This window comes from Propithecus coquereli, unplaced genomic scaffold, assembly GCF_000956105.1.
Source record: "Propithecus coquereli isolate 6110/MARCELLA unplaced genomic scaffold, Pcoq_1.0 Scaffold217, whole genome shotgun sequence".
In the NCBI taxonomy this organism is placed as follows: domain Eukaryota; kingdom Metazoa; phylum Chordata; class Mammalia; order Primates; family Indriidae; genus Propithecus; species Propithecus coquereli.
This window is the reverse complement of record NW_012146856.1, coordinates 1,371,967-1,441,140: the sequence shown is the minus strand read 5'-3', so window position 1 is coordinate 1,441,140 and position 69,174 is coordinate 1,371,967. Positions and strand designations below refer to the sequence as shown.

General features: G+C 42.4%; 2 protein-coding genes across 2 annotated transcripts in view; both read right to left on the bottom strand.

The window, feature by feature from the left end:
- Positions 1 to 18,378, bottom strand: part of LOC105810645 (5-hydroxytryptamine receptor 5B) — a 20,815-nt gene extending 2,437 nt beyond the window's left edge. The window contains exon 1 of the mRNA XM_012644673.1: positions 17,602 to 18,378. Within this exon, the coding sequence (XP_012500127.1) occupies positions 17,602 to 18,378 (777 nt within the window). The remainder of the gene's footprint in view (positions 1 to 17,601) is intronic.
- A 26,154-nt stretch (positions 18,379 to 44,532) lies between these two features.
- Positions 44,533 to 60,590, bottom strand: DDX18 (DEAD (Asp-Glu-Ala-Asp) box polypeptide 18). Its single transcript, XM_012644679.1, has 14 exons — positions 60,436 to 60,590; positions 57,691 to 57,978; positions 55,487 to 55,630; positions 54,021 to 54,156; positions 53,557 to 53,657; positions 53,229 to 53,428; positions 53,020 to 53,134; positions 50,432 to 50,571; positions 49,335 to 49,496; positions 48,849 to 49,001; positions 48,130 to 48,243; positions 46,512 to 46,568; positions 45,989 to 46,166; positions 44,533 to 44,998 (listed from the first exon to the last, which is right to left on the bottom strand). The coding sequence occupies exons 1-14, from the start codon at positions 60,518 to 60,520 to the stop codon at positions 44,856 to 44,858; spliced, it is 2,016 nt and encodes a 671-aa protein (XP_012500133.1). The 5' UTR covers positions 60,521 to 60,590; the 3' UTR covers positions 44,533 to 44,855.
- Positions 60,591 to 69,174: the final 8,584 nt, after the last annotated feature.

Here is a 69,174-nt window from a genome sequence, read left to right as displayed (position 1 = left end):
TGATTTTACAAATAAGTTCAAAAAATAATAGCAATAGGGCTGGGAGCAATGGCTCATGCCTGTAATCCCAGCACTTTGTGAGGCCAAGGCAGGAAATTGCTTGAAGCCAGGAGTTTGAGAGCAGCCTGGACAACATAGAAAGATCCTATCTCTACAAAAAATAAAAAAAAAATTAGCCGGGCATGGTGGTACATGCCTGTAATCCTAGCTATTCTGGAGGCTGAGGCAAGAGGATTGACTGAACCCAGGAGCTCGAGTTTGCAGTGAGCTATGATCACACCACTGCACTCCAGCCTGGGCATTACAGCAAGGCCCTGTCCAATAATATATTTGGAGATACACACACACACACACACACACACACACACACACACACACACACACACACACAAACTTATGTATGCTTATGTTTAAGTGAAGTGAATGACAGCAATGATACAAGAAATAAGAGACAGGAATTAGAATCATTTTGTGATTTATTATTATAAGGTACTTGTACTGCGCATGAAGCAGTATAGTGTTATTTAAAAGTAGACCTGGATTAGTTATAAATATATATTGCAAATTCAAGGGCAACCACTAAGAAAAGTAAACAAGTATAACTGATGTGCTAAGAAAGGAGAGAAAATGAAATATAATACTCTCAATTAAAACTACAAAAGGCATAAAAAGAGTGCAAGACAAAAATAGGAACAAAGAAAAAGGGCAACAAATAGAAAACAGTAAAAAATATGGTAGATATTAATCTATGTCAATAATTGCTCTGAACGTCAATGTCTAAATGCACCAATTAAATCACAGAGATTGCCAGAGTGGGTCAAAGAACAAGATGAAACTATATGTTGTCTGTGAGAAACCCACATTAAATATAAAGACACAGATAGATTAAAGGTTAAGGGATGGAAAAAGATATACCATACTAACACTAATCAAAAGAAGTAGTGTTAGCAATATTAATTTCAGACATAGCAAACTTCAAAACAAGGGAAGTTATCAGAGATAGAGAGGAATATTACACAATGATAAAGAAGTCAATACTCCAAGAAGACATAGCAATCCTTAATTTGTATGTGCTTAACAGCAGAGCATCAAAATATGTGAGGCAAAAACTTAAGAATTGCAAGCAGAATAGATGACTCCACTATTACAGTTGGAGACTTCAACACCTCTCTATCATAAATGGACAAATCCAGCAGGTAGGAAATCAGTAAGGACATAGCTGAACTCAACAGCACCATCAATCAAGAGAATATAATTGACATCTATAAACAATACATCTTACAACAGTTGATTACACATTCTTCTCAAGTTCTCCTGGAATAGTCACCAAGAAAGACCACATTCTGAACCATAAAACACACTTTTAACAAATCCAAAGAAGAGAAATCATATAATGTCCTCAGACCACAATGGAATTAAATTAGAAATCAATCACAAAGACAGATGGAAAATCCCCCAAATACTTGGAGATAATACAGTACACTCCCAAATAACACATGCGTCAAAGACAAAACCTCAAGGAAATTTTAAAATATTTGTAACTAAATGAAAATAAAAACAAAACTTATCAAAATTTGTGTGAGGCTGTAAAAACAGTGCGTAGAGGAAAACTTAATAGCATCAAATGCCTATGTTAGAAAAACAGATCTAAAATCATTAAGCTTCCACCTTAGGAAACTGATGGAAAGAACAAATTAAATTCAAAGTAAGTAGAAAAAAATAAATAAAAATTAGATCAGAAATCAATGATTGAAAACAGGAAATCAATAGAGAAAAATCAGTGAAACCAAAAGCTGGGTCTTTGACAAGATAACCAAATCAATAAGCCTCTAGCCAGGCTAACTAAGAAAAACATTACCAAATTACTAATATCAGAAATGAAAGGGGACAACACTATAGATCTCATGGACATTGAAAGGACAATAAAGGAATACTATGAATAACCACAAATTTGATAACCTAGATGAAATGGACCAATCTTTAGAAAGACACAAGCTGACAAAACTCACACAAGAAGAAATAGACAATCTAAATAGACCTGTATCCATTAAAGACAATGAATTAATAATTAGTAAGCTTTCGAAACAGCACCAGGCCCAGATGGGTTCACTGGAAAATTCTATCAAACATTTAAGAAAGAAATTATACCAATTCTCTTCAATTTATAAACTCTTTCAGAAAATAGAAGCAGAGGGAATACTTCCTAACACATTCTATGAGGCCATCAGTATCTTGTACCAAAACCAGACAAAGCCATTACAACAAAACTAAACATCAATATCTTTTTTGAACATGGATACAAAAATCCTTAACAAATATTAGGAAATGAAATCCAACAATGTATAGAAATGAATTATTAATATATACCACAACCAAGTGGAATTTATCCCAGGTATTCAAAGCTGGTTCAACATTCAAAAATCAATTAATGTAATCTATCACATCAATAGCTAAAGAAGACAAATTAGATGCTCATATTAATAGATGCAGAAAAAGCCTTTGACCAAATCCAAGACCTATGCATAAACCCATTCATGATGAAAACTCTAAGTAAACTAGGAATAGATAGGAACTTCCTCAACTTGGTAAAGGAATATCTACAAAAAACCTATAGCTAACATCATACTAAATCATGAGAAAAATCAAAGCTTTCCCACTAAGGTTAGGAACAAGGCAAGGATGTCCCCCCCTCACCACTGCTTTTCAGCATCATATGCAAAGTCCTAACTAATGCAATAAGACAAGAAAAGGAAATCAAAGGGATACGGATTGGGAAGGAAGAAATAAAACTGCCTTTTTTCACATATGACATTATCCATCTATGTAGAAAATCTGAAAGAATCAATGACTAAAAAAAAAAAGAAACATACTGAAAACCTCTTGGAACTAGTAAGTGATTATAACAGAGTTACAGGATACCAAAATGGTACCAACAGGATACCAAAATGGTACCAACAGGATACCAAAATGTCAAACGCTTTCATATATACCAACAATGAGCAAGTGGAATTTGAAATTAAAAACAATACCATTTACATTAGCATCTGAAAAAATGAAATTCTTAGATATAAATCTAACAAAATAAGTACAAGATCTCTATGAGGAAAACTGCAAGACTCTAATGAAGAAATCAAATAAGAAATATATGGAGAGATATTCCGTATTTGTGGATAGAAAGACTCAATAGTGTCAAGACGCCAACTTGATCTATAGATTCAGTGCAATCCCCATCAAAACCCTAGTATGTTATTTTTGTGGATATTGACAAATAGATTCTAAAGTTTTATATGGAAAAGCAAAAGACCCAGAAAAGCCAACATAATATTGAAGGATGAGAAAATGTTGGGAGATTAACACTACTTCACTTGAAGACACGTTGTAAAGCTACAGCAAGTAAGACTGGCATTGGTGAAAGAATAGACAAATAGGTGAATGGAACAGAATAGAGAACCAGGAATAAGACCCGCATAAATGTAGTCAACTGATCTTTAACAAAAGAGCAAAGGCAATATAATAGTGAAAAGATAATCTTCCCAACAAATGGTGCTGAAATTACTTTTTTTTCCCCAAGAGACAGGGTCTCACTCTGTTACCCAGGATAGACTGCAGTGGCCCCATCACAGCTCACTGCAACCTCAAACTCCTGGGTTCAAGGGATCCTTCTGCCTCAGTCTCCTGAGTAGTTGGGATTACAGGTGTGTGCCACTATACCCGGCTAATTTTTTTTTTTTAGAGACAGGGTCTTGCTATATTGCCCAGGCTGACACAACTAGACATTTATAGGAAAAGAAAAATAAATCTAAACCCGGACCCTTGACAAAAAATTAACTGAAAATGGATCATGGGCTAAATGTAAAATGCAAAACCATGAGACTCCTAAAAGATAACATAGGAAAAAATTTAGATGACCTTGGGTTTGATGATGACTTTTTAGATGCAACACTAAAGGCACAATCCATTAAATAAATAACTGACAGGCTAAACTTCATTTAAAAAATAAATTCTGCTCTGCAAAAGATACTGACAAGAGGATTGAAACAAGCCACACACAGTCTGTGAGAAAATATTTGCAAAAGAAATGTCAGATAAAGCAGGGGTCCCCAATCTATGGTGAGTTATATAATTATTTCATAATATATTACAATGTAATAATAATAGAAATAAAGTGTACAATAAATGTAATGTGCTTGAATCACCCCAAAACCATCCGGCCCCTCCCCAGTCTGTGGAAAAATTGTCTTCCATGAAAACGGTACCTGGTGCCAAAAAGGTTGGGGACCGCTGACATAAAGGACTATTACCCAAAATACACAAAGAACTTTTAAAACTCAACAATAAGAACATTAACAGTGTGTTTTAAAAATGGATCAAAAACCTTAACAGACATCTCACGAAAGAAGATATACAGGTGGTATACAGCTTATGCACAGATGATCCACAGCACACATCATCACGAACATGCAAACCAACAATGAGATACCGCTACGCACCTATTAGAACGGCCAAAATCTGGAACACTGACAACACCAAATACTGGTGAGGATTTGGAACAACAGGGACTCTCATTTATTGCTGCTGGAAATGGAAAATGATACAGCCACTTTGGAAGACTGGTGGTTTCTCACAAAACTAAGCCCACCTTTTTTTTTTTGAGACAGAGTCTCACTTTGTTGCCAGGGCTACAGTGAGTGCCATGGCATCATCCTAGCTCACAGCAACCTCAAACTCCTGGGCTCAAGAGATCCTCCTGCTTCAGCCTCCCAAGTAGCTGAGACTACAGGCATGCACCACCATGCCCGGCTAATTTATATATATTTTTAGTTGTCCAACTAATTTCTTTCTATTTTTTTAGTAGAGACAGGATCTCGCTCTTGCTCAGGCTGGTCTCCAACTCCTGGGCTCAAGCAATCCGCCCGCCTCGGCCTCCCAGTGTGCTAGGATTACAGGCGTGAGCCACCGCACCCACCCTAAGCCCCTCTTTAAGGAGACAGGCGGTTGGAACTGCATGTCACCTTTCCCCTTCGGAAGAGATAATGTCGACCAATTGTGTGCAATTGAGCACCTAATAGAGCACCATCAAGTCACCAAAGGACGTCTGAGAGAGAAGATGTGGCATTCTGAAATCACCCCATGAATATTTAGCAGTCTCTTGTTGGGAGACGAAACTATCATCAGAGCATGAGAGGAAGTGGAAGGTGATTTTGTTGCTTTCCTCCCACTAAGCTAATTAATGGCCACTTTTCCAGCCATTTCTCTGCTGACCTGAATGACCTCCCAGGCACTTGAGTTCCTCCATTGTGTAATGAAATTCCAAATCCTCATTGAGCTATTGAAGTAAAGAAATGGATGGAGTAAGTTCAGTTCAAAGAGATCCTAGGGGAAGAGAAACAGAAAAGGAAAGTCTACTGATTAAAACAGGTTCATTGAAAACACTGAGTAGGGCCCACCTGCGTTGCAACCAGACGTCTGTTTACTAGAAGCCCCATGTTCACAGCTTTGCAGCCTGAGCCTGGTATAGCCAGTGCAGAGTGTTGCTGTTAAGCAATGGAATCTTTCCAGAAACAGCCTCAAAGAAAATGAGCCAATCGTGGATGATTTTGGTTCACTAGGAGATTGACTTGTTTTGCTTTTTCGGTTCAATATGTAACATCTACTGGGAAACCAAAAGATACAGAGAGCAACAGCACCGCTCCTGAGAAGCTGCAATGAAACCCACACTGTGCTAAATACCAGCAAGGGATGACTTTAACCTCTCAACAAACCCTTACGGGATTATTACTATTTTCCCCATTTCACAGTTGAGAAAACACTCAGAGGTTAAATACTTTTGTCCAAAATCACACAGTTACTTATCGTTAGAGCCGTAAGTCAAACTCGGGTAACTTGAACCAGAGTCCACACTCCTAACCCCTGCATGTAATTCTGCATCCTTAAGTAAAGGTCACTGACCTGAATGGGTTCCCGTGGAACCTATTTCAAGGATATATGTTCAGGGTGCCTGCAGAATGGGCATCTACGGCTCCCTGGGCAATTTCAAGGGCCTCTAGCACCCAGCTCTGGGGGCATCCCGGAGTCTCCCTCTTTCCTCTTTGATCTTGTCTCTCCTTAGCCCGTGGACCCCTCTGCACACCTGTCTGTGACGAATCATGCTCCAGAGGCCTTGGACCCTGGGTTTAGAATCCGCTCATCTGGAAGGCAAGAGTATGAATTGTTGAATCCACACAGCCAGTAGCACCTGGCACCTTCCAGTCCTGCTGTGCGAGGAGAGGTTGGAGGGTATTGAATGCTATGACTGAGGCCACATGAGCAGGGAAAGGCAGAATCAAGGTGCCTGCCCGGTCTCCGTGGTTCCTTTCTGCCATGCCGAGACGTGACCTACGTGCTAAGTTTACCTAAATGTCTCCATAGAGCCTGGGGCTTTTTCCATTCAAAATTAATTAAGGACCAAATCTGCCAAATAGCCAATGCTCAGACATGTACTGATCATCTCCTGTGTGTATAGGGACTATGTACTGGAGTTTCCCATCAAGTCTCAAGTTCAAATATTCTGTCTCTTTATTCCCATAAGTACTCTGACATCAGGGCATGATTCTAAGTTGTCATTCAGAATATTGTGTCACGACCAACTCTCTAGAAGGGTAGGGACCTTGAGTGTCCTGTCCACTAAAGAATCCCCAGCACCTAGTATAATGCAGGTCATATAGTAAACACTCAAATATTTATTGAATGAAGAAACGTTTGGGGGAGACAATTCTTTTGCAAATCCCTTGCATTCCTGCACTTTTTGCTAGCAAAGATACTGACAGCCTTTGTTTTAAACTAGCTCTTCCAGGATGTTTGTGTAGCAAACAGCCTTGGAAGACACAGATAGTGTCTCCCAGTGGCAAAGAGGGCAGTCTGGCTTGCAACCTGTTATAAAACATTCGGGGTTCTTTTATAATAAAATAAGAAATAATAATACCATAATATAAATAAAATAAGAGCAGAGTGCAGGTTTGTTTACTGTCCAACACTAGACAAAAGAGATTTGGTTTTCCTAATCTGGGAATTTCTCTGCTATGATGCAAATCCATAGGGACACTCATATCCCTCCTGTGGGACTTTGAGGGAAAGGGAAACTTAAAACTCACACTGTGTAACTGAGTCCCTTGTCTTGTGGCAGCATCCAGTAATCTGTGGCAGACTGATGACTTATAATAGCTTGCAAAGAGGGTGCTATCTCAGGCCCTTCACAGTAGTTGACATATGTCTAGCACTTGGCTAGGGGGCTCCACACACCATCACACTCCGCTATAACAGCAACTGTGTAAGAAAGGAACACAGACGCCAAGGCTCAGAGCAGGTTGGGGATTGGCTACAATTCCGAGTATCCATTTCTGCATCTCCAACCAGGAAGAACCTTGTTTATACCACAGGCTTACTGTGAGGAATATAAGGGGACAGTAGTGCAGAGTAGCACCTCAGTAAATGGCAGCTTCATGTCCCTATCCCTTCCCTCTCCTCTAAAACAACTCTGGCTGCCACAGAAAGAACCTACAAATATTTCTAATCCTCTAATGTTGTCAGATGAACATCTTAATAATAAGAAATCAGAAAAAAAAAAAACAGAAAGGAGAATGGTTCCTAATCATTTGTGGAACCTCCCTTGCTCTGTGACAACAAGAGTCAGACCTCGCCTACGGCAGGACTCTTTACAAAGCTGTGTCAGGCAACCGCACTCATCCTAGAGGCTAATCAAATCCTGCAATGTCTGTGGAGAGGACACTGAGAACTTCCCAATTAAGGCTGAAGGCAATCTGGATTGTAACTGGAATGCTCTGTTTCTAACCAGAGTTTACAGATCAAGGCTCAGAACACCTGAGGCTTATTCTCTCTGCCCAAGGTTGAATGAGATAATCAAGCTAAAAGTCTTATTTCTCCAAGGCACTTTAAAGAGATAACTAACCAAAAAAAGCCCCCAATTAAACAGAAGCTGTCTAGCTTGACAATCCAGGATAGGAAACTTTCTCAGCTGCTTCTCTTGTGCAAAAGAAACCAAGCAAATAACTTAAGGAAGTTTTCTTATAAAAAACAAAAGCAGAGCACTGCTAGGCCTGAAAAAAATAAACTTTCCCTTCAGTGTAATCATGTACACACAACAGAGCATTGTGTATAGCATTGTGCTAAGCTTTTGGGTATGATCATAACATAAGGCATAATTGCTATAATTCTTATATTTGGAAAACATGGATTTTTTTTTTCAGTTCGGTGTTTAGTCACCCTGACATGGCTAAGGACCCACTGGGGATAATGCTGAGGATGGGAAAATGTAATCAAGGGTGTTAATTAAGGTTAAGTACAGTTGTGTTTTCAGTTCTGATATCATCTGATCTAAAATCCTCCCTTACCAGTTGATGCTGATTCTTGGTACAAGGGTAGGATGCAATGGAGAGAGGGGGAGGTTTTGTCTTTTGTACATGCACCATCCAGCCTCAGTGTTCTGATGTGCCCCCTAGGAGGCCATGGCTCCAGGACTAAGGATCACCTCTGCCTCAGGGAGTCCTACTTACCACCCATTATGGGTTCCAGCCAGTGGAGAAGAAGCTGAGAATCACCCTGCTAAGAAGGGTTGCAGGGAAGGGCTTCAGGAAGCACTGCATGCAGACTGAGTGAGCTAGCAGCTACCTACCTTTCTGGGCAGTAAATTCAAAGCTTTCTTTAATTTTCAAGGCATTCCATGACCTACCAAAAAGTTAAGAACCACCGAGTTTGGGTCCCATTCTTCCACTGAGAAACCTAATCTTCTCCAAAAACTTCATGGATATAAGAAGTAGTTTATTGCAAGGTTATATGTGGAGACACACGGTCCCTATGCTATACTTGTTACAACCCTTTTGTTCCTCTTCTCCCACCTCTCCTCTTCTGTAATGATACAATAAGAGAGAAAAGAGAAATGAAAATAGAGGTAAAGGGACAGGATGAACGTAATGACGTAAGGAGAACAAGGAAGAAGTTTATAGAGAGGGAAGCCAGGCATACTTCTGAAGGTGTGGAGGCAATACTCCTTGGTATACCCAAATATAATATTTTTGGAAATTCTCAATTAGGTAACAATCTTAAAAGAATCAAACCATAAGCCAGATGTTTTGTTGTCACTGATAGAATTTGAGTCATAACATTTAATTTCTAGAGTTAAAAGCTTATAGTGTGGCATGGGAATGTGTTTGAGCCAATAGGTTTTTTTTGGTTTTTGGTTTTTTTGAGACAGAGTCTCGCTGTTGCCCCAGGTGGAGTGCAGTGGCATCATCGTAGCTCACAGCAACCTCAAACTCCTGGGATTAGGCGATCCTTCTGCTTCTGCCTCCCAAGTAGCAGGGACTATAGGTGTATGCCAAGACGCGGCTAATTTTTTCTATTTTAGGTAAAGACAGGGTCTCTCTCTTGCTCAGGCTGGTCTCGAACTCCTGAGCTCAAGCAATCCTCCCACCTCGGCTTCCCAGAGTGCTAGGGTTACAGGCATGAGCCACTGTGCACAGCCTCATAGTTTTTTAATAGACAGAATCAGAACAAAGGTGGTGGTTTTCTGCCACCCTCTTCCCATATATGAGCTAAGGCCAAACCCCCAGCTCTCATCTGTAAACCCACCAACTGCTTAGTCTTTGGGGTGGTCCAGATGACAAGTAAGCATTGGAAAAGCAACAAAAACATAAAAGGCTTAGACAAGGACCCTCCAAGAAAAGAAAGTTACAGGCCAGTATCCCTGAGGAACACAGATGCAAAAATCCTCAACAAAATACTAGCAAACCAAATTCGACAGCACATTAAAAGGAACATTCACCATGATCAAGTGGAATTTATCCCTGGGATGCAAGGATTCATCATATATAATTAACCGAATGAAGGACAAAAACCATGCAATCATCTCAATAGATGCCAAAAAAGCATTTGGCAAAATTTAACATCCTTTCATGATAAAAACTCTCAATAAATTAGGCGTACAAGTAATGTACCTCAACACAGTAAAGACCACATATACCAAGCCCACAGCTAACATCATACTTTAATGGTGAAAAGTTGAAAGCTTTTCCTCTAATATCAGGAACAAGACGAGGATGCTTACCATTTCTTACCAAGACTTTCTTACCAAGTCTTACCATTTCTTTCTAACATAATACTGGAAGTCCTAGCCAGAGCAATTAGGGGGGGGAAAAAAAGGAAAAAAAAAAGAGAAAAAGAAAAAAAGGCATCCAGATAAGAAAGGAAGAAATAAAATGGTCTTTGTTTGCCAATGATTTGATCTTATCAATAAAAAACCCTGAAGACTCCACCAAAACACTGCTAGAACTGATAAATTCAGTAAAGTTGCAGGATAAAAAAATCATCCTACAAAAATCAGTAGTGTTTCTACACACTAACAATGACCTATCCAAAAAAGAAAACAATCTCATTTCAATAGCATAAAAAGTAAAATACTTAGGAATAAATTTAACCAAGAAAGTGAAAGACTTGTACACTGAAAGCTATAAAATAGGTGGGGTGCAGTGGCTCACACCTGTACTATAATCCTAGAATTTTGGGAAGCCAAGGCGGGAGGATTGCTTGAGGCCAGGAGTTCAAGACCAACCTGGGAAACATAGCAAAATGCCACCTCAAAAAAAAAAAAAAAAAAAAGGATAAAAAAGAAACTATAAAACATTAATGAAAGAAATTAAAGAGTATACAAATAAATAAAAAGACATTCCCTGTTCATGGATTGGAAAAATTAATATTGTTAAAATGTCCATAATACCCAAAGTGATCTATAGATACAATACAATCCCTGTCAAAATTTTAATGACATTTTTCACAGAACTAGAAAAAACAATCCTAAAGTTCATATGGAACCACAAAAGACCCCAAATAGTTAAATCAATCTTGAGCAAAAAGAACAAAGCTGGAGGCATCACACTGATTTCAAAATATACTACCAAGCTATAGTAATCAAAACAGCATGGTACTGGCATAAAAACAGACACTTTGACCAATAGAAAAGGATAGAGGGCCCAGAAATAAACCCATGTATCTGTGGTCAATTGATCTTTGATAAAGGTGCCAAAAACACACAATGGGAAAAGGACAGTCTTTTCAATAAATGATGAACTGGATACTCACATACAGAAGAATGAAATTAGACTCTTATTTCACACCACATGCAAAAACCAACTCAAAATAAACTAGTTACTTAAATGTAAGACTTGAAGCTATAAGACTACTAGAAGAAAACATAGGGGAAAAGCTTCTTATCATTGGTTTGGGCAATGATTTTTTTGGATATAATTTCGAAAGCACAGGCAACAAAAGCAAAAATAGATAAATGGGATTGCATTAAACTAAAAAGCTTCTGCACAGCAAAGGAAACAATTAGCATAAAGAAACAACCCATGGAATGAAAGAAAATATTTGGAAACTACATATCTGATATGGGGTTAATATTCAAAATATATAAGGAACTCAAAAAACTCAATAGCAAGAAAACAAATAACTTGATTAAAAATGAATAAAGCACTTGAATAGACATTTCTCAAAAGAAGACATACATATGGCCAACAGGTTTATGAAACAAATGTTCAACATCTCTATGCATCAGGGAAATGCAAATTAAAGTCACAGTGAGATATGTCACATCTGTTAGAATGGTGATTATCAAAAAGGTGAAAGAGAGGTGTTGGTGAGGATCTGGAGAAAAGGGAACCTTTGCACACTGTTGGGTGGGACTGTAAATTAGCACAGCCACTATGGAGAACAGCATGAAGGGTTCTCAAAAAACTAAAAAAATAGAAGTACCATATGATCCAGCAATCCTACTTTTGGGTATATATCCAAAGGAATTGAAATCAGTATGTTGAAGAGATATCTGCACTCCTATGTTCATTGTAGCATTGTTCACAATAGCCAAGATATGGAATCAACCTAAGTGTCCATCAACAGATGAAAGAATAAACAAAATTTGGTATATACACACAATGGAATACTATTCAGCTTAAAAAAGGAGGGAATCCTGTTATTTATGACATGGTTGAACCTAGAGGACAGTAGGCTAAGTGAAATAAGCCAGGCACGGAAAGATAAATCCTGCATTATCTAACTCATATGGGGAATCTAAAACAGTCAAGCTGATAGAAATAGAGAATAGAATGATGGTTACCAGAGGCCGAGGGCGGCGGAATGGGGAGATTTGTCAACCACATGGTATAAAGTTATAATTAGACAGGAGGAATATGTTTTCAAGAGCTATTGCACAGAAAGATGACCATAGTTAATAATAATGTATTGTATATTTTAAAATTGCTAAAATAATAGATATTAAATGTCACTATAAAAAAATGAAATATGTGAGGTGATGGATATATTCATTAACTTGATATAATCATTCCACAATGTGTATGCATATATTACAAAATGTCACATTTTACCCCATAAATATATACAACTATTATTTGTCAATTTAAAATAAATAAATACATACATAAGCATGAAGGGCTCTGTACAGACACTGGGTCATTCAGAGCCTATAACATAAACTTTATGGCAGCAGATCATTATTTGAACAAAATGTCAGCATAGAGGACTGGCTTAGAGAGTCAAATTTTTACAGTACAACATTATCTAAAACCAAGCTCCAGTTGACATAAACCCTATAGCTCAATACTACACATTTATTTTGCCCCTTACAGTTTGCAAAGTGCTTTCTCATACACTATTCAATCTTTCAGGCCCAATGTACTCTGAACAGACTTCTAGCAGAGCACCTATAAGACTTTATTGCATTTGTAATTCTATAATTGTGGTCTACTAAAATTAATCCCTTGAAAGCAGGAACTAGCTTATTCATTCTTTAAAACCTCAAAGGCTACCATATTGCCTGATACATAGGAGGTCAGTAACTCAATCAAGTAATTTTGAACACTGTGTTTAACAGGTTCAAAAGTTAACTGAGGCCGGGCGCAGTGGCTCACGCCTGTAATCCTAGCTCTCTGGGAGGCTGAGGCGGGCTGATTGTTCGAGCTCAGGAGTTCAAAACCAGCCTGAGCAAGAGCGAGACACCGTCTCTACTAAAAATAGAAAGAAATTAATCAGACAACTAAAAATATATAGAAAAAATTAGCCTGGCGTGGTGGCTCATGCCTGTAGTCCCAGCTACTCGGGAGGCTGAGGCAGAAGGATTGCTTGAGCCCAGGAGTTTGAGGTTGCTGTGAGCTAGGCTGACGCCATGGAACTCTAGCCCGGGCAACACAGTGAGACTTTGTCTCAAAAAAAAAAAAAAAGTTAACTGACTCTTTTCTCAAAGGTAGAGCCTAATTCCTCTTTGCTCGAGTGTGCATTGGACTTAGTGACTCACTTCTAATAAACAGAATGTAGAAGTGATCATATGTGACTTCCAAGACTAGGTCACAAAATGCATTGCACTTTCTTCCTTGCTTCACTCTCTAGGATGGCTTGCTCTGGGAAAGCCAGCTGCCATGTTGTGATGACACTCGAGCAGTCCTATGGCGATGTCCTCTTGGCAAGGAACTGAAGCCTCCTGTCAAAAGGCAAGTAAGTGCACCATCTTGGAAGCAAGTCTCCAGCCCCCGTCAAGCCTTCGAATGACTGCGGCCCCATATAACCTCTTAACTACAACCACAAGTGACCTTATTCCAGAACTACCCAGCTAAGCCATTCCCAATGCCTGACCCACAGAAACTGTGCATTAATACATGTGTGTTCCTTTAAGCCATTAAGCTTTGGGGTAATTTGCTACACAGGCAATAAATAACTAATACACCTATGATAGTAAGGAATAGCAATAAGAGAAATAAAACAATTTTATTATTATTTATAAGACTAACAGAAAAATAATAACAAAACTAACACAGCAGCTATCATTTATGGTTTACTCTTTTAGGTACTCCACCTACATTATTATTTTATTTACTCTTCACAAGAATATTATGAGACAGATGGTAATATTTTCATTTTACATATGGGGAAATGCAGACTTAGATTAAGTCACTTGGCTAAAGTGCTGATAAGTGGCACAAAAAAATTGAAACTAAGGTCTCCTCGTTTCCAAATCCCATGCTCTTAAGCGCTGTGCACATTATCTCCTCATATACTTTTATTGATTGAGAAAGAATGAAAGATATCAATCAAGCCTATATTATAACTTTCTCAAATCCTAGACATCTTTGCCTCCTTGATCTCCTTCCTCCATTAAAAAATATTTAAAATTATATTAATACAAAGACTAATATAATGAAGGCTAAATTATTATATATTTATTATATTCATTTTTCCTCATTTTAAAATAAATTAAAATTAAAACATTTCCAATGGTCCCTAAAAGAGTTGTGGCTCTAGCTAGTGTGCCTGCTGTGCCTGATGGATAAGTAGGCTTTAGCGTCAACTGTACACAGAAATCAAATAAGCAAGTCCAGAGAAAAAGAAATTTGATGTCACATTTTCAAAGCCAAAGATATCATCTCTAATGACTTTGCTTTCTTCTTTTCTAACCAATAAATGGTACAGGGAAGTAGGAAGCAATCATAACCCACAGGGTTTGCTTTAGGGTGGGGAAAGATTATAATGTATATGTGGTGCTCAGTATCTCAGTATATGAGGTTGAAAGAAAGGATGCCAGGACAGAAATTGAACCTCTCCCCTGAGAAAGGTTGGCAGGGCCTCTGTGCTCAACTGTGTTCAGCTCTCTTGGAAAGGAGAGTTCGTATGAGTAGTTTTGAGATCCCGCTCCCTGGGACCCACCTGGACTGGGCTATGACTGCCTCATTCATCATTTCTCTGAAGGAGAGACACCCATGAGCAGAGGGACAGCCCTCAGAAGTCAAGTCCCTGGAGACAGCATGGAGTAATGAACAAGTAACAAAAAAGTAACAAAAAGTTTAGATCTGGTACAAATTTCAGTTTCTCTACTAGATAACTGTGTGATTTGGGGTAAACTATCTTTGTGGTGCCTTAGTTTTCTCATCTGCAAAATGAGGGCTTTCTGGCAAAGACAGTGCTCAACAAATAGCCATATTCTCCCCTCAAATTCACAGCCAGTGGCTGGCTAATGGGCTGTGAACAGAAGTGACATGTGTCTACTCCCAGGCAAGGCAGTTAAAAGATGGTGTATCGCCATATATCTCTTCTCCTTCCACAGCAACTTTGGAAGCCACATATTCAAGACAGAATAACTAAAAAATGACAAGTGGCCTAAATCCATGAGTGACTGTCTGGAGGACAGCTGTGAAGGTGGTCTGCCAGACCCCCATTTAACTTTAGGTGAGAGTAAAATAAACAGAAGTTTACTGGTCTGGAGTTACATGTTACTGCAGCATCCCTTAGCTTATCCTGACTAATAGAGACTGTAAATGCCAACTTTGCTGAATTGTGAGGATAAAATAGGAGGCTAATGTAAAGCATCAAAAACAGTGCCTGGAAGAAAGAATTCACTCAGTAAGCATCTTTTTCCTTCTCTACTTTCAAAAACTGTGTTTTTCTCCAAAGGATTAATCTCACTGGGCAAGAGCTGTTCCTTTCTGATAATAATTTAGTGTTGGGACCCTAGACACAGAATTCTGAGAAAGATGGAGGTTGTACACAGTCTCATCGACGGAGGTCTTCCAGCCTCATAATGGCTCCTATCCCCCACAGAACTCAGTACAGACACTTTGCAGGAACTACACTCAACTCAATTCCCTTGGAGTGTAGAAAATGCAGATGGAGTCAGAGTAGAGTGATAGTGCTGGCATATTTTAAATGTCTGTTTGGGTGTCTTGTGGCCAGAAGGCTTACTAATGCTGACTCAGGAACATTACCCAGGATTTTGAGTGAGGGCTTGCTGGAGCCCAAAGAAGCAGGACACTTTTGAACACTATCCCATCTACAATCTCAGCATTTGTGATTCAAGCCTCTCAGACATGACTTAGATGTGTGTTAGGGAAATTGAGGCCCAAAGTGGGAAAGGGCTTGCTCCAGGTCCTTCTGCCTGCAAGTGGCTAAATCCCAACACTGACCCTGTCTCCCAGAGCTCTTTCAACCCACCAATAGCCACCCTGGATTGGCCAGCCTCCCATCCGGTCACCTCTTCCTGATGTCACCTGCCTGAGAGGGGGCTGTCAAAAATAAACACTAAAATCAGGCTTGGCAAGCCTTTCCGGCATCCATTTTGCAGTGATTTCTCTGGGTGCACACTAGATTGATGTAGGTATTAAAAGTCAGCCCTACCTCAGTAATCAGACAGAAAAGCTATAATCACCCCAGGCATTTCCAAGGGACCTTTCAAAGACCATCATTAGTTCAGAATAAATCTCTACTACCAACACTTTCCAATTATAATCTTGACATTCCTATTTTATGCTACAAAATGCCTCTGCCAGTTAATGAAAAAGAAAAAAAAGCCTACTTTTTAAAGCACATGTATTTGGTAGCCTAAGTGTCTGAGTTAATTTTCTAAAATTAAAACAAAACTGACAACAAAAAATTTGTGGTATCTCTTCTTCCTCCCTTATGCACCCCCTTCCCTCATCCATATAGTCTATTTGGAAGGGAACAATAAATTTTCTTACTCTCTAGGACTGGGAGCTTGTTACTTGACATACCTGAGACCCTCAAAAGAGACAGGATTTCTAGGCTGAGGAGGTTGCTGAGCACCTACTAGGCCCTGGCCAAAAGGCGGGAAGGTCCAGGCAGAATGATAACTGTGGTGAGAGAAGATCTGCCCATTGCAGTTTCCTTCAGCTCGTTGCATCTCCACCCCTTACAGCTCGCAGGCAATGCCCTGTTGCTCTCCTCCTTTCTCCCGCCAGCTCTGCCACCCGCCGTGTGCCAGGCACTGTGCTAGGTGCTTTACCTTCTTCATCTCATGTAATCCTCACCAACGGCCCTATGAAGTAGGAATTAACATTGTTTAAAGATGAGAAAACGAGGCCCACAGAAATTAAGCAACTTTCCTCATTTCCCAAGCTTGGATTTGAACCCATGATTCTGTCTCTCTCCTAAATCCCTAGAGGATAATGCTGCGGTTGGGATAATGAAAAGACAGTGAGACTTGGATTATTTTATCTTCACATCCCCTCACCCTCTTGGCAGGCAGCTGGCTGATAATGCTGGGGAATAGTTTCTGGACTGCACAGGATGGACGGGGGTCTGGTGGAGACAGAAAATAAGGGGTGAATGGCCACAGGAATTTCTACAAAATGAATCCCAGCCCACAGACGTCCCTCAAGGCCTAGTTGGGACCAGGAAGTTGGTCCCTCGAGGACTCACATGGACACAAGCACACCAAGGGAAAAGCAAGAGAGAGAGCACCTAATAAGACGTGCCTTCACCACTACCGAGAGAAGCTGCACCTGCAAGCCTCTCCAGCCTCATGGTGAGGTGGTGTCAGCTCCGGCTCCAGCCCTAGTGTGCAGGTGGTGAACACCCCAGCAGTGCCTTTCAGGAGAAAAGGCTGCAAACTCCTCCTGCGCTCCAGGTGCACTGGCGGTCAACCTTTTCGCGCGCCCCAAGTGTGCCAGCTGCCGCCCCGCTCTCTTTCTCCAAGCTTCCTCCTCCCACAGCGCCCTCCTCGCTAGACGCCCCATTCCGCAGCCAGGCCCTCACCTGCATGGTGGCTGGCAACGGCTGCACAGCCCTCTGGCGGCGGCCGAAGCGAAGCTTGGCCGCCTTGTATATCTTCCAGTAGACAAACAGCACCACGCCGAGCGGCAGGTAGAAGGCACCGCAGGTGGAGAAGACGGCGTAGGAAGGTTCCTGGCTCACTTGGCAGCGCTGGAGCCGGGGGTCGTACGCCTCTCCCCAGCCGAAGAGCAGCGGCGCGAGGGCGATGAGCGCCGACAGCGCCCAGGTGAGCGCGATCATGAGCGCCGAGGCACGGCGGCGGGTGCGCAGCCTGTAGTGCAGGTGCCGCGTGATGGTCCAGTAGCGGTCCAGGGCGATGGCCGCCACGTTCCAGATGCTGGCCGTGCAGCACAGCACGTCGAAGGAGATCCACACGTGGCACAGGCTGCGGCCCAGCCGCCAACGTCGCCCAGCTGATAGCTCGCTCACCAGGCTCAATGGCATGACCAGCGCTGCCACCAGCACGTCCGACACGGCCGTCGAGGCCACCAAGTTGTGCGGCACGCGATGGAAGGCGCGGACGCGCAGGATGGTGACCAGAACCAGCAGGTTCCACAGGAAAGTGGCCGCGATCAGCATCACCAGCAGTGTCACCACCAGCACCGTGAAGACAGAGAAGGGCGGCTCCCGGCCAGGCAGGACAGCACCACCCGGGGTCGACCCGACGACCCCGTCCGGGCGTGGGCTGCTGCTGCAAATCTCAGGTCCCCGGGCGAGGGCAACGCTCGCAGTGGCCACCGAGAGGTTGGCGGCTTCCATGGAGCACTGGATTGGGGCTCTCCGGCAGGGGACGCACAAGTCGTCCAGGAGCTCGGCGCGGACTGGGCGGGTGGGGCGCGGGAAGGGGTACTGCTTGCCCAGGGAGGCGCGGAGAGGGGTCCAGGTCGTCCTACCCTGGCCCTCCTTTGGGCCGCCCCCCACCTTTGGCGCTTCTGCCTGGAGCCCTTGTGGACCCTCTTTTCCAGCAGAGGAAAAAAGGGAAGTAGGAGTAGAGGAGCTCGGTCCAGCTCCGCTTGGCCCCTCCGTCCCTCCCACCTCTCCTGGCGGTCCTGGGTGCGACCAGCTGTCAGAGGGCTGGGACTCCCAGAGCGCAGCCGAGTGTCCGCGCTCAGGGGCGGGCTGGGAGGCTGCTGGAGCCCAGCGGCACCTGGGGCGGGCAGAAGCGGGGGCGGTCTGGAGAAGCCACCAATGGGAGACGGGCCCTCAACGCTGTCCCCGCTGGTCCCCCGCCTCGGGTAGGCGGAGAGAAGCCTAACCGCGTAGTCTGGAAAAGGCTTGCAATCGCGTGGGAATCCCGCTGCTGCCATCTCCGCGGTTCCCTCCGATCCGCCCGATGGAACGATTTGACGCTGGGAAACAGAGGGTCCGGCCCTGTTCCGGCCGAGGGGTTCTGGTTTCCTGGAATCGCGATTATACCGGTACCTGAAATAGGAGACCCAGGTATTGGGATGTATGAAACAGAAAGCTCCTAAACCCAGCCCCATCCTGCCGCTTAGCTTGCAACGTTCGCCCGGCGAGGGCTTGGTGGAGCCTTGAGGAGTTCACTCGCTGGCTGTGAGCAGAGAGGACGCGGCTTCTGAGCGGGCAGAGGCGTGGAAGAGGGACGGTTCCCACCACCTTCGCGGGCTCCAACTCCACAGCGTATGCCCAGTCCCAGCACGTCCGCACGCTCCACCCCGTCCCTCTCTTCCCGTTTCTAATGTTCCTGAGTATATGTCTTCCAGTTCACCATATCCAGGTCCAATCTGGAGTTATTTTTAGTGACCCTTGGGCAAAGGTAGAAACCAATTCGAAAAGTGAAATCCCCCACCCCTCCACCCACAGCCCCCATTGTCAGTCTCTCACGCTTTTAAAAAATAGTTCAGTCGTAATGAAATCAATCTGAAGCTGTGCTACCTATGTTCCTGGCCGTGGGATAGAACACAGAGCCCAATCTGCCCCTTCCGAACAGGTGCAGGCTGAGAAGGGCGCTCAGATGAGGCGGGGCGTGCCCTGCACCCTCGGAGTGAGCGCCCAAGAAGGAAGATTTTCTGGAAAGGCCACCTAGATGGACGCAGGTGGAGAGCTTCTCCCAGAAGTCGCACCCCAGGCACCGGGGACAATCTTGTCCTGCAGGAGGGAGAGACACTCCAAGAATGCCCTTCTTTACTTTCCTGTCCTCGTGCATTCACGAGCAGGCACTTTCTACTTTCTTAGCACTGTGCACGCCACTTCTTGCTTACACGGACTTGGTGGCACACAAAGAGCAACATGCAAGGAGTCAAAGTGCAAATATTAATACCTGGACTTACAGGCTCAAGTGGCGCAAGCTGTTGGTAAAAATATCAGAGATGGTGGACTGTTCAGGGATCACAGAGCCGGGGGAAGTTGTGGTGAGGAAAGGCTTCTCGAGGAAGAGGAGGTTGAAATTATACTGAAGAGTAAGGAAGGAATTTAGGTATTGGACAAGATGAGTGGAGTGCCGGACCTCAAAGCAGGCTGCCGGCCGCAGTGCGAATGGTCGTGGTGGAAGCTGGCGGGAGATGAGATGCAGGATGTGAAGAAATGTCAAGGAGCAGGCTTTGGACTCGATCACGGAGGAAGCTGGATTTTGGAAGTGTTTGAGAAAGTTAACCTGATGAGGAGAATTATTTAGAAGGAAATGAAGACTAACCTTTGAAATATCTTCACAATAATATTTTCCCCATCTTATTGAACATTTTAACAAGCATAAAGAATATTAAAAATGTAAAACATTCATATTGCCCTAGCCAGATACATGACATGTTTTTATTCCCAGTCTTTGTTCCTATCCACATACATTTTTTATGTGTAAAATCAATTTTTTATTTTGTAGCTCTCTCAACATTTTTCATGTTATTATATATTCTCTTCATAGTTATACTTTATATATTGTACCGTTTATCAGTTGGGAGAGTCTGAGCAACTTAAGCTTTCTGAGACTCACTTTCCTTATCTTAAAAATGGGAATAATTATACGTGTCACGAGATCATTATAAAGTCAGATAGAGCCAGTAGCACAGGCTTAAGTGTTCAATAAATGATGACTGTTCCTGCTCCTTTTAACTTCCAGTCTAAACTTTAGATTCAGTTCTCTTATGCTCTTTGACACAGATTATACTTTTACATTGTTTTAATCTCTCAAATATTTATAACAACAAAACACTTTCACACACTTTATTTCACTTGCTCTTACCCACAACCTTTTTAGGCATCATTCCCAGTTGCAAATGAAGAAATGGAGAGAGATTTGTTAACTTGCTGCTGTCGACTGAATTGTGCTCACCTCAAATCCATGTGTTGACGCCCTAATCCCCAATGCAACTATATTTGGGGATAGGATCTATGAGAAGGTGATAAGGTTAAATGAGGTCATAAGTGTGGGGCCCTGATTCAATAGGATTAGTGTCCTTATGGGAGGAGACACCAGAGACCTTATTCTCTCTTTCCTTATCATGTGAAGACATAGGATTCTGCCCACAAGCCAGGAGGAGGGTCCTCACCAGAAACTGAATCTGCCAGCACCTTGGGACTGTCAGCTGGCACTCAGCTCTCTGACCCCTCATTCCCTATTTGTTCGTAACACCAGGCTGACCTCCATACATTGGACTGGGAATTCAATCTGATTATTTTCATTTAATTCTTTTATGTAATAGTTTTATGTAAAAAGTCCACATGCTTTTCCTTTCGGAAAACTATATTGTGTTTCAATTTCAAATCTTCCTGGGTTTCTCTACCTTCCTCTCTGACTACTCTCCCTCTGCCAACTGCTCCAGCCACATTGGCCTCCTGGTTCCCTAAACGTGACAAACATGCTCCTTTCTCAGGCTTCTGTGTGTGCTGTCCCTCCGCCCAGGGTGCTCTTCCCCCAGATAGGTGTGGCTCATTCACCGATGCCATTTGGGTCTCTGCTCCACTACAACCATCACAGACTGGCCTTCCCTGACCATGGGACCTAGGATCCATCACTCTGTCTAAAGGTGTCCTCTGTCCCACCACTGTACTTATTTCTTTTCACAGCTCTTTACAGAAGTGACATTATTACTTAATTCCCTTTACATTGTCTGACTTTCCCACTAAAATGTGAGCTCTTCTCGGGCAGGAAATTTGTTCACTGCAGTATCCTTAGCATCTAGTTCTGTGCCAGGCACATAGTTGGTGGCTCAATACATTTGAATGAGTTTGTTGAATGAATGAATGAGGCATTGTTGGGAGAGGTGGACCATGAGCCCTGCGCATCTCCTGTACCTTCTTGTTGGGTGTGCCAAGAGTGCAAGGCCCTGACTTCTTGTTGCTCAGGCCATTCCTCAGAGTTGTGCTTGTAGCAAGCGACCTTAAAGGACGAGGTAACCTCTCCCCCTGGGCAGAGGGCAGGCTTGCTTCCACTTAGTGTCAAAGTGCTGAATCCCAAGCTAGGTGTTTCTGTAACACAGCCCACTGCCATGCAGGCATTCATCATGGGCCCTTTCTGTCACCCTCCTGCAACTTGGGAAACATGGGGAGCTAGTATTTGTTCATCAAGTCTCAGACCAAGGGTTAGCCCTTTCGAGAAGCTGGTTCTGATCTCTACATCTGCCCCAGCCCCAGCCCTAGCTGGTGGTCCTGCGCTGGCCAGCCCCTGAAGCCAGTGCTGGGACAGGGACTGCTAGACGATAGGCTCCCTGAGGACGTGGCTGGGCACTGGGCCTCTCTGAGCTTTCCCTGCCATGCACCCCACTCACCATCCCCTGCCCCAGGGCCTGGCATGGCTCAGTAAACCTGCATGCATGAATGAATGAATGAGGAAAGATGTGAACAGAACCAAGAACCTGCACGCTGAAGATGGAGAAAGGCGGAGGGTGTTTAATGATATCAGGGAAGACAGTTCTAAGCATGAAGCCAAGTGGAAGAAAAGAAACAGTAAAAGAGCAAGGAGGAAATGCAAAGAGTTTGGATTCTTTTGAAATGTTTACAGATGTTAGGATGGGGTCGAGACAAACCCCTGTGTTGCAGCTTGAACATCTCCTCAGAATGGTCTAATTTATTGGTTCTCAAACTTCAGCTGACATCAGAGTCACCCAGACAGCTTGTTCAGACACGGATTTCTGGGCCCACCCCCAAAGTAATGTCTGGACTTGGGGCCGAGAGTTTGCATTTCTAACAAATATCCAGGGCACGACGATGCAGCTGATCTAGGGACGATGCAGCTGATCCAGGGACCACGCTTAGGGAACCACTGGTCGAAAGTAGGATTCTCCGTCCTTCTCTGTTCACTTTCCATTTCCCTTTATGCAGCCTATTAACCCTCCCTGCATGCCAGACACCACTCTAAGCCCTCTGTATAGATTAATGCTTTCGATCTTCACAGAAACCTCATGAGATATTTCTATTACCTCCATTCTACACATGAAGGAAGAGCAAGAGAAATTAAGTAATACTACCGAAATCATGTAGCCAGTTGAGCTCTGAAGTCTGTTAACTATAAGAGGAACTTTAAATGCTATAAAGAAGCCAGACCAGGTCTAACTGTCAGCTGTGGACCTGGGACAAGCCACTTGTCTTTATCTGCCTCAGTGTCTTATAAAATGGGAAGTTAGTAACACATATCTCATAGGGTTGTGGGAAGATTGAAGGAATTAATTCACAAGAGTTATTATTATAATTATGACCTGAAAGGTACGTGATCCTAAGGGGTCTACCCTCCCAACTAGAATATAAATTCCATGAGGACAAGAAGTCATCCTGTTGGTTGCTGGGACTCCAAAAACTAAAAATCTGGCACACACTAGACACTCAATAAATATATCTTTTGTTGTCTTTTGCCAGGTAACCTTTTCTTTCAAGATTATCAATACTTTTGAGATTCAGCTTTTATTGTATTTGCATATGAACATCTAAATACCTCTACTACCTCTACTGGGGTCAAGGCTTCTCGACCTCAATACTCTTGACATTTGGGGCCGGATAATTCTTTGCTGGAAGGGGGTGGGGGAGGGGCCTGTCCTGTGCATTGTGGATGTTTAGCAGCATCTTTGGCTTCTAAACACTAGATGCCAGTATCTACCCCCTAACTGTGACAACCAAAGATGTCTCCAGACATGCCCATGTCCCCTGGGGTCAGAATCGCCCTGTTGAGAACCATTGATCGAGGTAATTCAGATGTCTCCAGCTGGCATGTCCCCTCTCAAATGTCCCGCAGGAAGTCTTAGTCCTACCAGGCTCCCTCCCGTGGTTTCCCAGAGAAGGAGCAGCATTGACATGGTTCCTTGCCTTGGTTCCCCATGTGATAACCAATGTTCTTCACAAGGAATCACATAGAAAAAACCACTGGGTGCTGGATATGGCTGTTCCAAATCACCATATTGCAAGAATTAACCATTATCCCCAGAACGAGGGTTCCTGAGGATTTCTCTCCACCCTGGAATTTGAGCCTTAATCCCTCAGTCCTCACATCCCAGCCCATTTCCAGGGTGTCGGCACCTGGAATGTCTACTCCCATCAGAAACAAAGGATCCTCCTAAGGCCTTAACTTAAGTGCCCCCCTCACTTGATAATGCCAAACCCCCAAAGAGGTACATTTCCTGAAGTCAGAGTTATTCAATCTGCCATGACATATGGTATGAAGTTTTAAAAAGAAAGCATGAGATGAAGACTGCATCCTTTCTGCTCTCATCATAGGTGTGTTCTACTCCTAACCACAGATGGTTAAGTTCTTGCATGCACACCTACACGCACATCCCCACACACACTCATGCACGCGCGCGCACACACACCCCTCAAGAACAAACAAAAATTTTTTGGTGATAGTATAGTCTAAGTCCATGTTTAGAGAATTTTTCCCCCTAAAGGGGACATGATGAACAGATATATAGTAAAATGCTCTTTTATGGGGCCAAGCAGACCAGGTTCCCTCCTTGTTGTTCTCAAATGCCTCTGTTCCAGAAAGGATTGCTGCTTTACCTTGGCAGAGCCAAAAGGTTCAGGCAAAGGAAATGCTTGACATCAAAAGTGAAATCCCGACCTCTACCTCCAGAAAAACAAAAACGCTGCGTGCAACTTTAGCTGTCTCTCTTCCTCACCCACTGCTTGTCTCCGTCAAGGTTTAGAAAATGATATGGGGGGTGGGGGAGAAAACCAAAATTATATCCACACAAAAACCTACATATGGTTGTTTATAGCAGCTTTATTCATAATTGCCAAAACTTGAAAGCAACTAAGATAAAAAATTATCTATGTAGTCTCAGCCAGGTACTCCATTATGTCTGTAGTTGGAGATAAATGGATTTTATATCCTCTGTACATTAACATGTGCCAGTGTCATCTGCCTTTATGAAGCTATTTTAAACACATTCCTTCAGTTGTGGTTTACATTGAAATTTAATAATTAAAAGCATCGTCCCCTCCTATGCTGTATAGGAACAACAAATTACTGTTATTGGTACTCAGTCAATATCGGTACTAAACCACAATCATGAGAGTTTTGCTCTATGTGAGGAAACTGATCTGGGCTTGGTGTTGGCCCCAGCCTCCTCACTGCTATGGATTTGCTTTAAAATAAAATGGGTGCAAATAATTTCTCCAGATAAGGAATGGGCTTATCTACGGCCACCGTGAAAGTAATATTAATGATCGGATGGAGACAGGGAAGAGAAAACATGTTCAAGGACACAGGTAGACATAATTGGCATTTGTTTTTCCTACTGTGTGTGGGCGTTGAAGCTCATTTTTTTGCAAGAGTGTGGGGAGAGATAGTGCCTTAGAGTAATGGTTCCTCCTACTTCTCTTGGAGTTTTAATTAGCAGACGGGCTCCTTTCTGCTCACCTCCCCAGCTGCTTTCTTTCACATGACCAAAGGTTGTTTCTTGAAATTTCCATGCATTCAAACCTCAGCTCTTAAAAATGTTTTCATTCCCATGAAAGGAAAGACCTTTCCTCAATAACTGAAAGTTTCCCAGAGTCAACGATGATAATAAAGACCACCCGATAGCTGCCAGGACCCCGTACAAACAGGTCACAACCCAGGGAGGACCCGTGTTGGCTGAGGGCTCAGCAGAGGTTGATGTTTCCTCTAGCTCATCTTTCCACCTGTTGCACTCAGCACAAGGGGTGGGGAGTAGAAGCAGAATAAGGTGGGGCGGAGGAGGGAGAATGCGGAAGAGAGGATGTGTCTCAACTGATCTTTTCTGCATTTTAAGCAGCTTGCTGGGAGGCGAAATTGGGCAGCAGGGCTGTAATGAGGTCTGGGAATTGCCCATGTTCCCCCTGCAGGCTCATTTATATCCTGAACCCTGCTCCGAACCGCATGGAGTTCAGGGTAGCCAGGACCAGGAGATTTAGCCCCAGATCCTGCAACTGAGCCATCGGCCCTAGATCGACCAATAGTTGCAACTTCAAATTTCAGAGAAGCAAAAGAGAAAAGTGCCTAAAAAACAAAATGAATCAAAGAATTCCAAGGATCATAATGTGGAAATGTCAGTGGAAACGCATCATTGAGAGAAATGTAGATTAGAAAAAGAAATCAAGACGATACTTAATAAGTTTAATGTATGGATCTATAGAATGAACATAGCCTTAAAGAAATATCCTACCAATCTGTTGCTTGTTGGTAAATTTGAGCTGTAAGTTTTTAGGGAAAAACATGATATATTTTGAAAAAAGCACGAGTTTAAGTATAGATTCTAAGAAAAATCCCTCAGTATCCTGCTTCATACTCAGACGAAACTCCAATTCTGCCCAAGATCCCCGGGGCGGGAGGTATTCTGATTTCTAAAAGCCGTAGACTTTCATTCCTCCCTGGGAAGTTTCTGAGATGAATTAGAATTCTCGAGCTGCAGAGAAAGGCCCTGGTGGTTCCCATTTCCCCAGTGTGCTGACTGGCAGCTCTAAATGAACTTCGGAATTTGGAAGGAAGGAAGAACACTTTCAAGTCGTCCAGATCACACCAGCGGTCTGTCTCTGCCCCCTTGCTCTCTCCTCCCTGCCCCTCCTCTCCTGTTTTGATCTTTCTCTTTGCTGGAATTTGATTTCCTGTGGGTGGCAGGAGACAGCCGTCACCACACCTCCTCCTCAGAGTTTCTCTGATGTTTATAATTTCTGATTCTGGCACATTCCAGGCACACTCTTTTTATCTCGCAAAGTCTGAACTTTTTTCTGGGCTTTGCAGAAAGTCTGGTCTCTGGATACTCTTTTCTTTGGCAAATTTAATTTTACCTTTAAAAAATGATGGTTTGTGCACTGGATTGCTTTCCTATGTGAAATCTTCCCGTCGGTTTCTGAGCATTTGGAGAAAACAGAGCAGACTTTCAAGGTTCTCGGTCTTTGTTTCGCTCCCACTCTTCCTTCAGCATCTGCACTCACATACCCAGCAATGGTGAGACCAGAGGCGCGGTTTGCCTGCTCTGAGTGGAGAACGAAGGGGAGCTCTGGAGCCCGCAGCTCTGGGTGCAAATGCCAGCTCAGTCCCCGCCGGGGAGCGCCCTGGGGGCGAGACACTGCACTGGGGCCTCCTCAACTCACCTCCTTCTGCTGCAGATGAGAACGGATGATGAATGTGACGGGCAGTTTCCCTCCTTTCCCCTCTCTTTCTTTCCCCCTCCCTTGTTTAGGCCATCAGAGTTGACACCATGATCCCCCTTTCAGGGCTGAAGGACTTGTTCCCCCATGCTGGGGAAGCCGAGACAGACAGACAGACAGACAGCCCTCAGACCCTGGCCCCTCCCAGAACAGCCTCACACAAGGGCGCAGCCCCTTCCGGGAGCAGCCCTCAGCCGTGATCGACACACGACACACAGGCCGGGGCCCCTCGCCCCTACTTGATGCTCAGAAGGGTCACGTAGGTTCAGAATCCCCAAGTGGAGTTAGCTGTGCTCTTTGCTGGCTCAGTTTCTCCTGTGGCCCAAACCTTCCTTCACTCCCTGTAGGTAATTCTTCCCCCTAAGGACACGCACCCCAGTAAATTTCCTGCCGCTACTCCTCCATCTCAGCATCTGTGTCCTGGGGAACCTGACCTGCAAGATCCATGATGAAATAGAATGCAGGAGACACAATTTGATGGACAAAAGAAATGCACATTAAACAGATCGATAGCAATACAAGGTGGTGACTAATGAAGAGTCAGAGTTTACCATTCAAACAGCACATTCACAGGGAAAAATCAATGGGGGAGAGTAGTCAAAGGAGACTTCCTGGAGGAGGTGGAGTGAGAGCTAGAGCTGATCCATAGGTGCTAGGATTTGAAAAGGAGGAGTAACTTTGGGTAAAGGGAATTGCTTGAGCGATTTGAGAACGAACATCCCTAGTCTGTGAAACAGTGAGTTTTGTGTGGGCAGAGCAGAGCTAGATACGTGGCTTGGATGAGCTAGATGGTGCGTGGTTAGACTTGGAAGAATTGACAGCTAGGTGGAGGTGTTTGAGCGCGCACAGGCAGTGAGGAGCAATGGTGCACACTGGAGAGGAAGAGGGACACGACGAATCTTAGGTAGGTAGAGGCGATACTGAATAATTGTTGGGGTGGGAGGGCAGAAATTTCATAATACTTGACACCAGTAGTTGAAAATCACTCTTAATATTTCCTACTTTAACAAAACTTTACCATTTTTTAACTTTGTCTTAAAGTAGAACAATGACGCAAGTTTCACAATGTGTGTAGGTGTGTAGCTGTTTTACGAACTGTTGACGGTTCCACTGCAGTTGTACTTGCCCTCTCCTGGGATGTCGGCACCTCACGATGGGTGTTCGAGAGAGGTACCCAGGCCACACCGCCGTCCTCTTCCCTCCTGGGTTTGCATGCGTAGGAGTCCTTAGGAGTAACACCAGCAGTCTGCATGGTGGGTTAGCGCTGGGACTGAAGGAAGGAACTTGCTGGGTGGCCATTGCACTGATCTGAGTGGGAATGACGGGACTTGTACTCAGGTGGGGGCAACAGGGAAGGAGAAGAACAAACGCTATGAGGGAATTGACCAGATTAATTGGAATTGCCAAAGAGATCTCAGTTCTGCCTGACCCTGACTTGGAAACGGGTGCAGTTGGAAGAGTTGGAACGGGAGGCTAGAGCGGCTTCCAGACCCCATGCCCCAGCTGCATCCAAAGTGCTGTCGCCTGGGAAGTCCCAGAGCGTATCTGTTCCTCTCTCCGTTATTTCCTAAATTATCTCACTTCACGGACACCAAATTTGGGAGAAACGAACTGACCTCCACAAGGAGGACATACTCCCTCACTGAGTCTCCTCCTCCCTAAGACAAATGGTCTGCACCGAGCCTTCGCAGTCTTTGCAACTTGCGGTGGCCAAAGGGTGTGAATGGGGTTAGGGGTCTGCTGTGTGACCAGGATGCGGGTGGTATCAGAGCTGCCCCCGGTTCAAAGTTGTCTAGTCCCCCTGGGGCCAGAAGCATGAACTTGTTAACCTCATTTCTCCCCTTTGCCTTGGGCACCAGCATGCTAGAGCCATATTTAATTTTTATTTAATTTTTGTTGTGTTTTTTATATAAAAACATAAAATTTGCCATTTTAAACATTTTTAAATGTACAATTTAGTGGCATTAATTACATTCACAACATGTGAAACCATCACCACTATTTTCCAAACTTTTCTTATCACCTCAAACAAAAACTCTGTAACCATTTAGCAGTATCTCCCCGTTTTCCCTTCCCCCTGACCCTGGTAACCTCTAATTTACTTTATTTCTCTATGAGTTTGCCTGTCCTAGATCTTTCTTCCTTCCTTTCTCTTTCTTTTCTTTTCTTTCTTCTTCCTTTCTTTTTCTTTCTTTCTTTCTCTCTCTCTTTCCTTCCTCTTTCTTTCTTTCTTTGGTCTCACTCTGTCATCCAGGCTGGAGTGCAGTGGTGTGATCATAGCTCACTGCAGCCTCAAACTCCTGTACTGAAGCCATCCTCCTGCCTCAGCCTCCCTAGTACCTGGGACTACAAGTTCGTGCCACCACACCAGCTAAATTTTTATTTTTTAAATTTTTTTAGAGATGGGGTCTCCCTGTGTTGTCCAGACTGGCCTTGAACTCCCGGCCTCAAGCAATCTTCCGGCCTTGTCTTTCTAAAAGTGCTGGGATTACCGGATGAACCATCATGCCCAGCCTACATATTTCATATACATGGAATTACACAACATTTGTCCTATTGTGTCGGGCCATTTTCACTCGCCTAGTGTTTTCAAGGCTCATCCATCTTGTAGCATGTGTCAGAATTCCAGTCCTTTTTATGGCTGAATAATCTTCAATTGAAATATATAAGGCACATTTTATCCATTCATCTGTTGAGGGACATTTGGGTTGTTTACACCTTTTGGCTATTGTGGCTAATGCTACGATGAACATAGGCATACAAGTATCTGGCTGAATTCTTATTTTCATTTCCTTTGGAGTGGAATTGTTAGGTCATATGGTAATTCTATGTTTAACTTATTGAGGAACTGCCAAACTGCTTTCCACAGTGGCTGCACTATTTTACATTCCACCAGCAATGTATGAGGGTTACAATTTCTTCACATCCTTGCCAGCACTTGTTGTTTTCCATTTTGTTAAAATTATAGCCATTCTAGTAGGTATGAAGTGGTATGTCATTGTGGCTCATATTTAATTCTTAATTGCAGAAATTATTTTTGTATATATCTTTCCCTTTCCTTTGCTATAATTTTGTAAACTATCTCTATTTTTATTATTTATTGTAAATCCTTGTGAACATAGTTGAATTTTAAATCATGTGTGAAGAAATAAAGAAAAAAAATAACAAAAACACTTCACTGGACTTAAGCTGCTCTAAAGGAGCTTGCATTTTGTGTTATGAGCTCTGCATCCAAATTGTTTCTCACTTTCCAGATGATTTTGTCACGGAGGATTTTCTTGCTTTCTCTGTTTCCCTTTTTGGAGTTGCTTGTGTTTGCCTGTACGGTCCAGTGGATATTTCTCTGTTTCCTGAGCCATTTGACAGTTGAACTCATCTGCTCAAAAGAGATGCTAGTCTCTTTTGAGTAACATTTATATTATGTGGGCAAGATATGAAACTCCCAGTATCCTAGTGTTCTTTATTGAGGGTGAAATGATACAGGCAATGGAAGTCACCATAACCAGCCCCACTTCTCACCTGTCATGACTAACTCCAAGACAAATTCCAGAAATTCTCAGTCTTTCTTTTAAAACTTTCCCAGCCAGATATTAACCATTGTTTTCATTAATGACTTCAGGAAGGATTATAGCAGTCAATCGCAGTGGAAAATAAAACTCAACTCTCTTCCTGCATGGCTTGAGCATGAAATAGGAGAAGGGACAAGATGCCCTCTAAGTGTTGTTTCCAATCTTTAAAAAATTATGTTTGCATGTAGAGCAAGCATTTGATCAATTCAACATCATTTCAAGACATAACATTCAACAAACTAAGATTAAAAGGGAACTTCCTCAACATAGTAAAGGACATATATGAAAAACCCACAGCTAATATCATGCTCAATGGTTAAAGACTGAATGTTTTTCCCCTAAGACTAGGATCAAGACAAGGAAGCTCACCTTTGCCACCTCTGTTAAGCATAGTTCTAGACATAGCAACTGAGCAAGAAAAAGAAATAAAAGGCATCCAAATTGGAAAGAAAAGTAAAACTATCTCTATGCACAGATGACATGATATATACAGAAAGCCCTAAAGAATCCACACACATACAAAACGTGAGAGTTAATTAATTCAGCAAAGTTGCAGGATACAAAATCAACATGCAAAAATTGGTTGTATTTCTATAATGAGCAATCCAAAAAGGAAGTGCAGAAACAATTCTACTTACAATACCATCAAAAAGAATAAAATAGTTAGGAATGAACTTAGCCAAAGTGGTGCAAGACTTGTGAGTGAAAATTGTTGAAAACATTGCTGAAAGAAATTAAAAAAAAAAACTAAATAAATGGAAAGACACGCCATATTTGTGTATGGAAGACAGCATTAAGGTAGCAATACTCCCTAAAGCAATCTACCGATTGCATGAAATCAAAATCACAACAGCCTTTTTTTGCAGAAATGGAAAACCCAATTTTAAAATTCATATGGAATTTCAAGGTCATGTAATTCCAAAGCAATTTTGAGAAAGAAGAACAAAGTTGAATGACTCATAATTCCCAGGTTCAAAACTGACTACAGTAATCAAAACAGTGTGGTATTGGCATCAGGATAGACATATAGATCAATGGAATAGAATTGAGAGTCCAGAAATAAACTCATATATCTATGGTTAATTGATTTTTGACATGGTGCCAAGACCATTCAATAGGGAAAAGAACACACTCTTGAACAAATGGTTCTGGAATATCTACACGTAAAAGAATGATGTTGTATCCTTATCTCACACCATATTCAAAAATTAACTCAAATGGATCAAAGACTGAACGGTAAGAGCTGAAACTATCAAAATCTTAGACGACGGCTGGGCGTGGCGGCTGATGCCTGTAATCTTAGCACTCTGGGAGGCCAAGGCGGGAGGATTGCTTGAGCCCAGGAGTTTGAGGTTGCTGTGAGCTAGGCTGATGCCATGGCACTCTAGCCCAGGTAACAGAATGAGACTCTGTCTCAGAAAAAAAAATCTTAGACAACATAGAGGAAATTCTTCATGACCTTGGCTTTTGCAACAAATTCTTAAATATGACAACAAAGGCACATGCAATAAAAGAAAAAATAGATAAATTGGGCTTGATCAAAATTAAAAACCTTTGTGCAACAAAGGACACTAGTAAGAAAGTGAAAAGACAACCCAAAGAATAAGAGAAAATATTTGCAAATCATATACTTCATAAGGATCTAGTATCTAAAATACATAAAGAATGTTTTTAACTCAACAACAACAAAAAATCCCCCCAATTTTTGAAAGAGCAAAGGATCTCAATAGACATTTCTCCAAAGAAGATATTCAAATGGCAAACAAACACATAAAAAGATGCTAAATGGTCATTAGGGAAATGGAAATCAAAACTACAATAAGATACCATTTTACACCCACTAGGATACTATAATAAGAAAAAAATGCAAAATAACAAGTGGTAGTGAGGATGCAAAGAAACTTCCTCCTGGAATGGAATGTAGAACAGTGCAGCTGCTGCAGAAAACTGTTCGGTGGTTGCTCAATGAGTTAAACATAGAATTGCCATATGACCCAGCAATTCTGCTTCTAGTTACATACCCAAAAGAATGGAAGAACTTGCACATTGGGTGCAAAGGTGTGGATCTGTAGCCCCAACTACTCAGGAGGCTGAGGGGGGAGGGTCACTTGAGTCCAGGAGTTCAAGTCTAGCCTGGACAATATAGCGAGACCCCATCTCTTTAAAATAAAAGAAAGAAAAACTTGTACATGAATGTTTATAGCAGCTCTATTCATAATAACCAAAATGTGGAAGCAACCCAAATGCCCATCAATGATGAATAGATAAACAAAATGTAATCCATACACTGGAATATTAGCCATAAAAAGGAATGAAGTGTTGATACCTGCTACCACATGGATGGACCTTGGAGACACTATGGTGAGTGAAAGAAGCCAGACACATAAGGCCACATACTGTATGATTCCATTTTTATGAAGTGTCTGGAATAGGCAAATTTATAAGGACAGAAATTAGAGTAGTGGTTGCCAGAGACTGGAGGAAGGGGGAACTGGGGAGGGACTGCAAATGAAATGGGTACAAGATTTTTTTTAGGAATGATTGAAATGTTCTGGAATTAGTGGTGATGATTGCACAACTCTGTGGATATATGAAAAGCCATTGAATGAGACAGTTTAAATGGGTGAATTATATAGCATGTGCATTATGTCTCAACAAAGCTACACCAAAGAGCTACCCTACTCCTCCAGCCCCTTCAGACCTTCAGGCGACCCCTTGCCTGCACTCACTGTAGCGGGGAAAGGCCTCCAGTTTCCGCAGCTGTTCTCACGCTGGCCGGGGTTGATTATTCTGGGCTCTCTCTCTTTTTTTTTTTTTATTCCAGGGTTTTGTGAGGGTACAAACATTATAGTTACACTTTATGTCTTTGCCTCACCCAAATGCAGGTTAAAGGCATGCCCTTCCCTCCCTTTAGTGCTCCCCATGTCCTTTAGTTGTAGATTTGCCCCCCCATCCCCCTAATCTCTAGAGAGTATTTCTACCATGTGATCAACCTAGTGTTGATCAGTTAGTACCAATTTGATGGTGAGTACAAATGGATCCCGTTCTTCTGCTCTTGTGGTGCCCCACTTTGGATAATGGGCTTAAGTTTAATCCAGGAAAGTGTAAGAGGTGCTAGATCACTGTCGTTTCTTATGATTGAGTAATATTCCATTGTGAACATATACCAAATTTTGATAATCCACTCATGGATTGACGGGCACTTGGGTTGTGTCCACATTCTTGCAATAGAGAATTGTGCTGCCATAAACATTCGGGTGCAGATGTCTTTATCGTAGAATGTTTTGTGCTCTTTTGGGTAGATGCCTAATAGTGCTATTGCTAGATCGAATGGTATTTCTATTTTTAGCTCTCTGAGGTATCTCCAAATTCTTTTCCACAGAGGTTGCACTAATTTTCAGTCCCACCAGCAGTGTATTCTGGGCTCTCTTGTTCCAGGCCCGTCAGCTGCATGAGTTCTCTGGGCTCCTCCACACGTTGCCAGGAACAAGCTGGGCTGTGGCTGGGCTTTGGCGCTCTGTCCCACCTGCTGCTGTTAGGACTCAAAGTGATACTTTGTCACCTACTTTTTTTGTAAATGTTGCCCGTGGCTTTGAGTTTTGCTGTCTAGTTGCTCTGTTTTTATGTGGAGATTCAGAAAGAGGCAAAAGTTATTCTGGCATCCCTGCCACCATCTTCCCAGAATTCCCGTTGGAGAGTTTGTGAAATACCCCTTTTTGATATGAGTTTCAAACATTTTCCCTCAGTTTACGTTTGTCTTTTGTCATCTGAGCAGCTTGGCTGGGTGACTTGGAGACGAGGAGATTGGGGTTGGGGATGACATGCAGCGTCCCACGGGGCGTCCTGTATGAGCCAGTGGCAGCACTTCCTGATGGCCATGGAGCCCGTCTTCTCCCCCTTTAACAGCCCTGAGGCGCTATAAAATGGTTAGACTCTCTCAGGTTGTAATAGTATTTTCTCCTGGGCTTCTTCAACAGTACAATTCAGTTCACCTATTGCTTAGAAAATACTGCTATGGTAACCCAATCTGGCATGTAAAACAATTACCTGGAATTGAAGAAAAAGAAATTGGATTAAAAAAACTGAGTGCTTCAATGATTTATTACCCAAAGGCACTTGAAAGAATTAAGAAAAACAAATGCAGATCCATTGCCGCGCTCCATCCGTTACAGATGAGAAAGCGTCTACTCCAACTGGAATTATCAGAGGACAATTTTTTAAAGTAGGGAATTTTGGTGAATTTAATTCCTTACCACACTGAGGTTTCCAGAATACCCTGTTATAAGAGACTGGCAGATGTCTAATCTGGGGACAAAACATAGCTCGTTTTAAAGTTTCTTCAAGTCTTGGGGACTTCCATTACTATTTAAACCCATGTTTCCATCGCCACGAAGCCCTGTCCCGAGGTTCAAGGCTGACGTATGCCCTCTCACGCTGCTCTCTTCCCAGTGGTTGACAAGAATCCTGAGAAATGTGACACGTACAAATGAGTCCTTTATCAAGAAATGGGGGACAGATGCTGTATTAGTTTCCTGTTGCTGCCGTGACAAACTACCACCAGGTTAGTGGTGTAAAGCAACACAAATGTATCATCTCACAGTAATCACAAGTCTGAACTGGGTCTCCCTGAGCTAAAACCAAGGCGTTGGCAAAGGTGCGTTCCTTCCGGAGGCTCTGGGGGGAATCCTTTCCTTGCTGCCTACATTCCTTGGCTCACGGCCCTTTTCTCCGTTTTCAAAGCCAGCTGTGCAGTATCTTCAGATCGCTCTGTGACTCTCTGACCTTTGCTTCTGTTGTCACAGCACCTTCTCTGACTCTGCCCCTCTTGCCTCCCAAGATAAGGACCCTGGTGATTATGTCGAGCCCATACATATAACCCAGGATAACCTCCCCATCTCAAAACCATTTACTTATCATTATCTGCAAAGTCCCTGCTGCCGTGTAAGGTAATATATTCAGTTTCTGGGGATTGGGATGTGGACAGCACGGAGGGGCCATTATTCAGCCTAGCACAGGACCCAACACCTCTCAGGTGTGACCATCCTAACCAGAACCTGGTCTTCTCACATGGCTTCCTGTGCCAGGGGAGCTAGAACGCGATCCTGCCCTTTAAATCCAAAGATGCTCAGAGTAGCTGTTATGAAACAAACACTTCTTAAGTATTATTTAGGGTGTGCAACAGGTTCAACAGAAAAGTGTCATACAGGTTGAATATCCCTTATTTGAAATGCTTGGGACCAGGAGTGTTTCAGATTTCAGATTTTGGAATATTTGTACTATACGGTACTTGAGTTCCTTCTGTCTGGTGTGTTACCACGTTTAGCACACAACCTCGCAGTCCAGGATGGCTGCTCACTCTCCAGACGTCGTTTCTGCTTTCCAGCCAGAAAGATGGAAGTGACACAAAGGAAGAAACAGCACAAGGGGACGGGATTCCATCTTTCCAGGCTACTTTTCAGAAGTTGCAAATGATACCCCTTCTGACATCTCATCGGCTAGACGTCAGTTGCGTGGCTACACCTAGGTGCAAGGGAGGCCGGACAAGGTTGTCTTTTTCATGTGTCTAGCTAAAATCAGGGGCTCTGTCAACTGAGGAAGAAAAAATATTGGGAGACAACTAGCACTTTTTACACACCCCAAATAAAAGAGGAGTTGGATTCCTGCTATTTTTTACCTTTCCTGAAAAATCGATAAAAGTCCACTGTGGTTTCCATGACAGCTCCCTGCCTTGACTCTGCTCCTACTTTTAGGCCATTTGTTTTATTCTCTCTATTCTACCTCCCTGATTTTATCAATTAAGGTGCCCTGGTTGCAAGTAAGAGAAAGTGACTGTGGAACTTAAGGAAAACAATAGTTAGAAAGGGCTCACAGAATCAAAGGGAAGGCTTGAGAGCCTGGATTGGAGAAGTCAGAAACCAGGCAGCTCTGGGGGTTTAGGGAGCAGAAATTAGGCATCTGACAATCTCATTGGCAGGCAGATGAGCTTCAACTATTTTTTTTTCCAATAATTACATCATGACTCCTGACATTTTAAGTTATGTTTGAGAAAGTCTCATTGGTCTAGCTTTTTCTCATGTCTGTGCCTCCAATAGGGGAGGGGGGAGAGATAATTCTATGAAAAATATTGACGCTATAATGAAAGGAGAAATGAATGCCAGGTAGCCAAAGAAGTTTGACCCTCTGATTGTAAAGTTTGAAGTTTTATGTAATTCCTGGGCTCTGCTATCTTAATAAGCAACCTAGAAATATGTCCTACCCTTCTCCAGACTTAGAGAGATGATTATTTTTGCTGCTCTGGTCCCACCTACTCTTCCCTGCCACACACCTCACTCCTTTGCCTCAGCAGCTTCTCACTGCAGCCCACCAGGTGTTTGCTCCAGCCTTACTTTGCATAAGCTGTTCCCAATGCCTAAAGTACCCTTCCAGCCCTTGCCCGTCTTTACCTAGAGATCTCTGCTGATGCCTCCTGTTTCTGGCCACTGCTCGTGTCCTCCACGAGCTCCCTGAGCCACGCTGGCTGCCCATCCCCTGGGCTCCCACAAGGCTCTGCTCAGGACAGATGTACTTCTGTCTCCTGCTCCCTGCAGACCATGAGCGCCTCATGTATAGTAGTTACTTGATAAAATTATTATGGCTGAATGAATGGCTCTAAATGTCCTGCTCCAAATTCTCTTCCAACTTCCAGTCCCCACGCCAGAGCTACCCCGTCCAGCTGAATTCTCAACATTGATGTTTCCAAACTAAGTTCCTCTTCTTCCCCATAAATCAGCACCTCCTCTGGATTTCTTTCCTGTTCAGTCCCTATTTATTGAACTCGTACTGTGCTTGCTAGACAGGGGAATGAAGATAAACAAGATTTGGTCCATGTCCCCAACGATGGTCTTCATCAGGGTTTCCCAAACTCGGCACTATTGCCGTCCGGGGATGATAATCTGTGTGGTCGGGCTGTCCTGTGTGCTGCATGATGTTGGCAGCATCCCTGGCCTCTACCCATAGATGCCAGTAGCATCCTCCTCCCAGCCAGGACAATTAAAAATACCTGCAGACATTGCCAGAAGTGCCTTGTGGAGCAAAATCAGCCTCAGGTGAGAACCACTGGTCTCGATGAAGAGACATAAAGCTACACAAAGAGAAAACTTCAGTGTGAAGTAGACGTAAGCAAAAAGTACAGAAATGGTCTGTAAGGAGATTAAATTGGAGGCTTCAAAAACACTTGTATCTATACTGATGAACTGGTCAATAAGCTAAACCTTTGCCACATGAAATAATTAAAGGGCAACTGGAGAGAAGGGACTAACACTTGTTTAATCCTTGTTATGCAAAAGCTGCTTTGCATTTTTTGATTTATTTCATTCTCACCATAATCATGCAAGGCAGGGATGATTTCCCTTTAGTTAGATGCGGAAACTGAGCTGAGGAGGTGGAGTTACTCGCTCAAGGCCACACATGGGTTTCTCTGTATTCGCGAATGGCAGCTCCTTTCCATCCCTGTCTCTGTGGTCGTCACACTCTCTTGTCATCTTGGACCCATCCAGCATCACTGGTCGTGCCTGGAGGACGCAGTGCCATGGTGTCCCCCTATCTGCTCCTTCTTCCCTCTCTGGGTCTCTGTTTGCTCCACCTCCAGTTTCGCCTGGGTCCTCTCACCCGTAAACACTAGCTAGGATACGTCCTAATGCACAACCGGATGCTGCGTCTCCTTTCTTCCCACTGCACACCAAGTTCAAGATCAAACTTTGCAGCTCGGCTTTCCAGCCTCATTCCTCCGACTTCCACCCGGGTTCCGAGATCCATCTCTCACCGCCTTCCCGAGGTGTATGTCGTGCTCTGCCAATAGCAGCCAGGCTTTCTGAAGTGCTCACTGTGCCAGCTCATAAAACCCTTCCAGCAGCCAGGAGGGAGATGGTACTGTTCTCATTGTACAAAGGACGGCTGTGAGGCCTGGGGAAGCCACTTGCTAGTAAGTGACGGCGCCAGCCCTCTAACCGGGACAGACTCCGGAGTCCAATCCCCACACTGCCTCTTTCCTCTGATCGTGCTGCTCACCTTGCCCGAACGCCTCGTTTTCTGCCTTCCTTCACCCCTTTGCTGCCCTTTAAAGCATCCTTCAGGACTCAACTCCGACGTCACCCCTTCCCAAAGCTGTTCTTCTGCATGGTTATTTCCTTGGTACATTTTCCCCTGGATTCTCCCCGGATTCCTCTCACATCAGCCTGGGGAGTGGAACTGGCACCACCCTGCACCCCTCGCTCTTACTCTTAGTAGATGTTCAAATACGTGTTATCAGAACGGAGTCGCGGCGCTGCTCGTCTGGTGTTGTCCCTTCTCATTTCCTTGCCCAAAGCCGCCCTGGTCGCCGTCCCTACTGGAGCGTCTGGGCTGGAAGCCAAACCTGTGTCCTTGCCCCGCAGCCAGCACGGACTGAGGCTCAGCTTCCCGGGCACCTGCTGGTTTCTCGGTCTGCGCCCGGGGCCCCAGCACGTTCCCGGGGCAGCAGGGAGGAGGAAGGGCGCCTCAGCCCTCGCATCCCCGACACTCTTCTGGGCTTCTGCCTCCGCCGTGTCATACCCGGGCAACACTGCCCCTCCCAGGGCTGCTGCCAGGCTTAAAGCAGCTGAAGCACATAAAGCACTGGGCTCCGAGCATGACCAGCCTGGCAAGTGTTTGTTCCTGCTCTGCCCCAGCTCTGTCCTTTCCTGTCTGAGGGACAAGATGAACCCCCTTGTAGCTCTCCTACGCCAACAAAGACAAGTCACAAATCACCAGCAGCTCCGGTGACCGGCTCCACAGCGGTGCTGGCCCATCGCGGCTGTCCCGTTCAGGCGGCACGTCTGAGGCGCCCTCTGCTGGGCAGATCCGGAACCTTGGGAAGGCGAGAGACTTCTCCAGAAAGAACGTGACTTTTAGCAGTTTATTAGCTTAAAACACCTGAAACCATGACGTCCTGATGGAGGGGAAGGGTGTGAAAAAGCAGGTAAGTTCTAGAAAATGTCATTTTTCTTGGTTCTGCCCTTCTTCCCCCTTTTTCTGATGTTTTTGGTGAAAGTATCACTAGCTCTCGTTTCTAAGAGCTGACCGCCCAACTCCCCACCTCATCCTCCATCCTTCCTCCTCTTCTGTAGCTGAGGGAGCTGAGGCACAGAGCAGGGAAGTCACTTGCTCCAAGCGCACTGCAAGTTCCACCGGGCTCCAGAGACCGCTGCCCTGTGAGGCCTGAGGACCCTCAGCTCTGCCTTTTCCAGCTGCGACACTCCCCGCTAGGCTCTGAGTAGGGCCAAAGGTCTCACTTTTTCCTGCCTGCAAAACCTCCAGATCCAGAGCAGCTCCTCCGTGACCTGTCCCTAGGGGTGGAGAGCTCGCCCGTCGTGGTTGCTTTGAGGTATCCTTGCCCTAGTGTTTCAGGCCCTGTTTCCCTGTGCTCGGGAGCAGGGAGGCTCCAGGCGGAAAGGGCCCAAATGGCAGCAAGAGACCCGGACACTTTACACACAGAGGGATAGCGAGAAACCAAACCTTAGTAGTTGTATCTTTGGGCTCTTAACTATGGGCAACAAAAAACCATTCTGAAGGATTGAAGCTGAAATTAATTGAAAGGATATAAAATGACCATAGAACTTAGCTTGCAAAATAGGCAGGGACAAGGGTGGGTAAAGAAAGGGCAGGACCACAGCCCAAGTCATGCCACACACTCTCTCACACTGTCTGGTGTGACACGGCTGCTGCTCGGTGCCACGGCCAGAACCTCGTCTATTCCCGACAGCTGCTTCGGGACCTGGATGAGGAAGCTGTCACGTTTGATTCTGTTCCTGTTTTATTAATTAGTACCCGAGTCGGAATCTGGGCAGGTGTATGTGATTGGTCAAACCCAGGTCACAGCCCTGGCTGTGGGGTAGGCGTTTCTGTTTCTTAATGATGGGAGGTTATCTCGCAACCCACCAGGATTGGAATGGCCTGGTCTCCAAACATGTAAGGATAGATGCTGGGCTCAAAGCAAAAACTAGCTACTTTTTTCCCCACAAAAAAAGTGGTCATCCAGTTAGGATTTTCCCCAACTCCCCTTAAATTATAGATGCAGATGCTGAGTCCCAGAGGGGAGAACGGCTTCCTTCCCAAGGACATGCGGCCAAGGGAAATCAGTTCCATCTCCTGTGCCAACACCAGTTGACGGAGATTGAATGGAGCCCCACTGAGACATCGGGAGGCTTTGTCTGGCTCGTCGGTGCCATGGGTGAGGCTGTCCTACAGCACGCTTCTTCCCACATAAGACATTCAAACAAACACAGCTGTTTCCCTCTGGAAAGCCCAAGCCTGTCTGTTCCCTCTGGGCCACCCTAGTTCGTGAACAACTACAAAATACTATTTCCTATGTTGAGCATTTTCACTTTGCAAGAAGAGAGTAGAACAAGCTTGGTAAGAGGCTGTATGTGCATGGGTTCTAGTTTGGTTGTTCCCAAACCCAGCTGTGGATGAGAAACACCCAGAGATTCCTCTGTCCCGCCAAAGGCCTACTGAATCAGCATCAGCGAGAATGGCCGAGGATGGAGCAATAAAGTCTTAGGCCACTAGAAACCAGGGATGCAGGATTTCTAGGCTCAGAAATAGAGGAATATTCGTAACTGTCACATTGTTTGGACAACAGTGCTGCAGCTGGTATGACTACCTTCTCTAGACTGTAACCGGCCTTTCTAAGCGGGACCTGGCCTCGTTCTTCTGTGTCCTCTGCAGTTTCTGGCACCTAACAGGCTTCTAGTTCCAGGTGAATTAAGTTATCCAAAGGCACACTGCTGTTGCTGCCACCGAACACTCAGTACGGTAGCCTTGAAAATGGCATTAATCAACTTGACAGGCACCTCAGGAAGGTGTTGGACCGCTTTCCAAAACCTGAAGTCTGCTCTTCAGAATTCCAAGGGACCCAGACTGTCAGAAGTCCTGCCTGTGCCCCAGAAGGCCCGGACTGGCTCAGGGTTCGGGATGAGCCCCTTACCTGCTGCTGTCTGGCAGCTTTTCTCATAGGATGCAGACAGCCAACGCGCACAGAGCGCTCTGCACCAGGGCACTGTCCTTTGCCCTTTACCTGCTAGCTCGGTTGACCCTTACCACTGTACGAAGTAGGTATTATTTTCATTTCACTTGTGAAACAGGCCCAGAGGTTCGTAAGTAGCACAGCTGGGAGGGGATTTGAATCCAGGCATTCTGGGTCCAGAGCACTCACTTTTAACCTCTATATAACTTAATAAGCCAGATCCATTTTTTTTTTGATATCTTGAATTTAGCTTTATTTATACAAAGCTGGCGGATTAAGACACAAAAATTAGATATAGTAATGATTAATCATCACTCAACTGTGCTCTTCTAGGGAGCCCTTCTTGTGCAACCGAGCCTTGCAGACGGTGCTGCCCTGACCTTGTATTTCATGCTAGTAACTGGCTCCCTCACATCTGAGCCCTGGCTAGGCTGGTCAAGTCTAGCTGTCTGGATGTCCCCAGCCTGGCCTGCCCTGCCTCCAGAATCACACAGGGCACCCCGCACAGGCAGCAGTCCCCCCTTACCCTCAGGGAATTTGTCCCAAGACCCCCAGCGGATGCCTGAAGCTGTGGATAGTACCAAATCCTATATATACTACGTTCTTCCCTATACATACATAGCTATGATAAAGTTTAATTTATAAATTGGGCACAGTAAGAGATGAACAATAATAGAATAACAAAAAGTTGTATGAACGGGCCTCTCTCACAATACCTTATTGTACTGTACTCACCCATTTTCAGGCCACGGCTGACCACAGGTGCCTGAGACTGCAGGTAAGAGGGGACTACTGCACCAGGAATGAGCCAAGGTGTTATGGTAGGACCAATCTTTCCACCTTCTGTTTACACACTTCTCTCTGAAACCCGCTGCAGACTGACTCATCCTGGGTCGACAATGACAAGACAAATGGGGGCACTGGACTCGCTGCGACAGGGTGAGACAGTCTGGGACAAGCAGGTATCTTGAACCCAAATCCTGGGAGACCAAGCGAGGGCTAATGAAGCACAGCCATAAATGAAATACAAGACTGATGTAATTATTTAATGACACAGGAAAGTAACATGTTATGAAGCAAGCTGGTTACAAGTAGGCAGAGGATGATTTCACTTTTGATAAAAAAGAATACAAATGCATAAGAACATGCACAGAAAAAATTGGAAGGTTATATACCAAAATATCAACAGTATTTTACTCCTGTTCAGTGATTAAATATTCTTCCATTTGTATATTTTTAAAAACATGATCATTTCTGAAACAAAAAAGAGAAACAAGATACTGGCAACAGTTATGGGTCAGGAATCCAAGAAGCCAGGAACCCAGCAGCCAAGGCTTGAAACCCAGGACAGCCAAGGTGACCACGGTCAAGCCCAGAGGGGGAGCATTGTTTTTTCCTGCCGGAATGTTAATTATCAGACTGTTTGCTCTATATTTGATGTTCTCAGTATACTCACATTTAATGGGACCCTGAATAATAACTGGCACAAAAGCAAAATGCTAGCAACTTTTGTTTTGAATTTTGAAATGCTATTTTGTAGTTATATAAAAGCAGTCCCCATCCTTTTTGGCATCAGGGACCAGTGTCACGGAAGACAATTTTTTCCACAGACCAGGGGTGGGGGGATGGTTTCAGGATGATTCAAGCACATGACATTTATCGTGCAGTCAGACCTCTCTGCTAATGATAATCTGGATTTGCAGCCGCTCCCCAGAGCTAGCATCACCCCATCAGCTCCACCTCAGATCATCAGGCATTAGATGCTCATAAGGAGCACGCAAGCTAGATCCCTCACACGCGCAGCTTACAGCAGGGTGTGCAGTACGAAAATCTACTGACAGCAGGCAGAGCTTATGCTGCGATGCGAGTGATGGGAAGCGGCTGTCAATACAGACGAAGCTTCACTGCCAGCAGCGCTGCCTTGCTGGATGCTCACCTCCTACTGTACCGCACTGTTCCTAACAGGCCACAGACCCTACTGGTCCACGGCCTGGGGACTGCAAACATACGACATCAAACACATGAGAAAGGATGTGCTCCTAGGACAAAAAAATGCATCTGACTAAATCACTGACTTAGCTATTTTTTTCTGACCTCTGTTCATTTTCAATTTCTACTGCAGATCTATTTTTTGTTTCATGGTCTGGAACAGGTAATTTTTCCTCGCAAAGAAACTAACATTAATGTATGCTGAGCACTGTGATGGCTTGGCTTTAAGTCTACTGATAGCTGGCCTTGGCATCTAAGTACTCTGCCAAGCTGGAAGGGCTTCCGGAACCCAAACCACCTTGAAATAAACAAAACTGGAGTAACACTATTCTTCTTCTTTTTTTTTTCCCAAGTCTTTGCTAAGTTACCAAATGAAGGGCAGCAGTGTATTATACCAATATTGGTATAAATGAAGCTCATAATTCTCACCCCTCTCCCCCATGTTATGACTGCTAGGGACACTATTCAAATAATAAGGACAAATAACCCGTATTTCTTGCTCTTAAAAAATGTGAGAAAAGCTCATTGTTTTAAAATCAAGAATATATAAAAGTGATGTAGTCTTTACCCTAAGGTGCTTCTTAGGTATTTCCCAAAGCTCTGCCCTTATACACTGCAGCATTTTCAGGAGGGATCAAAAGATACCATTAAGGTCCAAGAAACAACTAAAAGCAAAAAACAGACTGAGACTTATTTGTGCATTACCACCTGCCCAGTACACTAGGTCCCGCAACAAGTTAGTACAGCAATCTATGTTGCAGAAATCTTCACACACCAGGAAGGAAAGGCATAAAAAATTATATTAAAACAATAACATAAATTTGTGTGTATGTATTTAAAATTAAAATATTGTACCATGATAAAAAAGTCCAGATAGATTCCTTGCTTTGACCTTGGGCAACCAAGAAAATTAGTTTGTTTTATATCCCCAAAATAAAAAAACATACTTGCTGAAAATAACAGTGCTCAGTGCTTACAACCCAGGCCAATTCATACTCCTGTCAGATCAGGCCAAATTCTAAAGGCTACAAAAATTCCTTGGTTAGAGCAAGGGGAAAAAGTCCATTTCAGGGCCAAGCTATTCAAGATGAAAGGAACTTGCGTCTTCAGTGAGAGAACTGTCTGCTGTCAGATGATTTCTTGCTAATGTTTTTAAAGATTTTGGACTTCTCAACTTTCTTGGTTTTCTGGTAGCCAAATCCACCACCGCCTCCTCTCTTTTTATGCTTGCCTTCATTGCTATTCACATCTGAAGGTGGATGTTAAGGAAATCAAGCAACAAAGACAATGAACTCCAGTCTAACGTCTACAAAGAGAAAAACCAGCAGGCACACCACTGTCCCTCTACCACACCCTTCTCTCAACAGCGTAAACCTCAGCAATGTATTTCCAGAAAATCAGTCACCGCAAGATTGTGGTCTGGTATTAGCAGGTGTGATTTTAAAGTTCACTGTAATAGTCATATTAATTATTTCCTCCACACAATGAAATTCATGAGAATGAGTGATTAAGGTGTTAAGATGTCAATCAGGAAGTTCATAGATCACATTTAAAATAAACCCCAGTGTCAAAACAAATGACTTTCATCTCTGTTGGGAGCTGGTAAGGGTGTGCTTAACCAAGTTAGGGAGCTGTTCTTCCCCTCACACAGTTCAACATACATTCATCATAAGGGACATTTACTCAAGGCCTACGATGGGGATGGTGGCCCAAAATTTGGTCCTCTCTATTCCCCTCAGAGGCAACTGGAAGTATTCCCTTTGCCTTTTATCTTGAGCAACGCTTGTTTTCTTTTCTTTTGCTGGACTTGCCACTTCTTGGTATAAAACAAGGGCTTGAAGAGGACTTAAACTCTTTGAAAAGTCCCATCCTCTCTTCAGCTTCAGAGCATTCCGTTCCTCCAAGCACGTCCTACGGCACGGCCTCAGCACTGAGTTCTGCTACTGTACCTCTCTGTGCTTCTGCCAGAAATGCACAACTACCACTGGCTCGGTCTGACAAATTTGTCTTTTTAAGGCTTGAGTCATAAGCTGCCTTGTTCCTGCAACCGCATCTTGATTATTAATCCCCGGTCACCCCATCCTACCTGTGTCCCGTGCCAGCACAGACAGGCAGACACTGGCCAGGAGGAGCACCTGGGCCTCCAGTCTGCAGCCAGAGTGCCCACCAACCCAAACGCCCCTCCCTCAAGCTTTTGTTCCTTAGTTCCGGGATGACTTCATAACAAAGAAAAGGATACTCAGATCAACAAAAGGAGGCACCCTGAAACCAAATGACAGAGCAACTTGAGGCAAATTTAAGTTATTAACATTAAAGATCTGTTTCAGAGAGTGGGAATCATAGGCACGGATGTATGACTTATATGCTTCCTGGGCTGACTTATGAAGAAAGTAGTTCTTTTCAATCAATTGTTCAAGCTGAAATAGAAAGAAACTTTGGTTTTAATAAAATAAAAAAGCAGATTTCAAATATTCTAGAGCAAAGCCATTCCCTAAAAAACATGTATTCCAATACACTTGTTCTAGGCTTTGTACTATTTGCTGTAGTAAGAACAAGGCCAAAGTTTTTGCAGGGTGTGGACTGGGAGGAGGAAGAGAGCACGGGACCGTGGTAACCACAGCAAGCACCCTTGAAGAGCACACAGTCCAACCCCCCATTTTATGACAGGGCAGACCCAGAGGACAGTGACCGCCTACTGAACACTGCAAAGGTCGTGCGGGGACAAGGTTCCCTCTTACTCACAAGTATTTAAAAAAACAAACCTGAGATTGGATGTTGGAAATTTTAGACCAGGAAAAGTCAAATTCACTTAATGGAACCTAGAAAACAGAAGTATAAAGATTGGTAAACGAGGATGATCAACATTCTGGTTATTTATTAGGTGCTGAAGACAGGGAAGGATGACCAGGCCTGTGGAATCCCTTAGGACAGATGCAAAATCTGCTGTCTCTAGTCTGCCAACGTTGATGGAAAAGTTCTGTCTTTGCTTTGCTGAGTTAGGAAAATGGTACTTTCTTTCTGAAAAGTAAGGTGAGAAATTGAACAAGGACAATGAGTTGGTGAAGCACTTTTCTCTAAGACCTCTATAATCCTGATTATTTGGAGTGATGAAGTAGCCTGAAGCTTCTAGTTAGAAGGACCATTTGCCTTTCTCCCCATGTCACAAGAGGGGCCCTAATACCACACAGCCCTGTGATTGGGGTTTGTGACATCAGAGGCCACGATGACCACAAACTCCTACAGCAGAGCTCTGCTGTCAGTCGTCACTTATTAAATAAATGGAATAGTGCCAGACTTGTGTTAGGTGGTGGGGGAAAAACAGGTGCCCAAGTCCTGGACTCTGTCCTCAGAGAGCTTATAGTCTTGTGGGGGAGACAAAGTGATGAAATGACAACTTAATGAGCACCAGCGCTGTGGGAACACGGAGGAGGGCAGGAGATCAGAGATGGCTCCCCAGAAGAGAGAGCAGCTAGCTGAGAGCAGAGCATGCTGAAGAAGTGTGCAGAGGCCATGGAACAATTTCAGGGAACTGCACACAGCTGCAGGGTGGAGGAAACCTACCTGGCAAGACTATGCCAGGGAGGCCAACGGGGAGGCAAGTGTCAGAGAGAAGGCCTGAGGTGCACTCCCAAGGCCCAGCAATAAAAAGACCACTTATCATTCTGATGGATTCAGTTCTGCGGAGATGGAAGGAGGCCAAAGCCAGATTAGGGTGGATGGGGACCCAGTGGGAGGCAACTAGGAAAAATATAAACCATTTTCCCAAAAAGGCAGACTAAGGAAAGGCAATGGGCAGTAGCTATCTTGGAGATAGTGGAAACAGAATAGGTTTAGGGTTGAAGTTACTTTTTCCACAGTGTGAGACCTGAGATGGTCAAGCACTAACTGTAAGAACGAGATCAAAGGCCGAGTATAGATGAATGTGGGACAAAAGCAGGCAAAGGGGCAGGGAGGGGCAGGATGAATGGGGATCCCCACTGCTTCACATGAGGCAAGAGGGAAAGACACGAGGATGAAGGGACTGCAGGAAGGGGGGCAGGAGGAGAGGTGACCAGGTGTGAGGGAACGTAAAAGGAGTGGACAAAGTTTCAAACAGGTCTGTAGGGATCAGGAAGGGAGAGACTGGGACACAAGAGGTGCTACTGAGCAACCCAGAGCTAAGGGGTTGAGCCATGAGGGTAGTTCCTTCTGTCCCTTCCTCCTGGCCAGAAGTGCATAAAATCTTCCTTGCTTAACTGCCGTAACAACTGTTTTAATAGCACTGCTCTGACTCAAGACTGCCGACGCACCGACACACGTAGAAATAGTGCTTGCTAACAATCCCTACACACCAAGAGGGATCTGTTTCCAATTTAAGATGTTCCAAGTAAAGATCTTTACCTTGGATTGCTTCAGGTAACGAAGGAAACCCAGTTCTTCTGGGCGCAAAATGAGCAAGGCATGCCCTCTTCCATTTAGGCCTCTGGCCGTTCTACCGACACGATGAATATATTCCTTTGGTAGAGAAAGAACGCTTGAGTTAATGCACTGACTTCCACACGAGCGCATCAGGAACATGCCTGCACTTGAAATATGTGCACAGTGGTGACAGAGGTGCACCAGTACACCTGTCCTGAGATGGTGCACCTCCCACAGGACTGGCCCCAGAGCCAGGCTATCACTCCCCTGCACACGCCATCCCTGGAGGGCTGAACGGCTAATGACCAAGGCCTAAAAAGGCTGGACACAATGTGCACATTAACAGTGTGATCTAATAAAATGAGTATTATGTCCCCACATTCTACTATATTTACTACATAATCTTATTTACCTCCTTAAGTAAATTTTATTTCCTTCAGCTACCTGTTGCTCTTAACTGATCATTCCAAGGATCTAACATTCTTAACTTAAATCCCACTGAAGTCTCTAAAACCTCCATGTAAGCCCCCCATGAGCCCCGCAAAGCCTTAAATACTTATCAACATGAGAGAAATACTGCAGAGTCACTAACAGGGATAAACCTTATGAACGTGAAATGGGGTATTTCCCAGGGAACCTGGAGAGTAAGTGCACTCCTTAATGTGGAGCCAATGTGAAGACACCCCAAGGACGCCGGTTACCTTAGGGTCATCCGGAGGGTCATACTGAACAATCCAGTCGACTTCAGGAATATCCAGCCCTCTTGCTGCCACATCCGTGCATAACAATATCCCTGAATCTGCGTTGCAGAACTGGAAGAATGTGGTGGTACGCTTATTTTGCTTCTGCCTTCCCTAGAATCAAATAAAAAAACTCTTTAGAGCTAGAACCTTGAGGCTGTTTCTAAGAAGCCTAGCTGTACAGTCTCCAAACTTGGAGTCGTTACCCTACTTTAATTCAAGCTCCCCGCTGGATTATGCACTATTTCCCCAACTGGCTCCTCCAAGAGGATGGTGTGTCTCTTACTCCTCTGACAAGTCCTTGTCCCTCCATACAGGATCCACCACCTAGTGATGATCAAACTACTCAGAACGACATTTAGAGGAGAGAGCAGTACCTCCAATCCCATAATCTACAGGACTTGACAAGCACAAGCTGGTTTTAATAAGCTCATCATAATCACTTACATGAATGGCCAAGACAGGCAAATCAATGTAGTTCAGCAACTCGTAGTGGTATTTCACGGACATACAGGATGAAAAGAAGACCATCAGTTTCTTTTTTCGGTTCTTCTTAAGGAATGTAAAGAGCAGCAGGAATCTCTTTTCAGAGGGACAAACAACATATCCCTAGGAATGGTTCAAATGAACAGATACAAATGAATCAAACAGATATTTTTAGCTTCGTAACGAATGTACTCCGATGGAGAACAATGATAAACATAGCATATACCATGTCATACTTTACCTACAATATTTAAAAAACTAAACAACCAACCAAAGGTTCTTTAAATTACATCTAGTTAGATAATATTTTATTCATCGACAAGACTCAATCTTGAAGTTCTCATTTTAATCACCTTAGTTTGGATCTCAGTCACCTCATTTCTACCTTTCCCCAGCTATGCACCCTGAACCGGTCTCTCCATCACCTAACTTGCCTTGCATCTTACTGAGATCATTAAAAATATTTTACAACTACATTTAAAATTGGCGGTTATTAATAACACCCGCCCCCGCCATGTGACAAATGGTATCAACAAAGTAAAGAGAGCTGATCAAACTATTTTCAGAGTTCATGGCATTGTATCCCAGGAGTATCTAGATCTAATACCCGAATTCATTACACAGATGCTCCTCTACTTAAAATGGGTCAGTGTTGATAAACCCACTGTAAATTGAAAATATTTTAAGTTGAAAATGCATTAATACATCTAACCTACTGAACATCATTCATTGTAGACTAGCTTACCTTAAATGTGTTCAGGACACTTATACTAGCCTACAATTGGACAAAATCATCTAATACAAAGTCTATTTTATAATAAAGTGTTAAGTATTTCACATAATTTACTGAATACTGTACTGAAGTATGGTTTCTATTGAATGTATATCATTTTTGCATCATCATAAATTCAAAAACTCTTAAGTCAAACCATTGTAAGTTGAGGACTATCTGTATTTGAATTAAAAGTTCATTAACCCGTTTGCTTTCCAGATAATCTTCCAAAATAGTACATGAAAACACTAAGACATTAAGGGTTTAAGTTATTGATAAAAAGTACCTGCTCAAGACCATCCACTGTTGCATTAGTTTTATCATCATCGACACCAACATACAGTGGCTCCTTTTTCAGAGAAATCCTTGCCAGGTCTTCAACTTTTCGAGTTTGTGTGGCAGAAAAGAGCATAGTTTGTCTGCGTACTGAAACAGATATATTTACATATAAATAACCTCAATCTTCCAGGGAATCTTTATAATTGCTTCACAACTACAAATACTCTAGGTAGAATGATCAGAAATGGGAGCTGTGATATCACTACAGAGTCTACAAATATTATAAAGGGTAAAAAGGGCATATTATGAAATACTTTAGGTCTATACGTTTTAGAACTTAGATGAAATGGACAAACTGCTTGAAAAATAAACTACACAAGAAGAAACAGGAAACCTGCACAGCCTTAGATCTATTTAAAAAACTTCAGTCAAACCCTTCACCTTCATGTAAAAAAAATTCCAGGCCCAAAGAGATTCCACTGATACATTCTATCAGATATTAAGAAGAAATATCAGTTCTTCACAAACTCTCCAGGAAATCAAAAAGGAGAGTTTACTTGCAACCATTCTTTGAAATCGGCTATTACCCTGCATAAAAACCTGACAAAGACATTATAAGAAAAAAATTTATGGACCAATTCACGAACACAAATGCAATATTTCTAAGCAGAATTTTAGCAAAGTGAATCCAGCAATATACAAAAAGGATAATGAATCATGACCAAGTAGGACTTATTCTAGGAATGCAGGCTTGATTTAACATTTGAAAAATCAACCAATATAATTTACCATATTAACAAACTCAAGGAAAAGTATCGCATTATTTCAACAGACACAGAAAAAGCATTTGGCCATCTATTGCTAATTGAAACCCTCCGCAAACTAGGAACAAAATGGATATTCCTCAATCTGATAAAGGGTACCTACATAAAACCTACAACTAACCTCATACATACTTAATGGTGAAAAACTGAATGCTTTCCCCTAAGATCAGGAACCAGACAAGGAAGTCTGCTCTCACCACTCAGCTTCGGTATTGTACTGGAGGTTCTGGCCAGGGCAATCAGGCAAGAAAAAATATTAATAAAGAAGTGGAACTGTATTTGTACGTGATTACCTATGTAGAAAACCCAAAAGGCTAAGTTATACAGAATAATCCTTGAGTACAGGAATAATTACCTTGTTGGATGCAAGATCAATATAAAAAAATCAACTGTATTTTTATATGTGGGCAATGAACAATTGGAAATTGAAATTTTAATGAAATATAAATCTGACAAAAGATGTGAAAAAATCTGTAGTCTGAAAACTCCTAAAAAATTACAGAAATTAAAAACTTAATAAATGGAGATATACCTCCTCATAGGTTACAGGATTCAATACAGTCTTCCACCAATGACCTCTATTCAATACAATCTCAATCATGATTCCAGACTTTTTGTGGATGGACAGAAATTGACAAACTGATTCTAAAATTCATATAGAAATGCAAAGGAGAAGAACAGCCAAAACGACTTTGAAAAAGAACAAACTTGGGGGGCTAACTCTACCCGATTTCAAGACTTAATAGGGAGGAACTGGAACTTTCATATGATGCCGATGGGAATGCAGAATGGCGCAACTGCTTTGGAAAACATCTAGAGGTTTTTAAAAAAGTTAAACACACACCAGTCATGCCATTCAAGAGAAAAGGAGACATATGCCCCTACAATGAGTTGTAGATTAATGTTCATAGCAATTTTATTCCTAATAGCCCCAAACTCTAAGCAGCAGAAAGAGCCATCAATATTGGACTAGATAAACAAACTGGTATATTCATACAATGAAATGCTACTGAAGAATAAAAAGAACTACTGCTGCAACAGCATGGATGAATCTCAAGATTTGCAGAGTGAAAGAAACTAGGCCCAAAAAGAACTACATACGGTCTGATTCCATTGATCTAAATCTCTAGAAAATGCAAGCTTATCGACAGTGACAGAAAACACACCAACAGTCACCTGGGAGAGACGGGTGTGTGTGAGGAGGGGTGGGTGGAGGGACTGCAAAGGGGAAAGAGGAAACTTTTGAGGCAGATGGATGTGTTCATTACCTTGTTTGTGATGGCTGCACAGTAGTAAACATGTCAAAGAGCATCAAATTGTATATTTTAAATATCTACATATGTCAATTATACCTTAAAGCACTAAAGATAAATAACAAATGGGATTATGGTTTTATTACACTTATAAACAGTTTATAATGTTGCAGTACTATAATCAAGCTATGCACAAGTCAAATATAACACAAAAGGCGACAAATCTATGGCTACTTGGAAGATGTTAGATGAGGTAAGAATAGGTAAAGGAGGGCGGGAATGAGACCCACATTAGGACTGTTTAATTTGCATCATAACCTCTAAAACGGGAAAACTACTACATTAAGTTACTACTAAGTTTGATGCTTGTATTCCAAACTACTTCTAAGGCTGATTGGCCCAACTACTTCACTTACGCTATGGTAAAATTCTGGTATTAATATAGTTTTCAATAGGAAAAATTCTCATCTACCTCCAACAGGTACCTTGCAAACCATATGCAGATGCTACCTACTTACTTGGCAGAAGTTTAATAATTTGCTTTAATTCCTCTTCAAACCCAACATCCAAGATACGATCAGCCTCATCAATAACCAGACACTGTAGATTTTTATACATAAACCCTGGGGTATTCTAACAAAACAAAGGAAAAGAAAAACTGTTAGTTGTCAAGTTTGTGTTTTATATGAGACAAGGAAATAGGCACTACATCATAGCATTCTCTGACCTGCATGTGGTCCAGGAGACGGCCTGGTGTGGCCACAATGATGTTGATCCCATTAGCAAGTTTCTGTGCTTCAGCAGATCTGTTACTGCCACCCATTATTAACCCGTATGTGTGCACATGGTGAGTCATCAGCTCCTTAAGAACACCGAAAGTCTGCATGGCCAGTTCTCTAGTTGGTGAGAGAATAAGGACTCCTGTTCCTAAAACAGAAATGAACAAACAAAAAAGATATACAGTTAAGTCAAACTTGGCTATCACCGTGAGTCCCTAACAACTACAACAAACTTTCAGTGAAATAATGGCAGAAACGAGCAGATTAAAAGCTTACCATTCCTGGGCATGAACTTTAACTTAACAATGAGTTCAACAGCAGGAATGAGAAAAGCCAGGGTCTTGCCACTGCCTGTTTTTGCAGCTGCTAGAAGATCCCTAAATATTAAAAAGGGAAAGAAAAAGACATTTAGTCTACTCATTCAGCATATATTTACTGTGTACTATATACATACATTTTAGGTACTAAGGCTACCACACGAACACGAGAGACAAAGTTCCTCTCTTCTGTTTCACTGATATCAATCACCTATGTTATATATCTACTTGGAAATCGGAATTGTGCTACAAAACAGAAGTAAACACTTTTCTTCAAACATCAGTAAATAACTTAAAGCCTTTAATGAAGGCTGGATATGAGACCCAGCACACAGTGCAAAATCAAAACACACTGATATTTTCTTTACAACCTGCTAGCACTAAATATAGACGCCAATGTCCAAGCATCAATGTTAACCATACCTGCCTTCCAGAAGTGGCCTGATACTTTTATGTTGAATTTCAGTCATGTTTGTAAAGCCCATTTCTTTTATTGCCTTCAGAGTGTTTTCATTGACAAGATTAGTTAGAGAAGTGAATGAAGTATCCTCAAAAGCTCCTAAAAAGAAGTTTATCATTAGCAAATTCTTTTTAAAAAAGTTAATAATGCTATATTTGCCTAAATTAGTTTTGCTTGGAAGAGCTTCTTAAAGTAAAAAAAGGAGACTAAACCCCAGTTCATTCCCATGCAATAATATTAAGAAAAAGACCCTATACCTCTGAAGTTTCTCCACTGCTGATGCCTGTGTGATTTAAAGTCCAGAGCCTACGGTGCAACGAAATAAGGGGTGGAGAGGAGGAATAATTGAGGGATTTATATAAAACGAAAATGCCAAGGCAGGATTAAAAAACAAAACAAAACAAAACCGAGTGTAAAGTCAGTTAAAAAAAAACCCAGTTAAACTCACTCTAAAAAGACAACTGAGCAGAGTCAGATATAGCTACAAATTCCTCAGTAGGAGGCAAAATCAAAATTACCTGGGAGCTCCCCACCCCCGACATGTCCCTACTGTAAACCAGGGAGTCTTGACCTTGGCACTACTGACATTTTGGGCCAGGTAATTTTTTGTTTGGGAGGCTTCCTATGCATTACAAGATTTTATGAAGCACCCCTAATCTCCACGCCCTAGATTTCAGTAGACTGCCCCTAGTTCTGACAACCAAAAATGTCTCCTAGGGGTAGGGTGACCAACCTTCTCTGTATACCTGGGACAGAGGAGGTTCCTCGTATTCAGGACTTTCAGCGTCAAATCTGGGGAAGTTCTGGGCAAACAGGAGGATTTTGTCATTCCACCTACGAGGCAAAACTGCCCTCTTGAGAACCACTGCCAAGACTTCTCCAGTTTTGACCAAACAGATGTGGCCTCAATATTTTAAGAAAGAACTCAAATAACTCCTAGATATTTCTGGTTACAAGCAGCTAATTCCAGTCCAAACTCTTAACTTTATAAATGAATAAAGGCCAAAGGAGGTTAACCTGGCCCAAGTCCCTCAATGATACTAATTTAATCCTTCCTTCCTTATTAGTAACTAAGCCCGTATTAAATCTCTAGTCTTCAGACTTTTGGGCCAGTGATTTTCCAATACAGCGTGGAATGAGCCTTAGAAAAGAAAAAAGCAAAAAAACAAAGGATCCTGGAAGCTGCTTGTGCGCATATAAATACTTGGTGTTAGGAATGGAGAAAAGGAAAAAAAAATAGGGAACAAAATAACTCAGGCACCATAAAGTAGATGATAAAGACAAAAAGCAGCAGAAGACACACAGAACATTTGTTGATAGTTGTTTTCCAGTCAAATTAGAAGTCATAACAGAACCTTCAATCCTATAATCCTCTGAGAGGAGCACAACGTTTTTAGAAGCTGGGTCTGGAAAGCTTCCTGGCAGTTACCTGTCAGTCCCAGGGGCAGGCTGGGCACTTCACTGTCATCCTCCTCAGCACCTGGCTTCTCCACCTTGTTTCCTGTTTCTTCCTGTGCCTCAGCGCTTGCTTCTTTGGACTGCCCTTTGTTTTCAGTTTTTGCTTTTTTTGCATCTTTGGTTTTAAAGGACAAAACACAAAAAATTTTTTCCTTAAAATAAAAATGCCAAGTGAGATCAACGAAATAAAAGATTTGTGACGCAAAGAGGTGTATTTTCAAAAGCTTAACATACTCAATTTGTGAAGAATCTTTTTCATAATAAAAGGATTTGGTTATATTTAAAAACCCAGGGTACAAAAGATTTGGCTTAACAAAATTTTTTTAGGCTCTTAATGTATCATATCATCTCATTTAACAAAAAAAATTTTTAGAGGTTAATTAAACAATATAAAAATACTAATTACAAGTTCCACACATTTCGCTGAGGAAAAAAAAAGCACATCGGAGTAACATAATTCTTAAAAGCTCATTATGAGCACTGATTTTTCTTCCCATACCAATTACCATAAATTTTCTGTAAAAGCTGTTTTGTTTTAAAGATGAATGGAAAAACCAAAGGCTCTTCATGTTACTCGAGACAGATTTTGCGAGGGCACCCACCTACCCAGGTGACTGACATAAACTGAACTGCTCCTTGGCTGTCAGTGGTGAGGGAGGAAAGGCAGGGCTTCCTAGCTTCACTTCTACATTCACAGCTTTCATAACAGGACCCGAAACTACCTTTCCAGTTCTACCTCCCAGTTCCCTCCTCAACATTCCACTCTGGGTCAAATGGATTAACTAGCATGCTGGACTTTTGCACAAATTTGTGGCAGTTAGTGATGCTAGTTTGAACAGAACTAACCTAGACCAGAGCTCAGAACTCTTTGTAGCCCAGGACTGGCCTCTTCCCTGTACCCTACTGTCACCCTTCCAGGAATTAATCAACTCTGTAGGTTCCACATGTTCAAATGCCATGGATGTCATTAGCTGGTCTCCAGGACTTACCACTTTTGTTTTCCCTAGAATAGTTCTCAAAGTTTACATAAAACTCCCAGCACTGTGATTTGATGCTTGAGAGTAGAAATGTCACTTCCCTGGGCACAGGGAATGAGAATCGTAAAGGCATTGATAATTTTAGAACAGGATTACAATTACTTTCGATCAGAACTAATTCCTAATCCTCATGCATTTCCCTATCTTGTTTTACTTTCTGCTTCAGTTATTTCTCATAATCTACAATGTTTTTAGTAGGCTGTATGAAGACAGCCATGTATGTTTGGAAAAGTTCAAAGCTCTTTCTAAATGAAACCCTTATTTCATGTAAGATACATAAATAGGATATTCTAACTCAGGGGCTGGAAAAGTTTAGGTTTTGCAGGCCATATGGTCTCTGTCATCATAAAGACAACAAAATGGGCACTACTGTGACCCAATATTTACTTACAAAAATAGGTGGAAGGTCAGATAGTTTGCAGACTCCTGTCCTATCCTACCTCGAAATCTCTGCTTGTACAATGCCCATTCCTTCACCTGAGCTTATTCAAAGCCAATCATCTTCAAAAAATGGTCCTTCTTTCTCCCCTTGCCCACTTTACTTCTTTACTCACTTGGAAATTATTGTTCCATTTAGAAGTTTACTAAATGCTACTTGCAACTAAGACTCCCTTTAAAGGAGGAATTTATGGGAGGAAAAGGTAAGGAATGGGGCAAAAAAAGCAAATGAAAAAAAAATCCTAAATGCAAAGTCCCTTAATACAGAAAGGCCTAGGAAGAGAGATCTTACTACCAGCCCGGATTTCTTTAGTGTTAGAAATTCTGCAATTCTGTCAGCAAACAGGTAATCCTATGCTATGCTATAGTATGTTCTATCATAAAAAGCCCAGCTAACTGCCCCAAAGAGCAAATTTCTAGAATTCTATAATAAAAAGTCTTATCTAAATGTGAGGTTTTCTTCAAAGGTTAGAGAACATAAAAACATGACACATTGCTTGATATTTTGAGAAAGTTAAAACGCACTCTCCCTTTCCACCAATAAAATGCTTCCTTCAGCTACCAGGCTAGTCTCCAGTAGACTGGTGACGCAAGGGATTCTTATACGTCACGTGCACACAATTATAAGAAGAAGGAAGGTGTAATGGTAACTGTCTGTGAAAAAATGTTTGAATGGCTCAAGTTCAAAGAAAATACCTACCAGGCCCAGAATCATTTACCATTTTTCTCTTCTTCTTCTTCTTTTTTTTTTTTGATTCTGAATTGGGAGACTGCATTGCTGCTTGTCCATTGGTTAATACGGTAGATTTCTGGGGGGATTTTTTTACTTTTATATTTTCCACTGTTTCTTCAGACAGGTCTCCATTTTGAGCTTTTGACAAGCCCACCTTCATTGACTGTTTTAGGGATTTTTTAACTTTTCCACCTTCTGTTGTTTCTTCAGATACATCTCCATTTTGAGTTTCTGACAGGCTCACACTCAAGGCCCCTGTTTAAAAATATAACACACACTGTGGCAAAGAAGGGGAGGTTTACTTAGAAACAGTGAAATCCCACATAATAAATTCCATAGCTTCCAGAACTAAAACTGTTCAGCTTTTTCTTCTCTTTCATGTACACTGTTAAAACCACCTGCAATGCTATGGTGTTCTACTACAGGAGAAAAATGGTGGAAAAGGGAAAGCTATATTGATTTCCTAACTTCAAAAGACCATATCTCTGTCTTTAAGGAGTCTGGGACACAAAAACTTCAATGAGGTCAAATATTTAAACAGATGGGGTCAGACAATGGCAGTTACAAAATAAACAGTTTAATATTAAGTATTTGGTAAACATATGACTAACTGATACATTGAAAGACATTTACGCCTCATTCACAAATCTACCATTTCTCATATGACTTTTAAACATTCAATCCTAACTTCCCTAAACTGCAGTGAATTGAAAATTCAGTTGATAAAACCACTTATTTATCCCAATATTTATTATACAAAAATACAGTCATGTGCTGCGTAACATTTTGGCCAACAATGGACCACATATGATGGTGGTCCCATAGGATTATAATGGAGCTGTGCCATCACAGAGGCAGCAATGTCACAGGGCAATGTATTATTCATGTATTTGTGGTGATGCTGATGTAAACAAACCTGTGTGATGCTAGCTGTATGAAGTATAGCACTTACTACAGTATCTGATACTTGGTAATGATAATGAACAACTATGTTACTGGTTTATGTACTTACTATATTATACTTTTTATCCTTATCTTAGAGTGTACCCCTTCTAATTATATATATAAAAAAAGTTAACTATAAAATAGCTTCAGGTAGATCCTACAGGAGGTAATTCAGAAGATGGCATTGTAATCATAGGAGATGACAGCTGCATGCGTGTTATTGCCCCTGAAGACCTTCCGGAGGACAAGATGTGGAGGTGGAAGACAGTGATATTGATGATCCTGACACTGTGTAGGCCTAGGCTAGTGTGTGTGTTTGTATTTTAGTTTTTAACAAACAGTTTAAAAGTAAAAAAGATAACAAATTTTAAAAATAAAAAAGCTTATAGAATAAGGATATAAAGAAAATAGTTCTGTACAGCTACACAGTATTTTATAAAATCTATAGTAGTGCACAGTAACGTTCTAGATCTTCAGTTACTCACCACTGACTCTTGCAGAGCAACTTCCAGTCCTACAAGCTCCATTCATGGTAAGTGCCCTACACAGGTGTACCATTTTTATCTTTTATATGGCAGTATTTTTACTGTACCTTTTCTACGTTTAGCTATACAAATATTTACCATTTTGTTACAAGTGCCTGCAGTATTCAGTATGGCAACATGCTTTGCAGAGTTGTAGCCTAGCAGAAATAGGCTATACCACACAGCCTAGATGTGTAGTAAGATGTACCATCTAGGTTTGTGTAAGTATACTCTACGACGTTCGCACAATGAAATATGCATTTATATGCATTTCTCAGAACACATCCCTGTCATTAAGGAACCAATGACTTGTACCTGAGACTATCTTTACAAAAGTTCTCCTGTTCATATATATAAAACAAAAAAGATAAAATATAAGTAACACCGTCTTTTGTTCAAATTATCAATATCTATATGAAGAAATAGTAATGCTGTACTATTATGCTATAGGAATTGGAAATATAAGGAAACTTTAGAACGTTAACACACTTCAACATCTGTGGTCCACTGTCAGAAAATTGGGACTGTAAATGAGGTAGCTAAGAAAAGTAACATTTATGTAAAATCATTTTCACGTAAGTCACCGTGCAGGACACAAACATGTAGAAGCTCTTAAGTAATTCAAAACCTAAAGTTGAGAGTGACGGAATACTGGGCAGAGAAGCTCTGCGTTTCAACCTGTGGAGAAGCCACTTCCCAGCTGAAAATGAGGAAGTGTTACAGGAGTCAAGAGAGAGCGTGGAGATGGGTAAAAGCAGGCAACAGTATCACAGAAGCTCTGTGAAAGACGACACGAACTTTTTGGGGAAGAAATACAAAAACTAAATACATGATGTGAAAGGTGCGTGGACAAGAGAACGTCCCACGTGTCTGATCGGTCACAGGGAGGGCTGCGTGTGAAGTGTGACCTGAAGGTGTTGAGGGAGTCAAAATGTGCAGGCGCAAATGCAAAAGGCAGGTTTAGCTGGAAGCCCTGCCGGAAGCCTGGATGGGAACGCAGAGGCCTCCTGCTCTAACCCTGTAGAAACTGATGCCCCAAAAGGTCAGGAGCAGTTCCGGGGCCACGCGGCGACTGGGCAGCCCAGGCTGCCTTTTCACTCTCCACAATCACACGTGCTCCGAGGAGAGCTGCCTCCGCCACACCGGGGTCGCAGGGCCTCCCCAACAGCCCTCCCGGCCGCCCGAGCGCGCCACGGCCCGCGCGTGGACCGCCTCAGCCATCGCGAGATTCAGCGCATCTTACCCTGCAGTTTTAGGTTTCGCTGCCGCAATTTGAGGTTCCGCTTCTCGATCTTCTTGCGCAGGAGTTTCATGGGCAGGTGAGACATGTTGCAAAAGCGTCCCTAGACCTTGCCGCCACCGCACGGATCCTCTGCTCTCGGGGTTGACGCTACTTCCTTTGCTGTCGCACGTGCGCGGCTCAGCTAACCGGAAATGCGTCACAGGAACGCCGGAACCTGGCGGAACGGAAATGCTTCCAGGGCGGAAATCATTCCAGCCCTTGCACTGCAGTACCCTTGGCGATCAAATTCTGTGCAGCGCCCCCTGGGGTATTGGAGGCCAACTCCTGCACCGGATTCACTTCGTGTCAGAGCTGGAGGCGTGTTGGAGCGGTTTGGGAGATTTCATAGTTTAAGCTTCCCCTTGTCAATGGAAAAGAAGACAAATTCTATAAAATAATTTAAGGAGGTTTATTCTGAGCCAAATTTGAGAACCATGGCCTAGAGCCATGCCCAAGAACCTTGAGCAAGGCCGACTTGCTGTGTCTGGGTTACAGTTTGGTTTTATACATTTCAAGGAGACAGGGGTTATAGGTAAAGTCACAAATCAATACATACATTGGTTTGGCCTGAAAAGGTGGGCCGTTTCAAAGCGGGGACTTACAGGTTATAAGTGAATTTAAAGATTATTTGACTTATAATTGGTCATAAAGACCTGAAGCTTTGTCTAAAGGCTTGGAATGTTTTAAGATAAGGAGGACTGTTAATCTGAGACAAGCCACCAGACATGCATTTGTTGTGTAAATTGAAGACCTGCAGGCTTATCTTGCATACCCTTAGGCTTGTTAATGGGTTACAAAGGATGCCTCCAGGATGCGAGGGGGGGCATGATGAGGCATGTCTGACCTCCCTCCTTGTGGCAGGCAATTTAGTTTTAGGATATTCCTTTGGCCAAGAGGGGGTCCATTCAGTCAGCCGATGGGGGAGAGCCTTAAGATTTTATGTTAGTTCACACCCTGGAGGTAGACTGAGGAAAAAATGTTGAGGGGAAGGCGGCGTTAGCGAGTCTTCATTTTTATGTTCTACGTTTTTGAATCCGGGACTGCAGTTGGCACTCCTTATACACAGTTCCCCATCCCTGAATTCAACCAACTCCCCGATTGATTGAAAATATTCCATAACAAGCCAAAAACCCAAAAAACAATACTATTATAAAGAATACAGTTCACATAGCATTTACATTGTATTGGGTATTGTAAATCATCTGGAGATGATGTGCATAGGTTATATGCAAATATTATACAAGGGACTTGAGCATCCTTGGATTTGGGTAGTTGAAGGGAGCCCTGGAACAAATCCTCCTTGGATACAGAGGGACGAGTGTATCGGAAAATCGAATAAAACCTAAATTATATACATATGATTATACATATATGTGTATATATATATATATATATATATATATATATATACACATTTCCAAACTTGTTTGGCCACTCTCTCCAGAAACACTTTGCGTATCACTTGGTACACATACACATGTAAATGCAACATTTTGTAAAGCAATGCCTTGCTCTTACTCTTGCATTTTACTGTGATATTTTTCCTTCAGTTCCATCCTGAATTATTCTGTACTCAGTCTATTAAAAATACTGATTACTATGCATTCAAATTAATCTTACTACATTGTTAATGGATTGATTGCAGTTTGGAAAACAGAGGTATATAAATTCCCAGAGCTCACCCATAGACCCTCGAGGAGTCCAGGAGCCGGTGATTGATAAAAATGTACCTATCTGGTACAGTGTACACTATTCTGGTCATGTATACACTGAAAGCCCTGACTTCAGCATGATATAATTCATCCATGTAACAAAAAACACTTGTACCTCATAAATTTTTGTGAAATCAAAAAAGAAAAAGAAAAAAGAAAACTTTTGAAACTAAAAAAAATATTAAAACTTAAAACAAAAAACCAAAGAAATTGCAATCTGGCTAGCTAGTAATCATCTTTTGGGGGGTGACGGAGGGATGCATGGAGTGTTTAATTTAAAAACAAATGTGACCAACACTAAAAAATTGGTAGAGTTTAATAAAAATTCATATTTTACTTTAAAAATTGGCACCATTGGCTCAAATTCCCCTTGGTAATAATCTGTTTGAGCTGAACAACTAGAAAAGTCAATGAAACCTGGATTAATTTGTTTATTTGGAGTGGCAGGACATGAGACTCTGGAGACTAGGCATGATCACAGAGGAGAGGGAGAAAACTTGGGAAGAAATTGAAACAGAATGTAAATGAACTGACTGAAAAGTCACATTGGATTGGACTGGAAAACCAAGACAAACACATCTGATATGCTTAGATTGAGTTATGAATGATCAGGTGGGCTGAGGGATGAGTCAGAAATTTAAACTGGTACACACATACATACATGTACAAACATATATTTCAGTTTAAATATGTATGTCATTTTAAATGTACATATGTATCATTTTATGTATGTACATTCACATGCATATCTAATTTTATTTCTATCTTTATCCACATACGTGTATATTCACATGATTACATAGTGAGTATTGAGTCTGCGACTTTGCAATTTACATCCATTACTCTTAGGTGCAACAATGGACATGTCTTCCATATAGAAAGTGCTCAAAATTATTATTTCCTTTCTCTTGTAACTTAAATTTCTGGGGCTGATAATGCTTTGGCAGTAGTAATGGAAGGGTACTTCCTCTTCTCTAGAGAGCAACCTTTTTCCAGCTAATAGTGAGGATTGGAGTCATTTCCACAAGACCATAAAACCCGCACGTATGATGTATTCAAGACATTTAGATCAGAGAAGCTGATGCCTTGAGGTGGATGGAAATGCTTAATTTTAGGGATCGATAACATTTCAAAGATCTAAGCTAAGGCTACTGATACCAATTCTTCTGGATTTTTAGAAGAATGAGAAATTATAACCTTGCATCAACTCTCAAAATTGGGGTTTAGAGTTATTTTAATGGTTAATTTCCAGGACCACATCAACAGTTACTTTAGCAAACAAATGTATGTCATTGGGTTGGATACTCTGAAAAAATCTGTGAGGGTTTGGGCAGGTAACAATCACATGCCTCTGAAAACCCTGTTGTCCTTCGCTGCTAGTGCCTATCATCATATCTATTCAATATATGTCTAAATCTTCAAAACTTCTTGCTTGGCTCCACATTACAGAGGTCCCTTTCCTCGGAATACAGTCATTCACCAATTATTCACTTGTTCGGCAATAATTTTTTGAGCTTATTTGTGCTAGGAGTGTATGGCAGATGTGTGGTAGATGCTGGGGATAAAATGGTCGGTAAGATAGATCCGGCTTACCTTTGTGGAGCTTACAGAGCTTACATGGAAAAGACAGAAGATTAAACAATTCTAGTAAACTATTACGGATGCAATGAAAGGGAAGAACACCACGGGAACAACATTCCAGTCTGGGAGTGGGGCCGGGATAAATAAAGTCTTTCATTGGATACCATTTGTGCATAGGCACGGAGCTAGTGGCAAGCAGAAGAGGGGAGGGAGATGCTGTCCTTTACCTCCTGACAAAATGTATTTAAATTTTACTTAGACCATGTCTTATCTATGCTGCTTTTTCAATTTTCACTTGAGATCCTTAAACCTTAGACAAGTGTTTGTAAAATAAAAAGCAGATTTGTATAGTTTCTTTTCATCCAAATAAAAAATGCCCCACTCCACTGGGAAAACAAACCAGCCTATTTCACCAACGCCTTAGAATTGTGATCCAGAAATAACTGACTCATCCTTTCCAATCACTGCTTTAGGACTCTCGAAGTGATTTTCCAGGAAATTTCAAATGCTATTTTTCTATAAGGTTAACCACTCTATGGTGGATAGGAACTTAAAAAGTGCTGTATTTCTGTAAATAAGCAGGAAGTTGCTGTCTTCACATGGCTTGACTTCCCTGGACCGGACTCTGGTTCTGTGCATTTCTGCATTGTGGGAAGTAGACGGCTGGTACTTAAGAAATGTCTTCTTAGGTGAATTGATGGATATGAGAGTGAGAGATCATTTTAAGAGGCATCACCGCAATTCATTACAAGTGATTATTATTGCAGTGGTCCTAGGAGTTGGAGAGGGTACAGAAGCATGTAACAGCAACCTTTCTCTCAAGAAGTTTATTTATGTACTTAACAAAAAAATGCTATCTATTCTGTGCCAGGTACTGTTTTGGGCACCAGGGATCAGCGATCAACAGGACAGGTGAGGTCCCTATTTTCAGGGAACTTCCTACCTAGATAAGGGAAGACAGATATAGGTAAAAAAGTGAGCGAACAAGATAAATTTACATGCAGCTAAATGCTGGGAAGATGTCACAGCAAGACAATGTAATATAATATAATAGACAAATGAATGGGGGTGGGCAGGGAAGCCTACTAGTCAAAATGGGAGGTTTTTTTTTTTTTTTTTTCGTCGCGACAAAACAGAGACAAAGATTCAAAGTCAGAGACGAGGCTAGCAGAGACAAGCCTTAATATGCCATTAAGTAGCAATACAGGAGAACAAGAGTAACAGCATATTTTTAGGAGGAAAGGGTCTAGGGGTAGGTGCAGGCTTTCAGAGTGAGTAGGGGGGCAGGGAGAGTATTAAAAGACAACTTCCTTTGACTACCTTCCCTCTGAGTCATGCAGTCTGACCACTGATAATTGAATCATAGACTAACTCTTGCTTGTCCAGCATGCTGTGGAAACAAGAGGCTAGAATTGGATTTATGTTTAATACAATTTTACTTGGGGCAACTTTAGACTTACAAAAAGTTACAAAGATAGTGCCCTTCCCCCAGGTTCCCCTAATGCTAATGACTTAGGTAGCCATGATACATTTGCCAAAACGTAGACATTAATATTAGTAAATTATGGTTAACTAAATTACAGACTTTATTCAGATTTCATCAGTTTTCCCCCTAATATCTTTTTTCTGTCCCAGCATCCAATCCAGGATACCACATTGCATGTAGAGAATTTTCTGAAATATGGTTTTTGCCATTTCCTAAACAATTTGCATTTGGAAATAAATGAAGGGGGTGACTACCCACCAGAAGCTAACTTCCTTAGTCCTTAACACATTGTTTTGACTGGTTCTTCATTTTGCATGAGTACAACTTCTCCTCCTCCATGCCTGTCCCGTACTCTCTTGAAGTAGTCTTGGGAGTTACATAATCATCTTTTCATAATGATTTTTATAATGACCATGCCAACTTATTTCTTCAAACATTTTGGAAAATGGACCACTTTTGGAGAATGAGTTTAGGGAAGCACCTACTAGATCCCAGTCCTGCCCCCATCTCCCGAGCTATTTGACTACAACAAAAAGAATGAGAAATCTTACTCTCCACAAACTGATTTCAAGAAATTTACGGAACTACCTTCCTGTGTAATACTTATTGTGTGTGTCTTTACTTTTCAGCTAATTTTGTCTCTTGGAGGACAAGAATGCTATCTCATTTATTGTAAGAGATCATTCACAGAACTTTCCATTCATTTATACTTTCAAACCAGTATCTATTAATCAATGATGATGGTCTAGGACATTGGCTAGGTGCCAGGGACATAGAGTTAAATTAGCCAATGCTCCCACTCTCAAGATGCTCACACTTTGGTGAGAGTCAAAAACATCTTTACTCACATTTAGACTTCCGATGCCCGATATAGTGCCTGATGCTTTGTGGGCCCTCAATAAATGTTTGACAGTCTGTTTTAAGAAGACCATTCTGATGGAGAGAATGGAGGCCAGATGATCAATCAGGTGGCTGTTGCAACAGTTCACCAGGCCATCGGGCCAGAGCAGAGTGAGTTTGGATATATTTTTCTGAAAAAAAATGAGCATAACTGGGTGACCAATTGGATGTGGGAGTTAAGAGAGAGGGAGACATAAACAATGCTTCTGAATTTTCCAGCTTGGGATATGTTACATAGAATACAGGAAGAGGAAATAAGTTTGGAGGATGGTGGTGAACGGGAGGAAAGAGGAGGTAAACATGGGAGAGAGAATGAGTTTAACGGGAGATATTTAGCTTAAGAAGAATTGTATATAATAGATGACCCACAAACATCTCTTTAATGAGGGAAGGAAGGAATGGATCACTACTTGCATAACTGTGGACAGATGAGGAAGTTGGACCAAATGGGGCTAAGGTTTTTTCTATAGATAAAATTCTGAGTCTGTGATGCCAATTGCCCCACAGTTTGGGCAGCTGGGGCAGGTAAGAAAGGGCCGAGAACAGGTGGCACATGAGCTGGCTCCTAAGCATGGGTAGAATTTGGTTGGGGAATAATACAAATAAAGGTGTAAAGTAGGGTTGTGCCTCTGGTCAACCAGTTGTAGACTCATTAGCAGTTTTTGAGGAACATTGATAAGTAATAGTAAAAATGAAGATATACAGGAAGAGATCATAAGGTCCTTTAATAAATAGCAGTAGCCTGGGCAGACTTTGGTACTTAATGACAGCATAGATTCTTGAGAAGGGCAGTGGGAGTGATCAAAGTTATGTTTTGGGGGGATCTATTTGTCATCAGTGTTCAGGTGAACTTAGGTAAGGGGGAGCATTAAAGCAGTGTGGCTGTCTGAGTAATCCAGGAGCAAAGTGGTGGGATTTCAGGTGCTTGTTTCATACCCCCAGGTAGCCTCCCTTGCGTGGCACACCCTCTTCCCCTTTCCTGCCTCTACTCAGTCCTGTCCACCTGTCTTGTCTCACATGTCCTCTTCCTTTGAAGGTCAGCCTACCCCGGGAAGCTCCCCTAACCCTCATGCCCTCCTAACGGCTGCCTGTGTGTCATGTGCAGTTTCTCTTGATGCTCTTTTCACACTGGATGGTAACGCACTCTGTTGAATACCTTTTTCTCTTCTAGTAGATTATGAGTTACTTAAAGGCAGAGATGCTATCCTTGGGTTCCAGAATTCTGCTGAGTGCATAGTAGGCACTCAGTAAGTTGATTCCAATTATATTGACTAAATCAATGACAGGAAGAATGGAAAGAAAAAATGAATCAAAGTATATTTGGAGGACAAAACTAATGAGAGTCATAGGCTAATTTAAGAGAGGAAGAGCTGTCACCTATAGAATTGATGTATTTATTAAGGGTAGAGTGGAAGTGGTGAGTTGTTTGGCAGATAATAAATTTGATCAGGAAAATCATTATATATGTATGCTATATGTAAATTTATATAAATTATATAATAACATTTTATATAAGATATAAATTACATAACATAAAAATGGCATGTTATAGTTTCTAAGCTAAATGCTTAGATTCCAAGAAAAAACATACAATGCAGTGGTTAAGTGCTCAAAGTTTGGAATAAAAGAGATATAGGTGTGAATTTCAGCTCTGCCATTTACTGGCTATGTGACTTTGAGCAAATATTTATCTTCTTTTTTAGCCTCAATTTCTTTATCTACTCAAGGGATATAGTAATAATTATCCCACAAAGTTGTATGAGGATTTAGTGAGGTCATATGTTAAGCCCATTTAACTTGACGCTTAGCTTTTATTAAATGACAACTGTCATTATTATTCATGCACATATAATAGAATTAAAGGGGAGTTAGTCAGGAATAGGGACAGCCAATTAAACCAATAACTAAGAAAGCCTTTGAGCTGAGGATAGGAATTCCTACCAGGGTGAGAAAGTTAGGGGCAGGAGAAATAGATCCCATATACATTCATGTAATTACATTTGAGTAAGTTAAATTTATCAAAGCACCTGGTGGAAAAATTTATGTATTTTATACAGGAAATTTTAGTTGAAATATCACATTTATAAGATTAATCTGGATCAATATATCCAAGCCAGGATCACCTTTCAACTTCAAAGGAAAGAGAATGTGTTAGCTCTGAGTCTAGGGTTTAGGGTTAAGATTATTAAGATGAAGTTTTCTTTCTTTATTTTTTTTCTTTTTGAATTGGAGTCTCTCTGTGTTGCCCAGGATAGTCTTGAACTTCTGGACTCAAGTGATCCTCTTGCCTCAGCCTCCCGAGTAGCTGGAATTACCTGTGTATCTGGCTAAAAATGAGGTTTTCTTGAAGCCCTCAAAACTGATGCTGTATATCCATTTTCAGAAGACAGAAAAAAATACGGTTATCAAAAGTCAAAAGGAGTGTCTCCTTAATTATACATGACACAGAACATATGAAATTTATGAGTAGCTGGTTTGATTTTCTAGCCTATTGCAAATCTCCAAAGGTTTCCTTGCTTGAGTTTATGTAAAGAAGAGCATAGACTAATTCGTCCTATCTGCCAGAATGTCTGACTTGTATTTTTAAACACGGGGATCTGAGGGTCTGATCTGGGATAGGAAAGGCAGTACTGTTGCTAAAAGGATTCGTGGGTTGTCAGAGCTGGAAGGAATCTCGGGGTATCTGGTATGGGGTTGTGGGGGAGCTATAAAGGCCTTTCTTATGGGAATGGGGCATGGACGAGATACAGCTGGGTATCCTTGGTCATGAACATTAGGATAGCTGATTGCAGAAAAATTTAATTATATATTGTTATGTATTTCCCATACACTGAAAGGAGGCAATGAAATGAGCTTGATATGCCTGGTTTTCAGTGGAAAATAGTGCCACTAAAAGAGGCCCAGTAGCCTTGGTATCATGAAGGGAGAATTAGGTCCAATATTGTTGGGATCTCCATGTCTTGTCCTATCAATACCGAGCCTGATGTTAACCTCCACCTTTGGGTTAAAATATCATTTAAT

Excerpts from the sequence above, each read along its gene's own strand:
- DDX18 (XM_012644679.1), bottom strand. The coding sequence starts at position 60,520 with ATGTCTCACCTGCCCATGAAACTCCTGCGCAAGAAGATCGAGAAGCGG. Across the intron at positions 54,157-55,486 it reads CCTGCCCCTGGGACTGACAG|GAGCTTTTGAGGATACTTCA; the intron begins GTAACTGCCAGG and ends ACTTCTTTTTAG. Across the intron at positions 53,658-54,020 it reads AGGCCACTTCTGGAAGGCAG|GGATCTTCTAGCAGCTGCAA; the intron begins GTATGGTTAACA and ends TTTAATATTTAG.